Source organism: Equus asinus, chromosome 20 (assembly GCF_041296235.1).
Source record: "Equus asinus isolate D_3611 breed Donkey chromosome 20, EquAss-T2T_v2, whole genome shotgun sequence".
Classification (NCBI taxonomy): domain Eukaryota; kingdom Metazoa; phylum Chordata; class Mammalia; order Perissodactyla; family Equidae; genus Equus; species Equus asinus.
In genome coordinates this window covers 19,700,112-19,772,200 of record NC_091809.1, presented here as the reverse complement: position 1 = coordinate 19,772,200, position 72,089 = coordinate 19,700,112, and the positions used below count along the sequence as shown (strand labels likewise).

General features: G+C 36.9%; 2 protein-coding genes and 3 pseudogenes across 2 annotated transcripts; 1 reads left to right on the top strand and 4 right to left on the bottom strand.

Moving 5' to 3' along the window:
• The first annotated feature begins 6,231 nt into the window (after positions 1 to 6,231).
• Positions 6,232 to 7,152, top strand: LOC106823674 (olfactory receptor 7G3-like). The gene has a single exon (XM_014829492.2). The coding sequence runs from the start codon at positions 6,235 to 6,237 to the stop codon at positions 7,150 to 7,152; it is 918 nt and encodes a 305-aa protein (XP_014684978.1). The 5' UTR covers positions 6,232 to 6,234.
• Positions 7,153 to 20,340: 13,188 nt separating this feature from the next.
• On the bottom strand, positions 20,341 to 21,299 carry LOC106823666 (olfactory receptor 7G2-like; annotated as a pseudogene).
• A 20,206-nt stretch (positions 21,300 to 41,505) lies between these two features.
• Positions 41,506 to 42,742, bottom strand: LOC106823667 (olfactory receptor 7G2-like; annotated as a pseudogene).
• A 10,525-nt stretch (positions 42,743 to 53,267) lies between these two features.
• LOC106823668 (olfactory receptor 7G1-like) lies at positions 53,268 to 58,627 on the bottom strand (annotated as a pseudogene).
• A 5,076-nt stretch (positions 58,628 to 63,703) lies between these two features.
• LOC106823669 (olfactory receptor 7G1-like) lies at positions 63,704 to 64,645 on the bottom strand. The gene has a single exon (XM_014829486.3). It carries the CDS (start codon positions 64,643 to 64,645, stop codon positions 63,704 to 63,706), a length of 942 nt encoding a protein of 313 aa, XP_014684972.3.
• Between the last annotated feature and the right edge of the window lie 7,444 nt (positions 64,646 to 72,089).

The window sequence follows — 72,089 nt, the reverse complement described above, 5'->3', positions numbered from 1 at the left end:
AAACATACTTATACATACTGAGAACAAACTGGTGGTTGCCAAAGGGAAGGAGTGTGGGGGTTTGGGCAAATAAGTGAAAGGGATTAAGAGTTACAAACTTCCAATTAGAAAATAAAAGAGCCATGGGGATGTAATACATAGTATAGGGAATATAGTGACTAATATTCTAACAACTTTATAGGGGGACCGATGGTAACTAGGCTTATCACAATGATTATTTCACAATGTTTATAAATATCAAATCACTGGGTGGTACACCTGAAACTGACATAATGTTGTATGTAAAAATACTTCAATAAAAATAAAGAAAGAAATTACAATCCTTTTATTGTGAGATTGAGAGTCTTCTCACAAATTACGAGACATTTATTTTTCCCCTTTCACAAAATATCTGTTTATGGTATTTCTTCTATTGAGCTGACTTTTTTCCCTTTTACTTCATAACAGTTTTTTAACCTAATTGGAATAATAACCCTTTGTTATATTCCTTAAAATTTATTTAATGTGTATGTGGTTTGCCTTGCATGTCATTTGTAATGTGTTTCGGATGAACATAAATGCTTAGGTTTAATAGAGCTGAATTTGTCAATATTTTCTTTAGTGGTTTATTCTCAATAGGTCTTGTTTCTGTAGCCCATAATTACCTCAAAATAAAACATTTATACTTTTCCCTTGTACATTTCAGGAATGAACCCACAAGGAGTTTAATTTTGGCTTAATAAGAGATAGGAATCCAAATTCATGTTATGTCCCTAAACCATTTTGTTTGTTCATCCATTCTTTGTATCTCCACTACTTCAATAATTAAACTGTCCATTTACATCTTGGTTTTGATTTGGGCTCTCCTTTCTGATCAATGTCTATTGTATCTGTCCTTTTCTTAACAATTGCATTATAATAGTCAGATAAAGTAAAATATGTTGTTATATCAAAAAAACCCCAAATCTTAGGGTTACATCCTCAAAGGTATGATGTATTCCAGGTTGACTGCTACTCTGATAATTTCTAATTTCCTGCAACAATACTGATAACCAAGAACCATAATTTCAACCCATGCTCCATTGAGAAAAAATATAATTTGAAATTGATATTAAAAGGGAGACAGTTGGTAATGAAATTCTATAAAGAGGATACATGCCTCTTATATTTGAGTAAAAAGAATATATTAGAAACATAATATGCACAAGCAGAATCAAGCTTCAATGAGGTATACCTAAAATTAGCCCCTAGTGTTTGCATTTTTAGGGTACATTCATATATTATTGCATGTATTTATATAGGTAATATATATGTACTCACATAAAGAAACTGTATTTATGATCTTACATAAAGACCTTATCAGTCTTCCAGATATTGTTGTTAGGACATGGTTGCCTTTAAGCATACCTTCAAAAGGAAGACTAGAACCCAGTCATAGAGGGAAGGTGTGTTGAGGTGTGCAAGATACTTGGAATGGATGCTGGTCAAGAAAGGTGTAGGGAATAAGATGGAATACATTTGCTCTCTCAAGGTGGGAGAATCACAAAAGCAAAGTTCTTGCTCTCTCAGCCTTGCTCCACAAGGACTTCTGCTGCCCTGTGATCACATGAGAGTAGAAGTTTGACTAATGAGGAGCTTTGGATATTGAACACCCAGGGGAAACAGACTGCAGTTATCTGCCTGTGGCCATCACACTTAACAGCCATGCCCAGGTCATTATGCAACACAACTGGACCTAGTCCCATGGGGCATCATTTCTGCACAGGAGCCCAGTATTTCGCTGTCTTTATGCATTCCCTGAGAACAGAGCTTCTATTTTTCTCCTTCACATCCCGGGAAGACTGGAATTTCATTCCTTAGTGTTGACACTCAGGTAATCTGAAGTCCTCCAGTTTTTGTTTTGCAAATAGGGGCAAGTCTTATTTACAAGTCCAACCAGGGGCAGCTGAGGGGAGTCCATGTGGAAGATGAGCAGAACTAGGTCACCTTTGAGGTGCCTGTTGAATGATCTACCATCATCTTCTGAACTTATTTGCTTGTATCTTTGTACCAATACTTGAGTATCTCTCATTCTAATAATCTCCTACTCTGATTCCAAAGTCTTGGGACCTTTTCCATTCTCCAAAGCAATCTGGTCTTGCTCTATTTTGAAGAATGTTTTAGAATTCCCTAGCATTTTCTTTAATTTCTTTGGTAGTGGGCAGAGGGACATGACCAACTTATCTTTTCCATTCCACTCCTGGCTCATGATTCCAATTTCTAGAAGAGATCTGTGGTTTTGACACTGTCTCCTGGTTATGAGTATTCTGAGAGAGAGAAAATGGAGAATGAGGCACATCCCAAAAGTACACCCTAGTCTACCTGTTTCTCTACAGTAACGTATGAAATATTTTAAAAGGCAGGAAAGCAAGGAATTATAAAACAGATAAGCTTGTGTCATTGCTTCCAGAAGTAGTAAATGTTGATATTTGCTATTAGAGTTGTTTTCTTAAAGTAAGAAAATAACATGAATAAATATAAAACACTTTTTATGTTTCCCTCCATTCCCAGAAGCAACTACAGTCTTGAATTTGGTTGTTTTCTATGTGTTATTTAAAATTGTTTTACCCACTATGTGTGTGTGTGTGTGTAAAAGGCAGTAATGAGAATACCTCTCAGTCGGAGAAGGGACTTGTTCCCTTTCTTGTTAAATAAATTGTGATGTAATAAAACGTTAGAATAAGGTAAGGCAGTTAAAGTTAATGAGCCAGATGGAAAAACGTACTAAGACATTAAATGTATTATTTTCAAAAAACAAATGAAAAATGCCATATTTGATAGGTAGTGATTAAAATTCAAAACAAGAACATAGTTTATGAATAGAATCATACTCAGTTACTACAACCACAGGGGAATAATGCATACCAAGTTCAGTAAAGTGGTTCTTTGAAAGAGGAAAAGTGATTGAGGATTCAGAAAAATAAATATGTATTATGCTATTTCTTTGAAAATATCTGATAAAAATATGGCAATTAACTTTAGTTTAGTGGTGCTTGGTGGTGAATACCCAGGATGTTATTGCTTTCTCTGTACTTTTTTATGCCTGAAAAATCTCATACAAAAATTAAAGTTTTATCGTTATTTTAGACATTTAAATTTTACCATGATTAGATATCTTGTTAGGCAATTTACTTTGCTCTTGGAAGATTTTATCATTTGTGCTCATCCATCTACATCTAATTTATTTATTTTGTTTGCTATACATTTTATATTTCCTTGAGAAATGAACATTAATCAATAATGGCTGTTTGTATTGTTCACTCCTCCTGTTTCTCTGCATAAACGTGATTCCCAGCAGGAGATTCAGCACATCCATTCTTCCCTGAAATCTACAGTTGTCACACTAAAGATGTTCTTTCTTTCTTCACTCTTCCTGCACCTTGCCCTACCCATCACTTCCCTTCTGTAATTAACCATGTCAGGTGGTGCACTTGTGTCCATGGCAGTAATAAATCATGATAGGAAATATAAAGAGTGTCTCATATATCAAACACTGTGCTTAGTAATTTTGTCTACTTATTATTCATCCTTGCAACATTCCCATGAGGTTTTGTCGTGGTTCCCATAATCCAAATGAGGAGACTGAGTCTTCTCACACAGTTGAAAATCCCTTCTTGTTTAACAAAGCAAGTGTAGTTTGAATTAAGTTCAGGTGTGCCTGAGTTAAAATCTTGATTGATATGTTAAGATTACTTGTTTTCATTAACCTAAGGACCCGTATTTTTCTCTCTGGTGAAGCAGAGTTTACCTAGAGACATCTGTTCCAATCATTCATGTCATAATCTAAATTACTGGTTAATAACAATAGTTGGCAGAGACATTGATCAACCAAGGACATAGCAAATTAGCTCTTTCCTATTTTGGATGACCATATGACTATATTCTCAGGAACTTATCATAACACAGAAAGGGGAGTGTCCTGGAGTTGTTCCTGGTATACAAACTAAGGATTTCTTTGGGAGCCAGTAACCAGCTTGCCTAACAGAAACACAGGTGGGATGATCTGAACTTACATGGTTGATTTTCAGTTTTCTATTCCTAACGTTATCGGTTTATTATACAACAGAGACAGAGGTGTCAAAAAGATAAAATCGATAGGCAATCAATCGAACAGCTGAGTAGCAAGGGATTAATTATTTCCTTAACCTAATAAACAAGAGAGAAATGAAGGAAGGGACAGATCTCGACAGGTTGCCTTGAAAGGGAGAAAAGAACAGGAAAAACAGATTTAGAAGTAATTACCTATTAATAAGATAATTACGACTCTTGTTAGTTTAAAATTTAATTAATTTAAATCTGTATGTTGTATTTTTATTGCTTTGCTTGTAAAAACATGATTGGAAATTAAACAGAAAAGAGTGTGCACGTATTTATTTCATACACTGCTGTGGGGGGGTATGTATTTGTGCTGAGAAAAGTAAGTAATTTCCAAAATAAGGTATCATTTTCTCATCCAATAGTTGTGACCATCTTAATTCACAAGTACTTCATACTCATCAGGTGCTGGGCTCTGATTTATATTGATCAAATTTTTTAAGTCCCTCAACTATCAATGCATTTCAAGTATCTAGATATACCATTCTCAATTCTCTTTTTCCCTCTTTGGCTAAGTTGTCAATTTTCTCCGTCTTCCTACTACTGTAGCAACTGCTGTCAAGAAGCCTGGGCATAGGTGTTGGTAGATTCCATCTTTTGCATCTCAGGATTCTGCTCTGGACACACTAACAAATTGTTGCTTTTTAATTTTTTGTCATTAATTTCAAGACCCCATATATTTCAACCTCCCTCCAATTCTTCATTTTGAAAAAAAAGGAGATGTGTTATGTATTGCTTTATGAGACTGCTTTAATATTCTAATATTGGGACAAAATAGAATCACATTGATGTAATAGGTTAAGGTTTCAAGGAGCATATTCTAATCTTGATCTCAGGTTATGATATGGATCCTGTTCTGATGCTGTCACCTGCTAGACACTACCTATGTGGCCAGAGATGAGAAGACCTTAAAAATCAGGGAAATCATGTGTGGCTTTCTTCAGGTGGAAGTTTCAAAAGGCAATTAAGTGAATCTGATCAGCCCTTCAGGAGACTTAAATCTGTACTGCTTAGTATTTGCATCACATGGTGGTATGAGTTCAGCTCCAAAGTCTGGAATCCCTTCACCACCTCTTACTAAAGTGTCAAGTATTTTATATTCAAATCTTCACTTCCCTTGAACTTTATATTTACATGAAGTCACAGGTAAACAAGAGGATGGTAGGAGCACTTGATTCATAGGTCACTAGAGAGCATAAAAATAGTTAGTATGATAAAAAGTGCTGACAACTGTGAATGGCAACAGAATGCCTTAAGTGCAAATGGTAGCGGGAGCAGTTTATGGTAATTATTATAATTATTTTGTGGTATCTGCTAATATCACTATTAATTGCAATGATCATAGCAAGGGTTTTGTGATAAGAACCCAATGTTGAGACAGTGAAATATAAACAGGAAATAAAAAGGACAGATTTTGATGACCTATTGAAAATGAAGAGGTTTAATTGAGTCATGGACTTAAACTCACAGACACATAAATCTGCAGAGCATTGATGAGTCAGGCCATCAGTTTCCTCAATAATTGTGCTCGTTCAGCTCTAACCTGTGGACCAGTTGATTTTCCATTCCCACAATGAACCGTATTCTACAACAGTGGTCCTCAGGTAAAACCCAACCAGAAGCACCATTTGGAAATTTGTTAGAAAGGCAAATTTTCAGCCCCATGTATAATCTCCTGAATTTCATATTCTCAATGTGGGACCTAACAATACAGGTTTTAACAAACCCACCAGCTGATTCTGATGCAAGTACAGTTTGAGAAAGTATGCTTTAAAACTCACTTTTAATATGATTGGTTGTGATTTTCCTGCTTGCTAATTTGAAGCTTTTGAGAATTCTCAAGGAAAAGGGTATATGTTGCTTTGTATTTTGTTTCTATTAGCTGGCACTATGTAGGAATCGAGTAAATAAGATTTGGGTAGTTGGGTAGTGTAGGAGAGAGGACAGAAACAATAGAGTTTGAGGAAGGAAGAGACACAGAGGGGCAGAAGAGAAAGGGAAAGATGAATAATGTTCACTTCAATTCATAATAGAGGTGCCAGGGATTTCTAAAATAAGGGGTTCTTGTACATCTGTTATGGGCTTTCTCACCTATATTTTCCCATCAGATTCATCAACAACATGGAAGCAGAAAACCAAACAAATGTGGCAGAATTCCTCCTCCTGGGTCTCTCCGAGGATCCAGAACTGCAGTCCTTTATCTTTGGACTTTTCCTGACCATATACCTGATCACTCTGCTTGGAAATCTGCTTATCATCCTGGCCATCTGCTATGACTTCCACCTCCACACACCCATGTACTTCTTCCTCTCCCAACTCTCCTTCAATGACATCTGTTTCAGCACCACCACGGTCCTCAAGCTTCTTGTGAACATCCAAAGACAGAGCAAATCCATCAGTTACACTGACTGTCTCACTCAGGTGGGCTTCGTTCTATTTTTTGCAGGCTTGGAAAATTTTCTTCTTGCAGCAATGGCTTATGACCGTTATGTGGCCATCTGCCATCCACTGACGTACAGATTCATCATGAACCCATGCCTCTGTGGCCTGCTTATTCTACTCTCTCTGATCATTAGCATTGCAGATGCACTCCTCCACAGTCTGATGGTGTTACGACTGTCCTTCTGCACAGACCTGGAAATCCCTCATTTCTTCTGTGAACTTGCTCAGGTCATCAAGATTGCCTGTTCTGATACTCTCATCAATAACACCCTAGTATATTTAGTGACTAGCATATTGGGTGGTGTTCCTCTCCTTGGGATTGTTTTTTCTTACACTCAAATTGTCTCTTCCATTCTGAGAATACCATCAACTGGGGGAAAATATAAAGCCTTTTCTACCTGTGGATCTCATCTCTTGGTTGTTTCCTTATTCTATGGCACCGCCTTTGGTGTGTACATTAGTTCTGCAGTTACCCACTCTTCCAAAAAGACTGCAATAGCCTCAGTGATGTACACTGTGGTCCCTCCAATGTTGAACCCCTTTATCTATAGCCTGAGGAACAGGGACATGAATGAAGCCTTGAAGAAACTAATCTGAGGAACATTTCTATTTTTGCTATTGCATTGTCTGTCTTGGACTTGGCCCTTGAGAATGAGTCACATTACAAAAAAACCTGGGTGAATCTGAATGTCTGACTCTTCCTTCACCAAGTTCTTAAGCTGTAATGGTTAAATACCAAATAACAAGGATAATTCAAATGAGGTTTGAAAACTGACTTTGGTCTTCTCTAACATTGAGATTTTTGAAAGTTTATGTGAACTCCCTGCACTTGATTATTTGGTCATGTTCCACTGAAGTAGAACTTGAGTAAGGGATTCTTTCTATGTGATTTTGAGGGGAATGTTCTTAGGACAACTGTGAGTGACAGAAAGAGGATAAGACCAGGGAAGGAATTAAACAAGGGTTTCATCATAGCCAAGAGACTAATCAGTTAGATTTCAGGTGCTTTTACTACAACAAAAAAATGTAATTATGTGCTGATATAGAGATGTTAATTCACGTAACTCTAGGAAAAATTTCCTTATGTACGTATATCAAATCATCATGTTGCTTACCTTACATATACAAAAAAAAATTTAAAGAAGTAGAGAGAAAAGTGTACCATTCTCTTTGTCTCTCAGGGTGAGGCAATCAGCCAATATGAATCTGCAAAGAAGGAATTTGTTAAATTAAGGTCATTTTGTTAATGGTTTCCTTTCCTACGCAAAATATTTTTAGTTTGAGGTAGTCTTACCCATTTATTTTTCTTTGCTGCCTTTGTTTTTGATGTCAATTCCAAAAATATCATTGCCAAAACCAATCTCAGAGAACTTACCCCCTACATTTTCTTCTAAGAGTTTTGGTTTCAGATTTTACATTTAAGTCTTAAATCCATTCTGAGTTGACTTTTGTGACAGGTGTAAGTTGGGGGTCCACTTTCATTCTTTTGTTATTTTTAATGTTTTATTGAGGCAACATTGGTATCTGACATTATATAAATTTCAGGTGTACATAATTATGTTTCAACTTCTTTATACATTCTTGAACTCTCAATATTTGAAAGAGTAAGTACCCATCTATGAAAGAAGTCAGTGGAGCTGCTGGGCTCCAGCCCATCAACCATTTCACACTTCAGGTCTTTTTGTGGTACATGGAAGACTATATCTTTTTTGAGTCTAATTCTTCTGTCACCAGATTATTCTAAAATGGCTAGATAACATAATGGCCAAATACATTTTAACTTGACATTGAAACTTGACTTTTCTTTTGTGTAGTTCTGTGTTGTTTGACAGATGATTTTCATTCTTACTTCAATCCCTTGTCTCAGGTTTCGCATAAAAATAACCTGGGGCAGTGGTTAAAGTTTTAGTAACATTTTTGTTGATGACTCTCAGAAGAAGGAAAAACTTAGAAAATGGATAATGCAGAGAAAGAATGGAATCAGGAAGGATGACTGTCGTATATACAGAACTGGCTTCCACATGTTCCCATGATAACAACATGTCAATTTAATTCCAAAGTTGAGCCTACAGCAGGGCATGGAGCTTACCTTTCATACAGCAATTCAGTAACTGCTGAGACCAGTCACTGGTAAGCCATATCCCTTTGATTCAACACTAGTATCCATTATTCTTAGTTTTATTATCTATAAATTTGGCATAATTATATCATCTCCGTGGTTTCAGATAACTATGAGATGTTTTAACATTATCAGTAAGGAAGCATACAGTTATAACCAGAAAAAATTCCTATCTCTAATACAGTCAAACAATAAAGAGAGCTGTCTGTCATTACAAGCACCTCAGAGATAGAGCATCTACAAGAACAGGAGAGTTTGGCTCATTCATTTCCCCATGTGGTAGCTTAGTCCTAGGCATGGTTCTCAATTTCACAAGTTGGCGGCAGCATATATAGGTGTCAAACTTGATCAGGATGGCTAGAGACAGAAAACCATCCTTCCCTGGTTCAGATGATAATAGATCTTTTGATGGAGTCAACCAGAGGATGTCTATAGTGAGTGCAATTGTGGCCCTCAATACAATATGTCTACGTGTTAATCCCTCTAATTTGTGATTAACTTATATGATAAAAGGATGAATGTTAGTTATTTGGAAAAAGGATCTCTGCACAGAATGCACTTACCCTGGTTATTCTCCAGGGTGCAAGAATAATCACATGTATCCTTATAAAATAGATAGAAGTGAGAAAATATAAAGAAAAAGATGAGGCAATGTGACCATGGAGAGAGATATTGCATTGACGCAGGCAGTTTTTAACGTCCACTATTTCATTATTTTGTCCTACAAAACGAGCATTTTCGTAGAATTCTAATGCATCTTTTTATCACTCCTTTATGTTTCCCAAAACCGTGTATTAAGTGAATTTGCCTTAATATTAACTTTGTAAAAAGTTTAAAATTAGTAAATGAATTCTCACTGACATAAGCAATATGGCAGCAGACGATATTCCTAACCGCCCACCTTCCAGGAATACATTGACTATACAGGTACACAAAATCAATTCCCTGTGAGAGAAATCCAGAAACTGATTGAGTGACTCTTGCTTATCAGGAGACTGAAAAACTACCCACACCCCACAGGTAGGAAAAGCTGAGATACAGTCACACCACAAAACACCACTTCTGGTACAGCACAATAGAACCTGGTGAGAATCCAGTGCTCTCAGCTTATCCTTGGGGTGTGAAGGCTTTGGGCCACACATGTAGGGCCACAACTTTTATGGAAAACCTGAGGGACTGGCTTCAAAATCATGTAGCTGTGAGAGCCAACAGGGCTTGGCATTTGTGAGACCTCTAGTACCACAGAAAGCAAAAAGGCCACTTTTAAATGGATAGGCAAGCAGTTACTATGGCTCTTCCCCTAGGCTCAGACGAGAAGGAGGATGCAAAAACAAGGCTCCCACATTCTTCCTGGAAGGGTCTTGACTGAATGCTTTCCCAACTGTTACCCAAGGGTTGACCTCTAAGCAGCCTGTCTCTGTGATCTGACCTAACTCCTCAGAAAGCCTGAAATGGTTTCTGGACACCACCAAAGGAGGCATCATGACACTTCCTGATTTCAAACAATATTACAAAGCTATAGTAATCAAAACTGTGTGGTACTGGCATAAAATCACACATAGACCAGTGGAACAGAATCAAGAGCCCAGAAATAAACCTTCATGTATACAGTCAGCTTATATTTGGAAAAAATAGCCAAGAGTACTCAAAAAGGATAGTCTCTTAATAAATGGTGTCAGAAATATTGCATAACCACATGCAGAAGAATCAAATTGGACACTATCTGACATCACTCACAAAAATTAACTTGAAATGAATCAACAACTTAAACATAAGACCTGAAGTCATGAAACTCCTAGAAGAAAATAACGGGGGAAAAACTTCTTGACATTGGTCTTAGCAGAAATTACACCAAAAAGACAAGTAAGAGTAACAAAAATTAGTGAGGGAGTATATATCAAACTAAAAACTTACACACAGCAAAATAAGCCATCAACAAACTGAAACTTCTACCTATTGATTGGGATAATTGCAAACCATTTATCTGATAAAAGGTTAATCTCCAAAATATATAAAGAACTCATAAACTCAATAAGAAACACATAAGCAGTGAAGTTAAAAATTGGGCTGAGCAGCAGAATAGACATTTTTATAAAGAAGACATACAAATGGCAACAGGTACATGAAAGCATGGTTAGCATCACTAATCACTATAGCATTACTATAAAGGGATATCACCTCGCATTTGTTAGAATGGCCCTCAACAAAAAGACAAGAGATAACAACTGTTGGCAAAGATGTGGGGAAAATGGAAGCCTGACACACAGTTGATGGGAATGTAAAATGGTATAGTCATTATGGAAAAAAAGTATGAATTTCCTCAAAAATATAAAACTATATTATAGTTTTTATATTTATATTACATATTTATTTAAAAAACATAAAACTAGAACTACCATATGATCCAGCATTCCCACTTCTGGAAATACACCTAAGGAGATGAAATCTTGGAGAGATATTTGTGCTCCAATGTTTATTGCAACATTATATACAATAGCCAAGACATGGGAACCTAAGTATCTTGCAACAAATGATTGGAAAAAGAAAATCTAGTATAGAGAGTGACATCAGAAACATGGTGGAGTGAGCTGTTCCCTTTGTTTCTCCCCCTCTGATTTACAACTCAGTGGACATTCACTGACCAATGGAGGGTAGCCACACAGCACAAGAGTATGCCTGAGAGACCCAAGCAACTATCCATCTGAAAGTGGATGGACTGGGTCCCTGGGTAGCAGTGCTGATAGGGGAGTGCTCCCCTACTCCCCGCTGGTAGCAGTGAGCCAGATTGCAGGTCCTCTTGTAGCAGCTGGCGCTACTCTAAGAGGAGGCAGTGATGGCCCAGAATGCAGGCGAATACTATCCCAGCCCATGGGAGTCCACACCATGCTGCTGCATCCCCACTAGCTGGAATTCACCTTAGCATGATAGTAGGAGGAGGCAGTGGTAGTCCTGCACATGTGTGAATGTTTTCGTGGATCCTGAGAGTACCTGCTGTACCACCGATGTCCAACCAGTGGGAATGCACTATGGCACAACCATAAGAGGACTTTGAGGCAGTCCTACTTGAGTGCATGAATGATGTTCTGGCCTTCAGGAGTGCCTGCCATGCCACCACGGCCCCAACAAATGGCCCCAGCTCAGACTGCAAGAAAGGCCCTGCCCATCAAGCACAGTGGCTGGCTCAACTGTAAGCAGAGGTGGAGGCAGCCTGGTGCATGTGTGAATGCTATCCCAGACTGTGGGAACACCCCCGCTTACCCACACAACTTCCAGAGGATAGAGTGGGATGAGAAACACAGTGGTCGCAGGTGGAATCTGCCACTTGATACTACCACAAATGTGCCAGTAAAGGATTAGTTCATCTAATACCATTAAAAACTGCAGTAAAAATTCAGGGCAGAGGGAAATGGAAAATCTCCAGAAACAAACTCTGAATTCATAGAAATTTACAATCTAAATGACAGAGAATTCAAAGTAGCTGTCATAAAGCAACACAATAAGCTACAAGAAAACTCAGAATACAGTTCAATGAAGTCAGGGATAAAATTAATGAGAAGAAGGAATACTTAACTAAAGAGATTGAAACTATAAAAAAATACCAAATAAACAGAAATTATGGATATGAAGAATGCATATAATGAGACAAAAAATAAATAGAATCCTTAAAAAATTGAGCTCATGTAATGGAGGAAAGAATTAGTGAGTTAGAGTATAGAAATAGAGAAATGATTCAGGTATAGGAAGAGAGAGAACTAAGATTTTTTAAAAATGAAGCAATTCTTCAAGAAATAGCTGGCTCAATTAACAAAAGCAACATAAGATTGTCAGTATTCCAGAAGGAGAAGGCAGGGAGACACAAGCAGAGAGCTTGTTCAAAGAAATTATAGCTGAGAACTTCCCAAACCTTGGGAAAGAACTAGACTTACAAATACATGAAGTCAACAGAACCCATAGTTATGTCAATTCAAAAAACCTTCTCAAAGGTGTATAAAAGTAAAAGTGGCAAACGTCAACAGGGAAAACATGTAAAAGACTTCAAGGTAAAAAAAGAAAATAATCTACAAAGGAACTCCCAACAGGCTTTCAGTGGATTTCCTGGCAGAAACATGACAGGCGAGGAGATAATGGAATGATCTATTCAAAATACTGAAAGAAAAAAACTTACAGCCAAGAAAAGTCTATCCAGTGAAACTACCCTTCAACTATGATGGAGAAATAAAAGCTTTCTCAGATAAAGAAAAGCTGAGGGAGTTCATAGCCACTAGACCTCCCTCACAAGATATGGTAAAGAGAGCCCTCATACTGAAACAAAAAAGGAAAGCTTTGAACGAGGGCATAACTAGACAGACAAAATGAGAAAACTGTAGCTTTCTATCAGAACAGATTAGCAAGACTGAATTATAACATAAAAGGTTAAGTGAAGGAAAGCATCAAAAATAATCAGAAACACTTCAACTTAAGTCACAAACTCACAACACAAAACAGGATAATTTGTGACAGCAGTAATTCAGAAGGGGAAGAGGAAGGAGATGGAACCTGTTTAGGCTAAGGAGCTACGAGGCTATCAGAAAATAGACTCTCTCATCTATGAGATGTCTCATATATAAACATAACAATAATCACTAAAAAAATCAGAGCAGAGTCACAATTCATAAACAAAATAGAACTGAGAAAACCACCACAGAAAACTACCAAACTGAAGTTGCAATCAGAAACACAAGAGCGGAGAAGCCATGGAAATATATAACAACCAGAAAGCAAGAGACAAAATGGCAATATTTACTCCCATAGAACAATAATCACTCTAAATATAAATGGAATGAATCAAAAGACACAGAGTAGCTGGATAGATTAAAAAGGAAGACCCAAAAATATGCTGCCTCCAGGAAACAAATCTCAGCTCTAAAGACAAGCATAGGCTGAGAGTGAAGAGATGGAAGATGATGCTCCAAGCAAACAGCATAAAGAAGAAATCAGGTGTTCCCATAGTTATAACAGATGAAACAGACTTGAAGAAAAAGAAGACAATGAGAGAAAAAGAAGGGCAGTATATAATGATAAAAGAGACTTCTCACCAAGAGGACATAACATTATGAATATATATCCACCTAAAACAGGAGTCCCAAAATATATAAAGCAAATATTAACAGACCTAAAGAGAGAAATTAAAAGTAACACAATAATAGTAGGAGACCTCAACACTCCATTTACATCAATGGATAGGTGGATGATCTGGATAGACAGAATGTCAACAAGGAAAGAATGGATTTAAATGAAACTCTTTATCAGATGAACTTAATAGATAGATGATAGATAGATAGATAGATAGATAGATAGATAGATAGATAGATCATTCCACCCAAAGAAAACCAGAATACACATTCTTCTCAGGTGCTCATGGAACATTCTCAAAGATAGACAATACGTTAGGAAATGAGGCAACCCTCAACAAATTTAAGAAGATTGAACACATATCAAACAACTTTTCCAACCATAATGATATGAAATTAAAATCAACTACAAGAAAGAAGCTGGGAAAGTCACAACTATGTGGAGACTAAACAATATGCTACTGATCAACCATTGGATCAATGGAGAAATCTAAGGAGAAAGTAAAAAATATCTGGAGACAAATGAAAATAAAAATACAACATACCAGCTCTTATGGGATGTAGCAAAAGCAGTACTAAGAGGGAAATTCCTAGCAGTTCAGGCCCACCTCAACAAATAAGAAAAATATCAAATAAAAGACTAAAAAATAGTAGAAGAGATCAATGAAACTAAGACCTAGTTCTTTGAGAAGAAAAACAAAATTGACAATCCCCTACCCAAAATCAACAAGAAGAAAAAGAGAGAAGCATCAAATAAATAAAATTAGAAACGAAAGAAGAGAAATTACAACAGATACCACAGAAATACAAAGGACTATAAGAGAATATTATAAAAAACCATATGCCAACATTGAATAACCTAGAAGAAATTGTTGAATTCTCAGACACAGACAACCTCTCAAAGATGAATCAAGAAGAAATAGAGAATATGAATAGTCTAATCACAAGTAAAGAGATCAAAACAATAATCAAAAACCTGCCAAAAAACAAATATTCAGAACCAGATGGTTTCTCAGGAGAATTCTACTAAACATTCAAAGAAGATATACACCTAACTTTCTCAAACTATTCCAAAAAGTTGAACAAGTCAGAATGCTTCCTTGTGTATTCTCTGAGACCAGCATTACCCTGATACCAAAACCAGGCAAGGACAATGCAAAGAAGGAAAATTACAGGCCAATATGATTGATGAACATAGATGCAAAAAAATTTTGCAAACCAAATACAACAATACATTAAAAGAGTCAAACACCATGATGAAGTGAAATTTATACAAGGGACACAAGGACAGTTCAAAATCTGTAAATCAATCAACGTGATACACCACATTAACAAAATGAGGAATAAAAATCCTATAATCATCTCAGATGCAGAGAAATCATTTGGCAAGATCCAACATCCATTTACGATAAAAACTCTCAATAAAATGGGTATAGAAGGAAAGTACACCAGCATAATAAAGGCCATATGTGACAAATCCACAGTGAACATCAGACTTAATTGTGAAATATTGAAAGCCATCACTCTGAGAACAAGAACAAGACAAGGATGCCCACTCTCACCACTCCTATTCAACATAGTACTGGAAGTTTTGTCCCAAGCAATCAGACAAGAAAAAAAATAAAAGTTATTCAAATAGGAAAGGAATAACAGAAACTCCCACTGGTTGTGGATAACATGATTCTATATATAGAAAACCCTAAAGCATCCATCAGAAAATTACTAGAAATAATAAAAAACTACAGCAAAGTTGCAGGGTACAAAACCAACTTACAAAAATCAGTTGCATTTATACTCTAATAACGAACTAGCAGATAGAGAAGTCAAGAATACAATCTCATTTAAAATTGCAGCAAAAAGAATAAAATATCTAGGATTAAATTTAACCAAAGATGTTAAAGACGAGTACACTGAAAACAAGACATTATTGAAAGAAATTGAAGAAAATATGAAGAAACGGAAAGATATTCCATGCTCACTGACTGGAAGAATAAACATAGTTAAAATGCCCATATCATTAACACAGTCTGCAGATTCAATGCAACCCTAATCAGAATCCCACTGACGTTCTTACAGAAACAGAACAAAGAATCCTAAAATTCATGTGGGACAAAATGGACCCTGAATAGCCAACTAAATCCTGAGAAAAAAGAATAAAGCTGGAGGCACTACAATCTCTGACTTGAAAATATACTACAAAGCTATTGTAATCAAAACAGCATGATACTGGCACAAAAACAGACATATAGCTCAATGTAACAGAACTGAAATCCCAGAAATAAAGCCACACATCTATGAGCAGCTAACCTTTGACAAAAGAGCCAAGAATATACAACAGAGAAAGGAAAGTCTCTTCAATAGACATGTTGGTAAAACTGGACAACCACTTGCAAAAGAATGAAAGCAGACCATTATCTTGCACCATACACAAAAACTAACTCAAAATGGGTTAAGGACTTGAATGTAAGACCTGAAACTATAAAACTCCTAGAATAAAATGTATACAATATGCACTTTAACCTCACTTTTAGCAGTATATTTCTGAATACCATGTCTACTCTGGCAAGGGGAAAAAAGAAAAAAAATTAACAAATGGGATTACATCAGAATAGAAAGCTTCTGAAAGGCAAAGGAAACTATGAACAAAATGAGAAGAAAACCCACCAACTGGTAGAAAATATTTGCAAATAATATATCTGATGAGGGGTTAATTTCTAAAATATATAGAGAACTCATACAACTCAACAACAAACAAATAACCTGATCTCAAAATGGGCAGAGGCTATGAACATACATTTTTCCAAAGAAGATATACAGATACCCAATAGGCACATGAAAAGATGTTCCACATCACTAATTACTAGGGAAATGTGAATCTAAACTACAATGAGATATCACCTATCACCTGACAGACTGTTTATAATTAATAAGACAAAAAATAACAAATGTTGGAGAGGATATGGAGACCAGAGAATCCTCATGTACTGCTGGTGGGAAGGTGAACTAGTGCAATCACTATGGAAAACAGTTTGGAGATTTTGCCAAAAGTTAAAAATAATAACCATATGATCCAGCTATCCTACTACTGGATATTTATCCAAGGAACATGAAAATCAACAATTCAAAGATATTTATGTTCATCGCAGCATTATTCACAATAGCCATGACATAGAAGCAATCCAAGTGCCCTTCAGCTGATGAATGGATAAAAATGATGCATTATATGTATGCAACGGAATACTACTCAGACATAAAAAGGACGAAATTGTCTCCTTTGCAACAGCATGGATGGTCCTTGAGGGTATGATATTAAGCAAAATAAGCCTGACAGAGAAAGAGAAACTCTGCATGATTTGTGGAAAATAAATACACGGATAAAAGGAACAGATTAGTGCTTACCAGAGGGGAAGGGGGTTAGAGAATGGTTGAAAGGAATAAAGGGGCATATATGCATGTTGATGGATAAAAATTAGACTATTGATTGGCCATCCCGGTGGTGTATTGGTTATGTCTGCATGCTCTGCTTTCATGGCCTGGGGTTTGCTGGCTTGGATCCTGGGCTGGGACCTATACACCGTTCACCACGCCATGCTGTTGTGGCATCCCATATACATAAATAGAGGAAGAGTAGCACAGATGTTAGCTCAGGGACAATCTTCCTCACCAAAAATAAATTAGACTATTGGTGATGATCATGAAGTAGTCTATACAGAAACTGATGAATAATAATGTACACCTGAAATTACACAATGTTATAAACCATTATGGCCTCAATAAAATAATTGAAAAAATATGGTATAGATAGATAGACGATAGATAGATAGATATAGATATAGATAGATAGAGATATATATGGAATAATATAGAGAGAATATTATTCAATCATAAAAAGAAGGAAATCCTGCAATTTGAGACAACCAGGATGGACCTTGAGGGCATTAAGTTAAGCAAAATAAGTCAGATCGAGAAAGACAAATACCGTATGATCTCCTTTATATGTGGAGTCTAAAACAAACAGAAAAAAAACTGACCTCATACATACAGAGAACAGATTGGTGGTTGTCATAGGTGGGGAGTGGGGGTGGGCAAAATGGGTGAAGGGAGTCAAAAGTTACATACTTCCAGTTATGAAATACATGTCATGGTGATATAATGTACAGCATGGTGACTATAGTTAATACTGCATTGAATATTTGAAAGTTGCTAAGAGTGTAAATTTTAGAGTTCTCATCACAAGAGAAAGTTTGTAATTATATATACTATGTATGGTGACAGATGTTAACTTGACTTATAGTGATCATTTTCCAATCTATACAAATATTGAATTATTGTGCTGTACACCTGAAACTAATATAGTGCTATGTGTAAAGTATACCTTAATTTAATGAAAAAACATAAAAATAGAATTACTATATGATCCTGCTATCTCACTTTTGAGTATATGTGCAGAGGAAACAATATAAGTATTCTGAAGTGATATCTGCTGTCATACGTTCATTTCAGCATTGTACATAATAGCCAAGATAAAGAAACAACTTAATTGTCCATTGATGGATGCATGGGTAAAAAAAATTTGGTATATATATAGGAAAAAAAAAACTATTATTTAGCCACACATACACAACACACTATTATTTAGCCACAAAAAAAGGAAATTCTACTATTTGTTAAAACATAAATGAACTCAGAGGACATTATTCTATAAAACAAGCCCAACAGAAAAGAACAAATACTATACAGTATCACTTAAATGCAGAATTTAACAAGAAAGAAAAAGTCAAACTCATAGAAACAGTGAGTAGAATGGTGGTCGATACGTGCTGAGGGCTTGGGGTAATGGAGAGATATTGGTCAAATGGCACAAACTTTAAGTTACAAGATGACCAAGTTCTGAGGATCTAATGTACAGCCTGGTGAATGTACTTACTAAAACCCTATTGTATACTTGAAATTTGTGAAGACGGTATATCTTAAGGGTTCTAACTAAAATAAGTAGAAACTATGTGAGGTGATTGATGTGTTAATTAATTTGATTTGCTAATCATTTCACAATGGATACATATATAAAACCATCACATTTTACACTTTAAAAATATACTTTTATGTCTCAATAAAGCTGGGAAAATACAAATAAAATATTTTTAAAACTTCAAATGTTACTATTTTTTAATGTTACCACATATAGTATAAAAATAGAGAGCATTGAAAGTAAATAAATAACTTCTAAACCCAAAAACATGATTGAATCTCAGAAGAACAATGATTGGAATAACAACCAAGACAAAGAATTTATTCATTAACTTCAAACTTTAGCAAGGTGGAAAGGAAGCCAACTTACTTAGTAAATTATACAGAGATATATATCACGGTCATAGAGAGATGCATCAGAGTTTTAAGATAATGACAGTCTTATAAGACAAGAATGATCAAATACTGGCTAAATCAATCCAACTTCTGCCTACATAGCTACAGCGTCTCTTCCTTTTCTCTGTATATTCTTCACTTCTGTCTATCTTAAAGGTGTAGATGTGATTACATTTGGGACTCACCCAGATAATATGGAATAAGCTCCCCTGTAAATATCTTTTTCCAAATCAGCACAATCATCCTCTTCTCATAAGTTAATACTGACAAGTCAGGAAGAAGTGAGTATGGACATATTTTGAGGGCCAACATTCAACTCACTATGGAGATGCCGTTGATTGACTGCATGGAAATATGTATTAACAACTTAGTCAGGTAAAGGCAGTCAGATTTCTATCTCTGGGCATGATGTCTGAGTACAACACCTGCATTTGCTGCCACAACCTGGTGACCCTGACAAGAACCAGTCCTAAAACGAAGACTCTTCATGGAAAACTGAATGAATCCCTACTCTTTCTGTACATTTCTTATGTCTGAAGTCCCCGTAATAAAAGATAACTTTTACTATTTGGTCATCCTAAATGTGGAGTTTCTTCTTATTAGAACTGAAGACTTTCTCATGGATGAAGTCAGTTGTATCATAATCCTCTCATACTAGTGATATAATCTAATTATGCCAATTTTATAGATAATGAAACTGAGTATGGTGGATGCTAATGTTGCCTCAGAAGGATATGGTTTAACAGTGACTGGTCTCACTAATTACTAAATTAGAAAATGAAGGGTCAGCTCCCTGTCCCCACAGTAAGTCTAATTCTGGGATGCAACTGACATGGCTCTATCATGGGATCAGGTGGAAGCTAATCTCTAGATTTTCCCACAGTCTTGTTTCAATTTTTTCCCTGCCCTATACACCTCCTACAACTTTTATTCTACTGAAATCCTTTAAAATCACCACTAAAACTATAACTCCTACATCAGTCTCTGCTTCTAAGGAACCTGACCAAAGAAATTCGATTTAGAGAATTGAAATCACTGGTTAAACATCATAGAACCAGAATAACAACAAAGTCATGATTCAAAGGCAAAGATGAAATACTCTTAGCCATTGTGTCATTTACTCATTTGAGAAGAACTTGCAGATGGAAGAATTAGATATCCTGACCCACCCAGGATTTCTGTCACTTTGACTCATTCTAGAAACCCCAGTTCAAATTTGATGTCATATTCACAAAAAGAAGGTCGGTTTCCAATGAGTTTCCTCAAGATGTCTTTCATGTTCCTGTTTGTCAGGCTGTAGATAACAGGATTCATCATTTGAGGAACCTCAATGTACATCACTGAAGCCACTGCAGTCTTCCTGGAACTGTCAGTAAATGCAGAACTAGCGTACACTCTAAAAACTGTCCCATAGAGCAAAGAAACAACTGAAAGATGAGACCCACAGGTAGAAAACACTTCAAGCTTTCCCCTTGCTGAGCAAATTCTCAAAAGGGAGAAGACAATTTGAGTGTAAGAGAAAATGATCTCAAAGAGAGGCATGCCCTCAAATAGGCTAGCCATAGAACACATCAGGATGTTATTGATGAGTGTATCAGAACAGGCAAGCTTGAGGAACTGAGCAAGTTCACAGAAGAAATGAGCAATTTCCAGGCCCATGAAGAAGGATAGGTGCAACAACACCAGACTGTGGAACAAGGCATCCACAATGCTAAGAAACGGAGAGAGTAGAATCAGCAGCCCACGGAGTTGGGGGTTCATGATGACCGTGTACATCAGTGGGTCACAAATGGCCACAGAGCTGTCATAAGCCATTACTGCAAGGAGAAAATTCTCAAAGAAACCAAGACAAATCCAATCTGGGTGAGGCAACCCACATAAGTGATGCTTTGTTTCTGTGTTTTTATGTTCACAAGCATCTTTTGGATTGTGGTTGTACTTACACAGATGTCAGTAAAAGACAGATTAGAAAGAAAGAAATGCATGGGAGTGTGGAGGTGGGAGTCACAGCTGACAGCCAGAATAACGAGCAGATTTCCTAAGACAGTGACCAGATACATGGACAGGAACAGGCTGAAGATGAAGGGCTGCAGTTCTGGATCATCTATCAACCCCAGGAAAAGGAATTCCAGGGCATCTGTATTTCTAGGTTACACGTTGTTGATGAATCTGTTGGAAAAGATGGAATAAAATAAATAAACAAAATGAATGCTCCCTGGCTAAGCAGCAGAAACATCAATTGGGAACTTGTTGTAAATGAATAATGGTGGTACCACTCCAGACTTACTGTTAATAAAATCTGGTGTAAGGAGTGGGATGAGCAATCTAAGTTTTAATAAGCCTTCCAGGTGCATTTGACATGTACTAAAGTTTGAGAACCAGTTCTTCAAATAAAGAAGAGAAATGCTGTACAGTTTGAATTAAAAAAATATTCAAATCTTTCCTTCTGCTAATTTCTCCTTCCATCATCATCTCTTTCTCTTCCTCTTCCCTCCACTTCCTTTTTCAGCTCTTCTTTTTATTGATTGCCAACTCTATTTCCCATTTGTTTGTCAAGTGCTAAACTGAAACAAAGAACAAGATGCGATATTTCCTTCAGAAATAACCCTTGCTTTCAAAACAAAAAGAAAGACAAGAATGAAGTTATCCAATGTCTCTTCTAGAGTATCATCCCCAAACTTTAGCATGCCTCAGGATCATCTGATGACTTGTGAAATTACGGATGAGTTAGGTGATACCATTGCTCCATCTATCCATGGAGAAACTTAGGTCAATTGAGATTACATCATGGACATGAAGTACATGGTTAGTTCATGGCAAAGGCTGGAGCTGAGATCAGATCATCTGACTGCTGAATTGACTCATTTGACTACTCTCTGTTAATGCCTCTGGGATAGTAGAGAACTAGCATTCACAAATCATCACTGATATTTCATAATCCCCATTTAAAATGGAAATATTTCATCCTGAACAATGCCCCAAGTCTTTTCAATTCCCTAAAAAGTATATCCACCTTTACCCATGAAGTGTTGTGTGGCAGACGCATGGCATTCATCCATTTATATGCTCTGCACCTGAGCAACGATTATAAAATGTTACCTATAAACTTGAAGTTCATAAGTCTCTCCCATGGATGTACTATCCAACTACATTAGCAATGGATTTCAAGATAACTGGAAAACTATGTCAATGAAATCTCTGTTTCCTCCCAAGGGAATTTCATCCCCTAGGGTGACAGGTTGCTTATCATCTAAAAAAATAGCTAAATGAGAGAAAGAATGACATGCATTGGCTTTTAAGAAAACAGGTGAAAATAGCTTCAATTTTTGGTCCTTGGAAGATAGAGACTTCAAAATAAGACAGACTTATATGATACTTTTAAGATAATCAAGTGTCTTAATAGGATTGTCTCTGTAAAGCATTCTCTCAAGGGGGAGAAAGAAGTGAACATGACAGTCTTTATCATCTAGTGTATTAGTTAGACTCAAACATTCTGAATTTAATCCAGACCAGGGCTTCTTTTGTGAAGGAATGAAATTGTTCACCTGTATGAAAATCCCATTTCTATAAGGGAACTGTCATAAAAACTCATGGGATGTTGCAATGATGAGAAATGAATGGAGGAAAAGCATCTGCCACAACACTTCACATCTGGGACTCTCATACTGACATTTCCTATTGTGTTTTTTTTCCCCTGCTGAACAACATCTCCTGGCATGTTTCACTGCTCAGAAGGAAGTAATGTGGTGGAGCAAGTTGAGGAAAGAATACAGAAAGAGAGAACACCCTTAGATAGTACCTGGAAATTTCAGGGAAGAGATTCTGAGATGAAAGTCCAGGCGGGAACATTTATTGTACAAAAATGAAGGAAAGGTCAATGACATAAATAATCATTGGCATAGACACATGAAAAATGTAACAATTAGGATGAATCAAATAATAAAAAGAATCAGGTATATGTAATAACACAAACAATGAAATCCTATATGAGAAAAAAAATTGTATGACAAAAGTCTACAGCATGAGAAAATTCAAGCTATCTCTTGATCCTACATTGATATGTTTATTTTCGTTATGGATTATTCAAGTAAAACAAAAGAATGGAGTGGGTCTGGCCCCATGGCCAAGTGGTTAAAGTTCTGCTCACTCTGCTTCAGTGGCCCAGGTTCAAAGGTTCGGATCCCAGATGTGGACCTACTCCACTCATCAGCCAAGCTGTGGAGGCATCCCACATATAAAGTAGAAGAAGATTAGCACAGATGTTACCTCAGGCCTAATCATCCTCAAGCAAATAAAAGAGGAGGAGGTTAAAAGTGGTTAAAATTGCATGCTCAGCTTTGGTGGCCTAGGGTTTGCTGGTTCAGATCTCGGGCACCACTTATCAAGCCACGCTGTGGGAGGCATCCCACAAATAAAACAGAGGAAGATGGGCACAGATGCTAGCTCAGAGCCAATGTTCCTCATCAAAAAGAGGAGGATTGGTAGTAGAAGTTAGCCCAGTGATAATCATCCTCAAAAAAAAGAAAGAAAAGAAAAAAATAAAGAGGAGGATTGGCCACAGATGTTAGTTCAGGGCCAATCTTCCTCACCAAAAGAAAAAAAAGCAAACTACAGGGTAACAATGAAGAGTTTTGTACACATCAATCAAATTTAACAAATTCATACATTTAACTACATCATTGTTTGTGTTTTTATTGCAATAAATAACACAGGTGTATGTGAAGCCCCCATATCATGTATTTGCACAATCTTGATTCTTTTCCTTCCCCAGGGGAACCACTATATGATCTTCATACATGCCATTCCTCTGCAACTTTTACTATAATTAGTATTATTGTTCTGTAAACAATTATGTTGTTTTGCATTTTCAAAGCTTTACATAAACTGAATAATACTGAACTTGTCATTTACAGTTTCACCTTTATGTAATTCAATTTTGACTAACATTTATATATTTAGTCCCACTTCATAAATTTTAGTTAGCAGAGACTACTCCACATTATTGTTACATCATGTTTTATTATTCCATTCCATAACTGATAAGTGTACGATTACTGCCTTTCATTCTGTATGTGCTTATTAATATATATACAATATAAAGTCTTGCATAGGGGACACCATCACATTCTAGACGATGTTGTCTCTAGGAAGCGGAGGACAAGGACTGAGGCGGACTCAAAACAAGTGTCTTGTGTATGCACATTACTTTGTTACATTACAACAAAGACCTGAAATTAATATAGCAGAATGGCAACGCTTTTTTATTCTGGAATTAAGGAAGGGTGGTGATATGTGTTTTTTTTATTATACTATTTCTGCTGTTCTTATATGAAATACACAGTGATTTTACAAAGAGAAACAGGTGTACTATGAAGGGAGCGGGCTGAGTCTCTCTCTGTCTCCACTTTCTCTCCAGTATCCTCACAGCCAAGTTATAGGGATAACAGAAACACTCTTCTGTACAATTGTGTATCAAGAACCAGGAACAGAAGTGAAAGGAAAAACTGACCAAACCCCTTTACCATAACCACATAAAAATTGAAATAAATGTCACAAGGTTTTATAACAGTGATCAGACTTGAGAAGAGGCAGATTTCTGCTCAGGAGGAAAAAAGGTTCTGACAATTTTTAGAGAAAATAGGAGACTAGCAGATTGAGAGCTGGCTGAGTGTTGGCACATGCATACATGAGAGCTTGTCAACAAGAAGACAGTTAGCCTACAGTCCCATCTGACACTTTGCTCTGATCATTTCATGGGTGTGTTATTTTCAATTCTTGCCACAGATGAATTTGAAGTAAAACATCTATCTTCCTCACTAAAGCATTAACTAAAAGGCTTTAAGTTACCTGACTGGCTTCATTGTGGAATGATGCTTGACATGTCACCTGGATATTGAAAACAGAAGATATGTCTTCAGGCAGAGTAGAAACATCAAGTGAGGCAGTAGCCTGTCCAGGAAAGATCATCCCTGGATGGAGCCTCAGTTGTGCCTGTTCTAACCAGGCAAGGGCTGTTGAATGTTATTGTCACAGGCTGACTCTTTACTGTCTCTATATTCCTGGGGGATCAATATCCAAAGTTCCTCATTAGATAAGTATTTTTAGTGTCATTATGATCCTTGAGCACTGCAAATTCTTATAGAGCAAGACCACAGTCAAAATTTACAGCAGCCAAGTTAGTGCCGAATCAATTAAAAAGCAGTTTCAAAGTGGTAGAAAATTTACAGCAGCCAAGTGAGTATGGAATCAAGTAAAAACAGCTACAAAGTGGTAGAAAAGCTTTGTGGCATTTTTGCTTGCCTCACCCCACTCCCTCCCTGGCATGGCAGTAGTCTTAGTCTTAAAATGGTCACAGCCTGTGTTCTCAGTACAAGATCCTGGTCCATGGATTCAGAGGAAGCAGAGTAGGTTTTTCTCAAATCATTCTAACCTGTTGGGTTGCTACCTGAGGGACTGACACAGGGCATTCATCTGTTTTTCCCAACTCAGAACTCATGCTGGAAAAGCAGTGAACAGTGTTTTAAAACACTGAAAACCAAACAGCCTACATATGCCTATGGTGAAAGGTTAAAGTCAAAACACATAATAAACCAGCTAACAAGAAGAAAAAACAGGGGAAATTTTCTTTAGGAAATTAAGATATTTAAAAGTAACCAATTATATGGGAGAATTTAGAAAACCACATGAATGTCCACAGGAAGACATATACTCAGAAAAGACCAGAGCAAATCCTAAACTTTCATACTGATCTCCAGGCTCAGTGCAAACCTGAATTCAGGTTAAAACAGTACTGTAGCACAGATCTTATCTGTAGCTATTGAGAGATGTGTGTTATTTCTTTCTTTCTTTGTATCACTACTGCTGTTCAAGGAAATCTATCAAAGCGCTGGATGAACACAGCTAAATAAAATATATTTCAATATCACATACAGCAAGAATTTCAGTCTTTGCACATATATTTTGGGAAAGTCACTAAATGAATAGCATATGACCACTTCAATTTTTTTTTAAATAAAACTCTAGGTATGATTCTTATATAGAAAGCTACCACATTATAATATTGAGTCTAAGGAGCAGAAAGAAAAAAGAATGAAGGAAAGTGAGCAGACCACAAGTGACCTATGGGACACCATCAACTGAAAAAAATTTGCATTTTATGAGTCCCAGAAGAAGAGAATGAGAAAGAGATGGAAAAAAATTTGAGAGAATAAAGGTCAAAAACTTCCCAAATATGGTTAAAGATATGAAACTAGAAAACCAAGAGTCTCCATGAATTCCAAGGAGGATTCTTCAAAGATAATAACACTAAGACACATTATCGTCAAACTAGCAAAGCCAAAGTGAAAGAGAGAATCTTGAAAGGAGCTCATAAAGTACAACTGAAGAGAAAATCAACTTCTCACATAGAAGAGATCCACAATAAGATTATCAACCAATTTCTCCCAAGAATATGGAGGCCAAAGGATAGCGGGATGACATATTTAAAATGCTGAAAGAAAGAAATTATCAAGGAAGAATTTTATATCTGAAAAACTTTTCCTTTAAGAAATGAGAGAATAAAACTTTCCCATGCAAATGAACATTAGCATAAGCATAAAATTTACCTTTGTAACCAGTTTTATTAGTTGTATAATTACAACTATATAATTATATAGCTACCTATATAGGTATATATAATATATATTTAATACATATGTCTATATAACATGTAAATTATATATAGTTATATATACTTATATAAATATATAACTACCTATAATTATAAAGTTAATTAATGTTAATTGCTTCTCATTGCTATGCAACCAATCTCCAGAAATCTTTTCATCTGGCAAAAATAAAACTCTGTGTCCTTTAAACAAGACCCAACCTCTGCCTCTCCCAGCCCCCGTAACTACCAGTCCATGATTTGATTTCTAAATTTGACTACTCTAGGTACCTCATGTAGATGGAATCATTCAGTATTTGTCTTTTTCTAACCAGCTTTTTTCACTTAGCATGATGTCCTCAGGGTTCATCTATGTTTTAAAATGGGTCAGATTGTCCTTCCTTTTTAATGCTAAATAATATTCCATTGAATTTATATACCATCTTTTGTTTATCCAGTGTGCACCATTGCAGAACCCAGTTCCCCACTCCACAAAGAAACCTGCTACAGCTGCTACAGACTTCCCTCAGCAGTTGTCACTAAGTGTTCTGCAGGTTTTGGCCTTCAAAGACTCCTAGAGGTTCAGTCCCATCCCATCCCCTCTGCTATGGAGATTTGATGTTAGAACCCACTGTGGATACTGAGCACACATCCACAGCTGGAACCAGCCCCCACAGCTGCACGCATGCATGCAACTAACTCACTTCCTGTCACTGGCCTCCACCTCCATGCATTGCCCCAGCTATCCCTGTAGTGCCACAAATGCAAACCAGTAGCCTCAGAAACCACAACTGTGCACAAGAGGCATACAGCCTCAAGCTCTAGCGCTGACCTCTACCACCATGCTGACCCCAGCCAATGGACATGACCCCCACCAGCAGGCAAATGCCCACAGCTGGCTTGTGCCATAATGCAGGAAACTGCAGCCAGCATGTAGAGCAGACTGCATGCACACTGCTAGCCCTGGCCCATCACAACTGCCTGCCCTAGTCTCTCATCACTGGCGGGTCATCCAATACAAGGGAAATCACACAAGGTACTCAGTAGATCTCTCAGCAAAAATCTTGTAAATCAGGAGAGAATGAGATGATATATATGAAATATTGAAAGAAAAGAAACCTTGACTAACAAAAATACAAGACTTGAATGTAAGACCCGAAACCATGAGACTTCTAGAAGAAATCATAGGCAGTATGCTCTATGACATTGGTCTGAGCAGCATATTTTCAAGTCCCATGTCTGACTGGGCAAGGGAAACAAAAGAAAAAATGAAGAAATGGGACTACATCAAACTAAAAAGTTTCTGCACAGCAAAGGAAACCATCAACAAAACGAAAGACAAGCTAACAATTGGGAGAAGATATTTGCAAACCACATATCAGATAAGGGGTTAATATCTAAAATATACAAAGAACTCATACAGCTCAACAACAAAAAAACCAACAATCCAATGAGAAAATGGGCAAAAGATCTGAACAGAGATTTCTCCAAAGAAGATATACAGATGGCCATCAGGCATATGAAAAGATGCTCAACATCATTAGCTATCAGGGAAATGCAAATCAAAACTACAATGAGGTATCACCTCACTCCGGTCAGAATGGCTATAATTAACAAGACAGGAAACAACAAATGTTGGAGAGGGTGTGGAGAGAAGGGAACACTTGCTCACTGCTGGTGGCAGTGCAAACTGGTACAGCCACTATGGAAAGCAGTTTGGAGTATCCTCAGAAAATCAAATATAGATATACCATATGATCCAGCTATTCCACTGCTGGGTATTTATCCAAAGAACTTGAAAATGCAAAGGCATAAAGATACATGCACCCCAATGTTCATTGTGGCATTATACACAATAGCCAAGACTTGGAAGCAACCTAGGTGCCCATCAAGGAACGAATGGATAAAGAAGATGTGGTATTTATACACGATGGACTACTACTCAACCATAAGAAATGATGAAATCCGGCCATTTGTGACAACATGGATGGACCTTGAGGGTATTATGCTGAGTGAAATAAGTCAGAGGGAGAAAGTCAAATACCATATGATCTCACTCATAAGTAGAAGATAAAAACAACAACAAAAAAAACCCCACAAAACATAGCATTGGAGATTGGACTGGTAGTTACCATTGGGGCAGGGGGGAGGGGGGAGGGCAAAAGGGGTGATTAGGGTCACATGTGAGGGGATGTACTATAATTAGTGTTCTGGTAGTGAACATGATGTAATGTATACAGAATTTGAAGTATGATGCACATCCGAAAAAAAATAAAAATTAAAAAAAATACATTACCCAGCAAGCTGTCCTTTAGAACTGAAGAACGCACACATACAAAGATAAGAACAGAAATAAATGAAACAGAGAACAGAAAACCTAGAAAATATCAACAGGGGCCAGCCCAGTGGTGCAACAGGTTAAATTCGTATGTTCCGCTTTGGCAGCACAGGGTTCGCCTGTTCGGATCCCTGGTGCAGACATGGTGCTGCTTGGCAAGCCATGCTGTGGTAGGCGTCCCACATGTAAAGTAGAGGAAGATGGGCATGGATGTTAGCTCAGGGCCAGTCTTCCTCAGGAAAAAGAAAAAGAAAAAAGAAAATATCAACAAATTAAGAGCTGATTTTTTGAAAAGATAAACAAAATTGCCTAACATTTAGCTAGACTGAAAAAAGAGAAGACAAATAAAATCATAAATGAAAGAGGAGATACTACAACTGATACCACAGAAACACAAAGGTCATAAGAGACTATTATGAACAATTATATCCAACAAATTGGATAACTTAAAATATACAGATAAATTCCTAGAAACATACAACATACCAGGACTGAATCATGAAGAAATAGAAAATCTGAACAGACCAATAATGAATAAGGAGATTGAATCAGTAATCAGAAACATCCCAACACAGAAAACCTCATAATGACACGGTTTCACTCATTGATTCTACTAAACATTTAAAGAAGAATTAACAACAATATTTCTCAAACTCAACCCAAAAATTTCAAGATGTAGCAACACTTCTTAAATCATCTCGTGAAGCCAGCATTACCCTGACAACAAAGCCATGTAAAAACATCACCAGAAAAGGAAATTATGAAGCAATATCCCTGATGAATGCAGATGCAAAAATTCTCAACAAAATATTCACAAAATGAATCCAACTCCACATTAAAAGGATTATTTACCATAACCAAATGGCATTTATCCAGGAACACAGGGGAGTCGATAAGAAAATTAATCAATGTGATATGTCACATTAGCAAAACAAAGGATAAAACACACGCTCATCTCAATTGATAAAGAAAAGGAATCTCATAAAATTCAAAACCTGTTCATGATTTTAAAAACTCTCAGAAAACTAGAGAAAATGGGATAATTTCTCAACGAAGGATATTTTTGAAAAGCCCACAGCTAACATCATACTCAATGACAAAAGACTGAAAACTTTCTCTTTGATATCAGGAACAAGGCAAGGAAGCCTGCTTCACCACTGCTGATCAACACTGTACTGGAAGTTCTAGCCAGAGCTGTTAGTCAAGAAAACATAATAAAAGGCATCCAAATTGGAAAGGAAGAAGTAAAACTACCTCCATCCACAACAACATGATCCCATATACAGAAAGCGACAACGAATGCACAAGAAAGCTACTGAGCAAAGAACTCTACAAAGTTGCTGGATACATGATCAACACACCAAAATCAGTTATGTTTTTATACTTCTGAAAGTAATATAAAAAAGATATTACATTGAAAATAACATCTAAAAGGATGAATCACCTAGGAATAAATTGAACAAAGGACGTGAAAGGCTTGTACATTGAAAACTAAAAGCAGGATTGAAATAAATTGAAAAAGACCCTAACAAATGAAACAATATTCCATGTTAATGGGTAGAAAGACTTCATTGTTGAGATGCCAATGTTATTCAAAGAAATCTAGAGATTCAATGAAATCCCTCTCAATATTATTTTTGTGTGGAAATGGAAAATGCCTTTTGTATAGACACACACACACACAAAAGCTAATCCTCAAATAACATGGAATTTCAGGGAGCTCAGGAAGCCAAAGCTATCTTATAAAGAGCAAGTTCCAAGGACATACGTTTTCTGAATTCAGATTTGAACACAGTTGTACAGTTTGTCAAAAGCTAAACACAGATTTACCTTAAGACCCAGCAATTCCACTCCTAAGTATGTAGCCAAAGAATTTGAAACAGCCATACAAACAGGTACTTGTACATCAATGTTCATAGCAGTATTATTCACAATAGACAAAATGTGGAAACAATCCAAGTGTCCATCAGCAAATAAATGGATAAAAAAATATGGTATGTGTATATACACAATGAAATTTTATTTGGCCATAAAATGGAATGAAGTTCTGAAACATGCTAAAATATGGATGAATTTTGAAAATAATACACTAAGTAAAATAAGCCAGACACAAAAGAAAATATATTTTATGATTCCACTTATACGAAATATTTAGAGTAAGAAAAATCATACGGATGGAAAGTATGCTAGAAGTTGTGAAGGGCTGGTTGTGTGACATCAGAATGAGGAGTTATTGCTAAACTGCTATAGATTTTCTGTTTGATTCATGAAAAAGTTGTGAAACAGATAGCGATAATGGGTGCCTAACATTGTGAATGTAATTTTGCCCCTAAATAGCATGCTTAAAATTTGTGAAAATTTCAAAATGTATGTTTAACGTATTTTACCACAATATAAAATAGACTAAATATGTAGCAAGCGTTTTAATCACTTTATAGAACATCGCTATGAACGTTTCCAGTCTCAAAGAACTGGATTTGATATATTTTTCCATATTATGGAATATTTTTTGAAATTATGCCACTGGTTATCAATATTGTTACAGTAAACTGAGAATTGTCACAGAGAAGCAAATTGTATTACAATATACCATATGACTGTAGTTGACAGACATTGGTACTTCTTCATTACAGCAATAAACTAGTTTTTAGCTGACTGGTGTGCTATGATAATTAAGACCTGTTACACTGACAGAGCTAAATACAAGGCCTATTGATCAGAAGTTAGAGCCCAAAAAGAGATCAACACACAAATGGGCAGTTTATGCAGGGACATAAAAAAACTTAGATTCCTTCCTCACATCAAAGGCAAAACTAAATTTCACGAAGGGTATTGTTTCAAATGTAAAAGCTAAAAGAGTAAATCCTTCAGACTGAAGTAGCTGTGGGTTTCATAAACAAGACATTACGCACAAGCCATTATGGAAAACATTGGCAAATTCAATTACATTAAAATTAAGCACTTGGTTCATCAAAAAAAAAAAAAAACTTAAGTGATATTCAAAAACAAGACACACACCTAAAAATAAATTTTCAGTGCTATCACTAACAAAGAGTAAAATTATGATAATATAAAGAAGTCATATGTATCGATAAGTAAAAGATAAACAGTTCAATAGTGGTACCACTGATATTTAACAGAACAAAAATTAAATATCTGAAAAGATTATCAATCATATAATAAAAAGAGACATATCAAATAATGAAATCATTTTTACACCCATTAGATTATTAATATTCTTAAAAATATCTTTGCAGTATTTGGATCACCAAGATTTTCTAACATATGTAAATTAGTTCAATGCCTTACAAATCTATATGTAGTTACTCAAAGAGAAAATTTACTTATACCCAATATTTCCATCTTGATTATAAAACACCATTTTATTTCTACCAAAGGACATATAAGAGAATATTTAAAGAAGTTTATTCTTAACACCAGAAACCTGGTTATAAAGAAACAAAATTGCCATCAGTATCAGAAACGTCATCTATTTTGAAAAGGTACCATAAATAATATCAAAAGTCCAGAGTATTGGAAATGAATTAGTTACCACTGCCACCAACAACATGATTGAATCTCAAAAGTGCAGTCAGAGGAAAGCCATCAGGACACAAAATTCATACAGTAAGATTTAACAAGTTAGAAAACAGGCAAATTTATAAATTGGACAGGAATACAAACAGAGTGATAAGTAAATAATGTTTAAACCTGTTATCTGTTCTGTGGGACAAATATGATCAAATACAGGAAATTTCTTAGAACTGAATCTAAAAGAAGAATTTAAAAGAAAATAAGTACAGAATTCTGGACAGTGTTTGCCACTTCAGGGGACAGAGTCATGTGAGTGGGTGATCCTTCAGGTGGATTCTACGATGGTGGCAATGCTCTATTTTTAACCCATGGAGAGATAAATGTGTATTTATTATGTTACTATTATTTCAGAACTACAGATAGATTTTGTGCACTATTTAGTATATACTATATTAAAAAGTAAAATTAAGAAAGACCTCTCATATTCCAACTCTAAATACGTTCTCTCATATTCTTTTAATATTGAATTCATGCACTTCTGACTTCAGAGGCAATTAGAATCTCACAGAGTGCTTATTGAAAACACTCATTCTTCACGCATCTATAGAGATTCAAAGTCAATAGATCTTAAGGGAGGTTTGCAAACCTGCTGTATGTGCAAAGGCCCCAGGTGAATCAAATCTGCAGGTGTTCTGTGAACGTCAATGCAGGAAGCTCTGCACTAGGAGGTGCCATGATTCCCAGGCAGGAGCTGTATCCTAGATGTGGTGCTGAAAATAAAACAACTCCCTCACCCTCCAATGACAACCAGAACAGAGGGATCTCGAGCAATTTCTTTGATTCTCATTTGAGACCTCCATTGTTTTCACCCCCACACCCAAAGAGGTCTTTCATTGAACTTTTGTGATTTTGAGAAATGTGATCTATCTAATTTGCTAAATTCCTCTTCTCCTCTCTTGCTTTCCACTCTAAATCTCCTGATTGTAAAGTATTTCTCCATAGAATAACTTTTCTCATGAAGATACCTTAAAATTTTTGCTTTACAGCCCTGAGTGAAGCCAATGCTCTAAGAGATCAATGATAAAATTAATTTTATTCAATTATGATCTACATGTGGACTCCACCAAAAATGAGTAAGAAACACAAGATCAGATGACTAAGGAGAAATGTGAAAACTCAGATACAGTCTCGCAAATAAGCTAATAAGAAGTTTTAAAAGTAAATAAGATGCCAGATGAAGATTGCCAATGATCCTATTCACAGTGGAGAGACTGAAAGGTATATACTTTGGATGACTCCATTAAACGTTAAGTATTAATATACCTAGGGAAGAGGAGTCTAATTTCTTTCTCTGGTCATCATATGTAGTCGTGATGCATGCATCTGTTGCAGCCATCTGGGTCCATGAGGGGAACTGGCCCCAGAAAACAGACACCACATGGAGCAGTAAATGAATTTTCCTTTACATTCTCTATCTCTGATGTCCTTGTAATGAAAGATAACTATCTTTATTTATTTGGCATATTACAGTCAGGGTTATTTTCTCTTAGTAGAAACAATGCCTTTCTTACCGATCAATATAAAAGGTCTAATAATCATCTCCAACTACTTATAATCACATAATAGCAAGTTTCTACATGATAAAACTGAGTAGAGTGGATGCTGATGTTGCCATCCACAGATACAGTTGACCAATGACAGGTCTCAGGAATTACTGAATTGGAGTAGGGAAGAACAGCCGCTCCATGTCTCACAGTAGGCTTGTCCTTGGGTTGCAATACACACGGTGCTAACAATGAGCTCAAACAGAATCAAGTCTCTGCTATGACCACAGACTTATTTGATGCTCCCCCTGACCTATCCAATTATCCCACTTTCTTCTGATGTCCACAAAATATCAGTATAACTCTCACCTCAAGTCAGCTTCTAAGGACCCCACCAAACACACTGAGCTTAGGGAATGGAACTCATTTTTTTTTTTTATTAATGTTATGATAGATTACAACCTTGTGAGATTTCAGTTGTACATTTTTGTTAGTCATGTTGTGGGTACACCACTTCCCACTTTGTGCCCTCCCCCCACCCCCCCTTTTCCCTGGTAACCACCGATCAGATCTCCTTATCAATATACTAACTTCCACCTATGAGTGGAGTCATATAGAGTTCGTCTTTCTCTGACTGGCCTATTTTGCTTAACATAATACCCTCGAGGTCCATCCACGTTGCTGCGAATGGGCCAATTTTGTCTTGTTTTATGGCTGAGTAGTATTCCATTGTGTATATATACCATATCTTCTTTATCCAATCATCAGTTTCTGGGCATGTAGGTTGGTTCCACGCCTTGGCTATTGTAAATAATGCTGCGATGAACATAGGGGTGCAAGGGACTCTTGGGATTTCTGATTTCAGGTTCGTAGGATAGATACCCAGTAATGGGATGGCTGGGTCATAGGGTATTTCTATTTTTAACTTTTTGAGAAATCTCCATACTGTTTTCCATAGTGGCTGTACCAGTTTGCATTCCCACCAACAGTGTATGAGGGTTCCTTTTTCTCCACAACCTCTCCAACATTTGTCGCTCTTGGTTTTGGATGTTTTTGCCAGTCTAACGGGTGTAAGGTGATATCTTAGTGTAGTTTTGATTTGCATTTCCCTGATGGTTAGCGATGATGAACATCTTTTCATGTGTCTATTGGCCATATTCATATCTTCTTTTGAGAAATGTCTGTTCATGTCCTCTGCCCATTTTTTGATCGGGTTGTTTGTTTCTTTGTTGTTAAGCAGTGTGAGTTCTTTGTATATTATGGAAATTAACCCTTTGTCGGATAAGTGGCTTGTAAATATTTTTTCCCAATTAGTGAGCTGTTTTTTTGTTTCAATCCTGTTTTCCCTTGCCTTGAAGAAGCTCTTTAGTCTGATGAAGTCCCATTTGTTTATTCTTTCTATTGTTTCCCTCAACTGAGGAGTTATAGTGTCCGAAAAGATTCTTTTGAAACTGATGTCAAAGAGTGTACTGCCTATATTCTCTTCCAGAAGACTTATTGTTTCAGGCCTAATCTTTAGGTCTTTGATCCATTTTGAATTTATTTTGGTGTGTGGTGAAAAAGAATGGTCAATTTTCAATCTTTTGCATGTGGCTGTCCAGTTTTCCCAGCACCATTTGTTGAAGAGACTTTCTTTTCTCCATTGTAGGCCCTCTGCTCCTTTGTCGAAGATTAGCTGTCTGTAGATGTGTGGTTTTATCTCTGGGCTTTCAATTCTGTTCCATTGATCTGTGCACCTGTTTTTGTACCAGTACCATGCTGTTTTGATCACTGTAGCTTTGTAGTATGTTTTGAAATCGGGGATTGTGATTCCGCCGGCTTTGTTTTTCTTACTCAGGATTGCTTTAGCAATTCGTGGTCTTTTGTTGCCCCATATGAATTTTAGGATTCTTTGTTCAATTTCTGTGAAGAATGTTCTTGGGATTCTGATTGGGATAGCATTGAATGTGTAGATTGCTTTAGGTAGTATGGACATTTTAACTATGTTTATTCTTCCAATCCATGTGCATGGAATGTTTTTCTATCTCTTTATGTCGTCGTCAATTTCTTTCAAGAAAGTCTTGTAGTTTTCATTGCATAAATCTTTCACTTCCTTGGTTAAGGTTATCCCAAGATATTTTATTCTTTTCGTTGCGATTGTGAATGGGATTGAGTTCTTTTTCTGTTAGTTCATTGTTAGTGTATAGAAGTGCTACTGATTTATGCACGTTAATTTTATACCCTGCTACTTTGCTGTAGTTGTTGATTATTTCTAATAGTTTTTCTGTGGATTCTTTGGGGTTTTCTATATATAAGACCATGTCGTCTGCAAACAGCGAGAGTTTTACTTCTTTGTTACCTATTTGGATTCCTTTAATTTCTTTTTCCTGCCGAACTGCTCTGGCCAACACCTCCAGTACTATGTTGAATAGGAGTGGTGAAAGTGGGCACCCTTGTCTTGTTCCTGTCCTCAGAGGGATGGCTTTCAGTTTTTCTCCATTGAGTATGATGTTGGCTGTGGGTCTGTCATATATGGCCTTTATTATGTTGAAGTACTTTCCTTCTATACCCATTTTATTGAGGGTTTTTTATCATAACTGGGTGTTGGATCTTGTTGAATGCTTTCTCTGCATCTATTGAGATGATCATGTGGTTTTTCTTTTTCATTTTGTTGATGTAGTGTATCACGTAGATTGACTTGCGGATGTTGAACCATGCCTGTGTCCCTGGTACAAATCCCACTTGATCATGGTGTATAATCTTTTTGATGTATTGCTGTATTCGGTTTGCCAAAATTTTGTTGAGGATTTTTGCATCTATGTTCATCAGTGATATCGGCCTGTAGTTCTCCTTCTTTGTGTTGTCCTTGTCAGGTTTGGGGATCAGAGTGATGTTGGCTTCATAGAATGTGTTAGGGAGTACTCCATCTTTCTCAATTTTCTGGAACAGTTTGAGAAGAATAGGTATTAAGTCTTCTTTGAATGTTTGGTAGAATTCTCCAGAGAAGCCGTCTGGTCCTGGACTCTTATTTTTGGGGAGGTTTTTGATTATCGTTTCTATTTCCTTACTTGTGATTGGCCTATTCAGATTCTCCATTTCTTCCTGATTCAGTTTGGGGAGATTGTAGGAGTCTAGGAATTTGTCCATTTCTTCCAGGTTGTTCAATTTGTTGGCATATAGTTTTTCATAGTATTCTCTTATGATCTCTTGTATTTCATTGGTATCTATTGTGATTTCTCCTCTCTCATTCCTAATTTTATTTATTTGCGATTTCTCTCTTCTTTTCTTGTTGAGTCTGGCTAAAGGTTTGTCGATTTTGTTAATTTTTTCGAAGAACCAACTCTTTGTTTCATTGATCCTTTCTATTCTCTTTTTTGTTTCAATATCGTTTATTTCTGCTCTTATTTTTATTATTTCCCTGCTTCTACTGACTCTGGGCTTTGTTTGTTCTTCTTTTTCTAGTTCTGTTAGGTGTCATTTGAGGTTGCTTATGTGAGCTTTTTCTTGTTTAGTGAGGTGAGCCTGTATTGCGATGAATTTCCCTCTTAGGACTGCTTTTGCTGCATCCCAAATGATTTGGTATGTCATGTTCTCATTTTCATTTGTCTCCAGATAATATTTGATTTCTTCTTTAATTTCTTCAATGATCCATTGTTTGTTCAGAAGCGTGTTGTTTAGTCTCCACATTTTTGCACCTTTCTCTGCTTTTTTCTTGTAGTTGATTTCTAGTTTCATAGCATTATGATCAGAAAAGATGCTTGAGATTATTTCAACTCTCTTGTATTTCTTGATGTTTGCTTTGTTTCCCAAAATATGGTCAATCCTTGAGAATGTTCCATGTGCACTTGAGAAGAATGTGTAACCTGCTGTTTTTGGATGAAGTGTTCTATATATATTAAGTCCATCTGGTCTAATTTTTCATTTAATTCTATTATTTCCTTGTTGATTTTCTGTCTGGATGTTCTGTCCATTGGTGTTAATGGTGTGTTCAGGTCCCCTACTATTATTGTATTGTCGTTGATGTCTTCTTTTAGTTCTGTTAAGAGTTGCTTTACAAATTTTGGTTCTCCTGTGTTGGGTGCGTATATATTTATAAGTGCTATGTCTTCTTGGTGGAGAGTCCCTTTGATCATTATATACTGTCCCTCTTTGTCTTTCTTTATCTGTTTTGCTTTGAAATCTACCTTCTCTGATATTAGTATAGCGACATCTGCTTTCTTTTGTTCATTATTAGCTTGGAGTATTGTTCTCCATCCCTTCACTCTGAGTCTGTGTTTGTCTTTGGGGCTGAGGTGTGTTTCCTGGAGGCAGCATATTGTTGGGTCTTGTTCTTTGATCCATCCTGCCACTCTGTGTCTTTTGATTGGGGAGTTCAATCCATTTACATTTAGAGTGGTTATTGAGATATGGGGGCCTAGCGCTACCATTTTATGTCTTGTTTTCTGGTTTTCTTCAATTTCCTTTGTTTCTCGTCCCATGGTTTAATCTGTTTTGATGAAGAGCTGCTACTCTCTGTTGTTGTCCTTCTACTTATCTCCCCTGCTCTTGGTTTTGTAGTCCCTTTCCTTTTTTTGATTTTTCAGGAATGAGGGTTTTCCTGAGGATTTCCTGAAGAGGAGGTTTTGTGGCAATGAACTCCCTTAATTTTTGTTTATCTGGGAAAGTTTTTATTTCTCCATCGTATTTGAAGGATATTTCTGCTGGGTAGAGAATTCTTGGCTGTCGGTTTTTGTCCTTCAGATTTTTGAATATATCATTCCACTCTCTTCTAGCCTGTAAAGTTTCTGCTGAGAAATCTGCTGATAGCCTGATGGGGGTTCCTTTGTAGGTTAGTTTCTTTTGCCTGGCTGTCCTTAGTATTTTCTCCTTGTCGTTGACTTTTGCTAGCTTCACTACTATATGCCGTGGGGTTGGTCTTCTTGCATTGATAAAGTTTGGAGATCTATTGGCTTCTGTCACCTGAAGATCCATCTCTCTCACCAGATTTGGGAAGTTCTCTGCCATTATTTCTTTGAATAGGCTTTCTGCCCCTTTCTCCTTCTCTTCTCCCTCTGGTATACCTATAATCCTTACGTTTCATCTCCTAATTGTGTCTGATAATTCTCGGAGAGTTTCTTCATTTTTTTTTAGTCTTACTTCTCTCTCCTCCTCTGCCTGCAGCATTTCTATATTGCCATCTTCCAAATTGCTAATTCTTTCCTCCATATTATCAGCCCTACTGTTCAGTGCATCTAGATTTTTCTTAATCTCCTCTATTGTGTTCTTAATTTCCAATATTTCTGTTTGGTTCTTCTTTATCGTATCAAACTCTTTTGTGACATAGCTCCTGAATTCATTGAGTTGTCGGTCAGAATTCTCTCTTAACTCATTGAGTATTTTAATGATGGCTGTTTTGAAATCATCATCATTTAGGTTATATATTTCATTTTCTTTGGGGTTGTTTCCTGTGTATTTGTTATTTTCCTTCTGTTCTGGAGATTTAATGTATTTTTTCATATTGCTTGATGTTGTTGATTTGTGCCTCCGCATAGAGATAGAGTTTAGTTGCTGCTTTCACTTGCTTCTGCTGCTGTGGTGGGGGAGCAGCTGTTTATACTGCACCAACCAGGAACCCTATCCACAGTTGCTAACTGGGCCTGGGCCCCTCCTTGTAGTCACAGTGGTCCTTTGGATTCCCTCCTCTGCCATGGGGGCCGTCACAGGGGGGCTTCATGCTGCTGGTGCCTACTGTTGCAGCCCACCTAGACGTGCTCCCTCCTTGGGGTCTGCCACGGTGTTATGGGCTTTTCCAGCGGCCAGGGGTAGGATCACTTATATTTGTCGCTCCATCATTGTTGGCACCCATTAAATCTCACTTGTCCACTGTGGGTCGCAGGAGAGCTATTGGCATCTTCTACAGTCTGTGGTTAGTTCACCTAGCTATGCTACTTTTGTCCTGGGGTCTTCCAGCCTTGTGGCTGCCGTATGGGTGCTTTCTACTAGTGCTGTGCAGAGGCTTTCCCTGAGGCTGCTGTGAGCCTGTAGGGTTTCCCCCTAGGCTACGGAGCTGGTCACTGGAACTCCACCCAGCACCAGTCCTGTTCCCCAGGAACTCGGGGAGCCCTTTGCCCTGTCTTGGGGGATAGACGGAGATCCTGATTTCAGTGGTAGCTGGTCAGCTGCTGCCCTGCCTGATATTCTCCTCTCTGGGACCCTCCTGGTGTTGTGGATGCTGGGCTTGGCCCCTCTGCTAATAGGAGACAGAGAGTTTTGTCTGCTGCCCGGGCAGAACTCTGGAGCTTCCCCTATGGGCCACAAGGCCGGCCTCTGGAGCTCCCCCTAGCCCCAGTCCTCTCCAAGATCTCCGGCAATCCCTAGCCCCATGGGGCGGGCAATTGCAGCTGGGGGTTGCCTCGCCCTCTGGGGTTCTCTCTGGGACTTTCCCGGAGTTGTGAATGCTGGGAGTGGCCCCTCCGCTAATGGCAGACAGAAAGTTTTGTCTGCTGCCCGGGCAGAACTCTGGAGCTTCCCCTCTGGGGCGTGGAGCCGGCCTCTGGAGCTTCACCCAGCCCCAGTCTGCTCCAAGATCTCCAGCAATCCCTAGCCCCACCGTGCTGGCAGTGGCAGCCGGGGGACATCCGTACCCTCAGTGATTCTCTCTGGGACCCTCCGGGCGCCGTGAACACTAGGCAGGATCTCCCCACCAAGGGCGGGGAGAGATTCTCCTTGCGGGCTCAGGTGTGTAACTCTAGAGTTTCCCTCTGCATTTAGGAGTAATTGCGGGGGGTTTAGGTAGGGTTCTGGTCACCTGTTTCCACCGTCGCTCCTCTGTTGTGTGCTCGCTTCTGTCCTAGATGTGTGTTGATCTTCTGGGGGCGTCCGTTGGAAGAAAGCTGCTTGCAGGTACTAGGCTGTTCAGTCGGGGTCAGAGAGTTTTCACCTATTTCCACATCCTCCCGGAGGAAAGTCCATCTGCCTTCCGATGTATAGTCGCGTGGGTCTCTCAGACGTCCTGAGATGCTGTCTGGATATCCTTTGTTAAGCGATAAGTGTCCAAATAATTGTAGACTCGAAGGGGGAGAGACAAAGAGGACTACTCATGGCGCCATCTTGGATCCTCCTCCTCTTACTTATCTGGAACTCATTTTTGAAATACTACAGAGCTAAACAAACAGCAAGTGAGGTTTCAACCCCAAGTTAAAATTCACTTACCTGCGATATTATCTGGGCATTTTAGAAGAAGTTGATGATGCAAGAACCAAGCATTCTAGCTCACCCAGTATTTCTGTTCACTTTGACCCATTCTAGAAATCCCAAGTCTGAACTACATGGCACAGTCAAAGAAGAGAAGGTGTCCTACTGATGAGTTTTCTCAAGGCTCCCTTCATGTCCCTATTCCTCAGGCTATAGATGAAAGGGTTCAGCATTTGAGGGATAACAATGTACATCACTGAAGCCACTGCAGTGTTTCTGGAAGAGTTAGTAAGAGCAGAGCTAACGTACACCCCCAAACCTGTCCCATAGAATAAGGACACAACTGAGAGGTGAGATCCACAGGGGGAAAAAGCTTTATACATTCCCCCTGCTGATGGCAGTCTCAAAATGGAAGAGACTATCTCAGTATAAGAGGAAATGATTCCACACATAGGAATACCACCAAATAAGCAAGTTGTAAAATATATCAGGATGCTATTGATGAGGGTATGAGAACATGCAAACTTAAGGACATGAGCAAGTTCACAGAAGAAGTGAGGGATTTCCAGGTCCCTGCAGAAGGACAGCTGTAGCACCCTCAAACTATGGAGCAAGGCAACCACAATGCTAAGAGACAGAGAGAGAAGAATCAGCAGGACACAGAGTCTGGGGTTCATGATGACCATGTACATGAGTGGGTGACAAATGGCCACATAGTGGTCATAGGCCATTGCTGCAAGGAGAAAATTCTCAAATATGCCAAAAACCAGGGCAAAAACAATCTAAGTGAGGCAGCCTGTATAAGTGATTCCCTGATTCTGTGCTTGTATGTTCAGCAGCATCTTTGGGATTGTGGTTGTGCTTATACAGATGTCAGTAAAGGACAGATTTGAGAGAAAGAAATACATGGGAGTGTGGAGGTGGGAGTCAGAGATGACAGCCAGGATGATGAGGAGATTTCCGAGGATGGTGACCAAGTACATGGACAGGAAAAGGCAGAAGATGAGGGGCTGCAATTCTGAATCATCTGTGAATCCCAGGAGAAGGAATTCTGGAGCATCCGTGTGATTTCTGGATGCCACGTTGATGAATCTGATGGGAGAAATGGTGTTAAAAGAACATAAAGTGAATGGTCCTGGATAAGCAGCAAAGCATCAACAGGGAAATTATTAGAAATGAATAATCGTGGTACCACTCCAGACTTATTGCTGACAAACCCTGGGTGAGGACCAGCAATCTAAATTTGAAAAACTCTCTAGGTGAATTTGTTACATGCTAAAGTTTGAGAAACAATGCTCAAAACAGAGAAAAATAGTAATAGTGTGAACCCAAGAGAATATTCACATCTTACCCTCTGCTAATGTCTCCCTCCATCGTCATGTCTCACTCTTACTCTTCTCTCCACTCCCTTTATTGGGCCATCTTTTTATTGATCACCAACTTTCTTTCCCATCTTGTGCCAAGTGCTGAGCACGAAACAAAGAAGAAGACATGATATTTCCTTGAGAAATATTCCCTGCCTTCAAACAATCAGAAAGACAAGAATGAAGTTATTAATCTTTCTTGTAGACTTTAGTCCCCAATTTGGCATGCCTCAGAGTCATGTGACAAGCATGTGAAATCACAGATGAGTTAGACCATACAATCAGTCAATTTATCCATGGGGAAATTTAAGTAAGTTAAGATTACGTCATGGACATGGTGTACAAGGTGAGTTCATGACAAAAAGTAAGTCTAAGATCAAATCATCTAATTGTCGAATTGGCTCACTTGACTAATCTCTGTTACTATCTGTAGATAGTACAGAATTAGCATTCCTAAACCATTACTCAGATTTCATAATTCCCCAGTAAAATTTTAATATTCCATCCTGAGCAATGTCTCAAATCTTTTTACATCTCTACAAGGTATGTCTACCTCTACCCATAAAGTACTATGTAGAACATGCAAGACATCCAACCAAGCATACACTATGTACCTGAGCAAAATTAGAAAATGTTGCCTGTAAACTTGAAGTTCATAAGACTCTCGCATGGTAACATGACTCAACTGCATTAGCAATGGATTATAAGAAGAGCTGGAAAACTACACCAATGAGATTGTCTTTCTCATCCTAAGGGAATTTATTTCCCTAAGGTGATATATGACATATCATTAAGAAAAAAAGCTAAATGAGAGAAAGAATAAAATGCATAGGATCCTAAAAAACAGATGAAAATAGTTTCACTTTTTGGTCTGTGAAAGACAGAGAGTTACAAGATAGGAGAGTCTTATATGTACCTCTAAGATAATCAAGTGTCCCTATAGGACTCTGTAAATTGGCAGTCCTCATTCCCAAGAGGGAAAAAGAAGTGACCATGGCAGCCTTTATTATTTGGTGTGTTACACAGGCTCAAACATTCTGAATTTAATCCAGGCCAGGACATACATTGTGAATGAGAAAAACTGTTCAATTGTTTTCAAAAAATTGTTTTTGTAACCTAAAAAGCCTGATGGGCTCATTTGTATAATGGGAACTGTCATAAAAACTTATGGGGACTTTGCAATGATGAGAAGTGAGTGAAGGAAAAGCATCCAACACAGCACTCCACATCTGGGACGCTCACTGGCGTTTCCTTTTGTGTTTTTTCTGCCATCCACAAGAACTCCTGGCAAGTTGCACTCCTCAGAAGAAAAAAATAAAGTAGGGTAAGTTGGGGAAAGAAAATAGAAAAGGAAATCATCCCCAGATAATAACTGCAATTTTCAGGGAAAGGTTTCTGAGTGAAAACACCAGCTGGGAACCTTTATCTTGTAGAAAAGGAAAGAAGGAAATATCAATGACATCAACATTCATTTGACGTGGACATATGATAAAATATATAGTAGTTATATTAAATAATAAAAAGAATCAAATGTGAATCAACACAAATAAGGAAAACCTACAGAAAAAACTTGTATAACAAAAAGTCTACAGAAGGAGAAAATTTTAAATATTTTTTGATCTTACAAAGATATGTATATTTTCATTATGGATTATTCAAGTGAAGTGAAAGTACAAAGATAAAAATCAAGAGCTTGGTACCTATCAGTCAAATTTATCAAGTTCATATATTTCAACTATTCTCATTGAAGGTGCCTTTATTGCAATGAAAAATTCAGCTATTTGTGAAGCACCCACATCATGTGTTTCCACCACCTTGATTCTTCTCCTTCCCCAGGAACTTCATATACATTATTCTGCTGCAACTTTCACTTTAATCAGTAACACTGTTCCATAAACAAATCCATTTTGAAAGCTTTACGTAAACCAAAATGTACTGTATATGTCACTTACAATTGCCATCCTTATGCAATTTATTTTTTAGGTAATTTTAATGTATTTACTCTCACTTCATTGATTTTAATTATCAGAAATTATTCCACTACATTTTTATATTGTAATTTCTAAGTTACCAAACTGATAGGTGTTATGGTTAATGTCCTTCATTCTATAGATGTTTATGAACACACTTATGGTATAAAGCCATGCATGGGGAATATCATCACATTCTAGATGATGTGTGTAGGGCAAGGAGAACAAGAATGGAGGGGGACTCAAAGGGGTGCTTTCTGCTTCCATATTATTTTATTACTTTATCAAAAAGACCTGAAGGTGATATTGCAGAATGTCAACATTTGTTAATTCTGGAATGAGTTGAAGGATGGTCATATGGTTTTTATTTATTATACTATCTCTACTGTTCTTATATAAAATACATGGTAATATTATAAAGAGAAGCAAGTGTAGTAGGAAGGCCACTGGTTAAGTCTCTCTGCATATCCACTTTCTCCACAGCATCCTCACAGCCCAGCTTCAGGAAAAATAATATTACATCTGTACAACAGTATATCAAGAACCAGTAACAGAAATGGAAGGAAAAGCTGACCAAACGCTTTGCCTATGACCACACAAGAATTCAAGTAAATGTCAGGAACATCTAAAACAGTCATCCTGTTTGAGAAAGGGCATATTTATGTTTAGGAAGAAAACAGGTTCCGTCATTTTTTAAGAGAAATTAGAAGACCAGCAGATTGAGAGCTGGCTGGGTACTAGTACACATATACATAGGGACTTGTTAACAAGAAGACAGTTAGGCTGCAGTCCCATGGACCCTTGTTTCTGATCATTTCATGCATGTGCTCTACTCATTTCTTCTCATAGATGAAGTTTTAGTAAAACAGCTGTCTTTATAATTAAAGCATTAACAAAGGGACTTTAAGTTACCTGACTGGCATCACTGTGGAATGATGCTTGACATGTCACCAGGATATTGAAACAAAATAAATGTTTTCAGGAAGGGCAGAAACACTAAGTGAGGCAATGGGCTCCTGTACAAGAAAGATCATCCCTGAATGGAGCCTCAGGTGTTTTTCTACCTTACCAGACAAAGTCTGTTGAACAAGGCTGCTGCAGGCTGACTCTTTACAGTCTCTATATCCCTGAGGGATTAATATCCAAAGTTCCTCATTAAACAAATACTTTTAGTGTTATTCTAGTCCCTGGGCACTGCACATCCTTAAAGACCAAGGTAATAGAAGAGAGGAATACACGCTGGCTAATCCCTGACCTTTTTGTGCCTGGTGTACACCATCCAGTTCTCTCCACCTCTTCAGGTTCACCTCAATTTCACCTACCTTGGTCATATGTACACACACACATTTGCTAATAAATTCCAAACTTCCCTTTTTAAAGTTACAAATCTCTATCTAATTAATGATATCTTGGAGCATGATTCTAACTTTAAGTGTGAAAACATGATTCATGTATTGGATATAAAAAACTCTATTTATAAATATATCTAAGATATTATAAAATTCAAACAATTAGAGGTATTTTATCTTTAGAGTCACTGAATATTTCCTGTACCATAATTTCTGTTCTCTACATTTTACACAGAAGATTCTGAAATATCTCTGTGATCAATTGTGATTGTGATCCATATACGCAGACCTATTACTCCCCTAAAAGTCCAAAAGACTTTCACAACAATTTTACCCTAGCCACACAGTAGATGAAATGTACATTTTTCTTCACATTGGGAAACTTTGGTTTACATTATTATTCTTCATTTTTAATTGTATTTTGATAAAATACAAAGTCACTAAAGGGAGTCAGTGTGCAATTTTGTTTATTTTCTAGTGGATCTCTTGAGATTTCATCCATACTTTAACAGATGTGGATAATGCTCCATGTTAATATTCACTTAAAAACATTTTTCCTTAAGGACTTCAATATTTTCATGTGTTCATCAGTTTATTTTACTTTTTAACTTTCCCTATTTGAACTTGCTTAATCTATACGTTTCCAGGGCTATTATTTTTTTAAAAACTTATGACAAGATAATGTCATAATGTCTCTCTTCACCATCTTAATTTCATTTACTTGAAACACATGAGAAATAAGTAAAATACAGGAAGATATAGCCGAGCTCAAAAAAAGATGAAATTTTTCATGTACTACAAAAGAACTGAAACGTGAAGTGATAGGTGGGGTGGATCCAAAGGGCTCTGTGAACTTAAATCCATAGTGAGAAGATACTTACCCCTTCAGTTAATAAGGATTGAATGTCTTAGAAGAAGATTAAGTGATTGAAGCCAAGGCCAAAGTGGAACTTCTTTATTTGAGAAAAGTAGCTGAACATATAGTCATGGATGTGACTGGGCCCATGGCTATGGACATAGAATTTTTTTAAACCCTCCAAAAAACAACTGAACTAATCTAAGTGTTGACTTTATGACTGGTTTTGTGATATTCTCAATGTCACTGAGCAGAATGAGTCAGTAAGCTGAATTCAGGATAAGAGAACTGGTGATTGGTGAGCACAGTGTGAACTTGGTCCACAGGGAGGAGTGAACACATTGATAGAGAGAGAAGGAGAAACTTTCTCGTTCAAATGAAATCTGAAAATCAAAATAATAATATGTAGAAATCAAAATAATCCTGAAACAGAAAACCAAGAAAATAAATAATCAGAACACAAGGAGACCAACAGGGCTGAAACAGAACAGAGATGGGAAAAATATTAAGCATGTTATCAAAGAGGTGACATTAGACAGATTATATCAACAGCCTACTAACTGCAAGGACAGACACACTGTAGCCCTGGTAAGATGGCTTTTGAATAATTCTAAAGTTCTAGTGGCTTCGGTCAAGGTGGTAAACATGGGGATAAGATTTGGCTGAGTTATGGATAAATTTTGATGGTGCGGACAACAGTGTTTTCTGGAAGACTGGACACGGGTTATAAGAGAAAGAAAGGAATCAAGGGTGGAACTTAGTGAGACAAAAATGCTCATCACCAGAAAAATTGGACTTGCCATCAATGAAAGGAAAAATTTTGTGCGTATCATGTTTGCAAATTATATCAGGTTTTGATTTTCAAAATATTGAGATTCAGCTGCCTTTTAGGCAACTATGTGGGAATGCCATGTGATCAGTTGAATATACACTTTTGAAATTCAAGAAAATGTATCTCTATGGAGATGTAAATTTGGGAGTACTGACTGTGTTGATGGCCTATCAACTATGAATCTGGATGCTATTGCAATGGAGTGATGGTAGCTGGAGAGGAGGACTGAGTACTGATCCAAGAGGCCCTCTGGCTTTGGACTTTGGAGCGATGAAGAAGCGATCATAGGAGAGAGAGTGTTAGTTGCCATTGAAGTGGAAGTAAATCCAAAATAAATACGATGCTTAAAGATAAAAGAAAGCATTTCAGGAAGTAATGAGTGGGTTAATGTTGCAGATAAATCAATTAAGGGAAAATGGAGAATTAAACAATGACTTAAGATAGAGCACGTTGGTGAGTCTTTAAGAAAAGGTAACCTGAGGGTCTAGGAGCAGGGATTTGACTAGATTGACCTCAAAAAACAATGAGAGGAGAAGAATTGGGTAGAGTGAGTACAAAAAGCTCTTTTGATAACTTTTCCTATCAAAGGAGCAGAAAATTGAAGGTGTAGACTAGAGCAGGGGACCAAAGAGGGTTTTTTTTTTGGAAGAAACTCAAATATATCGGATGTTATTGGACATGAACTGTTCAAAGGGAAATATTGATGATGCAGGAGAGTGAAAGAGGAATTGCCAGAGCTATGTATTTAGGGAAGAGCTTTGTAGTTCTGTGCACAGGTGGAAATGTTGTTCTTGATTAGGTAGAGATAAAAGTAAACTTTAGACTGAGTAGACCTAACAAACATATACAAAATGCTCCAAACACAATGGCAGAAAATGCATTCATCCCATGTTAACAAACCACATATTAAACAACAAAACAAGCCCCAACAAATTCAATAATATTGAAATCATAAAAAGTATCTTTTCCAGTCACAGTGGAATGAAACCAAAAGTCAACAGCAGAAGGAAATGTGGAAAATTCACAAGTAGGTGGACATTAAAAACATACTCTTAAACAAGAGATGAGTCAAAGAAAAAAATCACAGGGGAAATTATAAAGTACTTTGAGAAATGAAAACAAAAACACATCATAACAAAACTTGTGAGATTCAGTGAAAGCAGTGCTAAGATAGAAGTGTATAGCACTCATTGCATACGTTGTAAAGAAGAAAAATCTCAAAATAAGAATCCAACTTTATACCTCAAGGAACATGCTCATATATAGAAATAGAGGGAGGGAACAAGCCTTGCTATTCAATTCTGGTTCATTAACTTCTACTCCTTTGCTACATTCTCATGTCCAACAAGATCACAATTTATTTCTTCTGGAAGGAATGGGTATTTTCATTGTGACACACATATACACATACATACACATGCAACAAAATACACACACGTATGTCTGTGCATAAAAACAGTTTAAAACAATGCCAAGGGACTCAACAAATTCAAGACTATTCCTGCCTCTGGGAATTGAAGGAAGAAACAGAGGAAACTAAAAATGGATGTTGTCTCTATACAAACTATTTTGTTACTTTCAGAAGATTAATATGGCAAATGCCAAAATTTATTAATTGTGGAAATAGGTACATGAGTATTTGTCCTGATATTCTGTGTTATTCTGCCTTTTAAAAGATTTCATTGGTTACTAAAGCGATTTTGGTACTGCGGATGTAGTGTATTGTGTTTGTCTAGTTCTCCATCTCATCTGCCAGAGTCCTCATACACAGGTACTAGAGTCAAGACCAATGGTTATCCCTGCAAAAAAATACAAAGAACCAGAGATGCAAGGATAAATAAAAGATGGACATCCACCTTCATCATTTGCCCCCAAGTTAAAGAATACTTAAGAGAAGTCTGGAAAACTTCATAAAATTGCACAAGCGAAGGTTTCTCCTGAGAATGGAAAAAGACCCTAAAACTTTAGAGTCAGCGTAGAAGATTAGCAGATTGATTAGTATTGCTGGAAAGATACAAGAAAACACATCAGATCATAGACAGTTAGGCAGACATTTGATAGATGAATAATATCAAGTCATCATCAGCATGTTCCCACTCAACCCCAGAAGGACTGATAGACAAATATCTCTCCATATTTGAAGACAGATTACGGAACTTGAGATGTCATGCGTGCCAATCCTAAGGAATAACATTTAGTTCTCCCTTTGATATTGAAGAAGATAAGTGGAAACCCTGTTATCAAGAGACATGGAAACAGAGTGAAGGACTGCGCTGTTGTGCAAAAGTGACGGTCCCTGTAAGAGGCTCGGGTCTGCTGCCTAGTGACCTGAGCAGGGGTATTGAGTAGGGTGGCCACAGCCAGATTATTTGCAGTCTCTTTGGCCCTTGAGGCTTCAGTATCCATAGTTTCTCATTGGTTTTGCTCATTCTGATCCCAGGGAAGTAGAGACCCTTAAAAGTCAGAGAGAGAAATTAAATTCCCTCATGCTGATAGGCCAAAAAAATGCAGTTATCTTCCATCCACCCATTTCTGTTCACACCCATTTCAAATAACTTTCACACAAGGAAAAAATTTGCTTCTGTAATTGGATTCAAGTTTTCTTTCCTAAAGTACCTTCAAAGGTATCATTTATAAGAACAATCTAAGGAAGACTGAAAGGATATTTAGGCTCAACATATAGTTTATAATATGGGTAAATATATATTATTTATAAAATTCAAATAGTACTATAGCAAAGCTGCCTTCAAAAGTGTATTCTAAGGACTAGCGCTATGTATGGCTCATTATATTCTGTTTCTACATATCACATTCAGCAGTCTGTAATATATTCTGTATAATCAAAGCAGGCTGTGCCTGGAAGGAGCCATGGCATTTTCCCAGAAAAATGGCAGATTAGGCAGGCTTAAATCTTGTCCTCTCAAAGAAACATTGAAAAGCAAGAAGAAACTGTCTGAACTAACTTCATCGGAACTCCTGAAAACAGTCAAAATTTACAGCAACCATGTGAGTGATTAATAAAAAAAAGAGCAACTTCAAACTGGTAGAAATGTATTGTGGCATTTTTACTTGTCTTTGTCACCTCCTTCCCTGGCATGGCGGTAGTCTTAGTCTTAAAATGGTCCCAGCCTGCATTCTCAATATGAGATCCTGCTCCATCGATTCAGGGAAAGCAGTCGATCTTTTCTCAAATCTTCTGTATGTTTATTCTAATCTGTCTCAGACCTATCTGAAGGACTGACACAGGCACAGATCTGTTTTGCCTAAAGCAGAATTCAGGCTGGAAAAGCAGGGGGCATTTTTTGAAAATACACACAAACCAAACTAACAGTCAACATACGCATACGGTAAAAGATTAAAGTCAAAACATAAAATAGGCAAGCAAAGATCCAGAGCAAAAACAGGTGAAATTTTCTTCAGGAAGTTAGGACATTTAAAAGCATCCAAATACATGGGAAAGTTCAGAAGGCCACATGAATGCCCACAAGACATATACTCAGAAGAGACCAGAGAAGAGTTAAACTTTCATATTGATTTCTAGGCTCAGTGCAAGCCTAGACAAGTGTTGAAAGAGTACTGCAGAACAGATTGAATCTGTAAAGACAGAGAGTGTGTTGTTTCTTTGTTTATGTCACTCCAGGCATTCTATCAAAGCACTAGGTAAACCAAGCTAAACAACATAGATTTTAATGACCACAAACGAAAAGAAACACAATGTTTGTGAATGTATTTTGGGAAAGTCACTAAACAAATAGACCACTATCACCTTCAACCTTTGAGGACAACCAGAACAGAAAACTCTCCAGCAACTCCTTTGATTCTCATTTGAGACCTCCACTGTTTTCACTCCCTCACCTACAGAGATGATTCTGACTTGTGGCACTGCTTTTTTTTTGTCCTTATGAGAAAAGTAACTCTAATCATGCCAAATTCTCTTTTCTCCTCTCTTGTCTTACACTCAACATCTCCTAGTCAAAGGAAAGCAGTTCTGCATAGAACAACCTTATTCATAAACACATTAAAAAGTTTTGCATCAGAGCCTTAAGACTGCACCCATCCTCTATGACATCAATGATACAATCAATTTTATTCAATTATGTTTCTCTGTGTGGGCTCCACCAGAGGTGTGTAAGAAACATGGCAATAAAAGATGACTAAGGACAAAAGTGAAAACTCAGATGCAATCTTATGAATAAACCAATGAAAATGTTAAAAGTATAAAATATGTCAAAAGAAGATTACCAACCTTTGTCTTGCCTATCTAATACTTACTTATTTTGTTGTATTAGTCAGACCAGAAAAGGCAATAATATATCAATATAAATATAACTATAAAATGAAAAAATCTAATTGCTGGACCAAGTGGTAAAAATATGGGAGACCAATAGGATTACAAGACTTAAGAATATATAGTGAAGATATGGAATACAATGATAGTAGTTAAATTTTGTTGAATACTTAGTGGTGCTAGGCAATGTCTTAAGCGTTTGCAGTGCTTATGCGGGTGTACTGCCCAGCAGGAGTTTCACTCCATATGATCAGCCTAAAGCTCTCATAGTAATCATTTGCTCCACATCAAGAACCAGATTAGGTAGGTGGCATATGATCCTATTCCCAGTGATGAGATTATAGGTGATGTCTTATGGGTGATGCCATGGAAATGTCTACTATAAATAGATCTTCTATTAAGGGTAGGCTCAGGGAAGAGCAGTCAGTTTTCTGTCTCCAGGGATCATGTCTAGATATGATTGATGCCTGCCTCTATTGCAGATATCTATGTTCTTGAGGGGAATCAGACCTAGCTGAAGCCACTTCATGCAAGAATGAATGAATCCCTACTCTCCAACTCCTGTACATTCCCTACCTTTGAGGTCCTTGTAATGAAAGAGAAATATCCTTATTGTTTGAGCCTATTAGAGTCAGTATTCCTTTCTCTCAATGGAAACTAAGGTGACCTCACTGATCAAAGTCAAATACACAATCATTTCAAACCATTGAGATAACCTAATCATGGCGATTTTACAAATGATGAAACTGAGTGTTGTGGATGCTTATGCCCTGCATATGTACAATTTACTTCTTACCAGTCTCAGGAATTACTGAATTAAGGTAGGAGACATCAGCCACCATGTCTCATAGTAGGCTTAAAGCTTAGGTGCAAGTCACTTGGTGCTATTTATGGGATCAGGCAGAATCTAGTCTCTGGTATGACCACAGTCCTGTTTAAATCCTTCCACAAACTTATTTACCTTCTTTCACTTCCCTTGTGCTGAGAACATTCCCCCCAAAATTACTCTACCAAAATCTTCTGCCTCAATTCAGCTTCTATGAACCCTGACCAAAGAAACTTATCTTAGAGAATGGAAATCATTTGTTAAACATCAAAAAGATAGACAAGGAGCAAGCCAAGTTTTACTCCCAGTTAAAGTGCACTTAGCCACCATGATATCTGTTCATTTACGAAGAACTTGGTGATGGAGGAGCCAGGCATTCTGGCTCATTCTAGTGAAATGAACCCAAATCAGATGACACGATCACAGAAAATAAAGTATCCTGCGAATGAGTTTCCTCAAGGCTCCCTTCATGTCTGTGTTCCATGTGCTGTTAATGAAGGGACTCTTCATGGGAGTGACCACAGTGTACATCATTGAAAGCACTGCAGTCTTCCTGGAAGAGTTTGTCAATGCAGTACTAATGCACACTCCAAAAACTGTCTCATAGAACAAAGTAGTAACTGAGAAGTGAGACCCACAGGTGGAAAAAGCTTTATATTTACTGTCTGATGATGACATCCTCAAAATAGAAGAAAGGATTTGAATATATGAGGAAATGATTCCAGAACCGCAAACACCAGCAAATATGCTAGCCACAAAATACATCAAGATGTTATTGATGAGGCTATCAGAACAGTAAGCTTGATGAGCTGAATAACTTCACAGAAGAAGAGGAGAATTTCCAAATCAGTGCAGAAGGGACAGTTCCAATGCCGTCAGACTGTTGAGCAGGGCATCCACAATGCTAACAAACAGTGAGACCAGAATCAGTAGGCAACAGAGTTGGGGGTTCATGATAACTGTGTACCTCAGGGGGTCACAAATGGCCACAGAGCAATCATAGGCCATTACTACAAGGAGAAAATTTTCTTAAAGAACAAAAGTCAGGACAAAGCAGATCTGGCTGATGCAGCCTGCATAAGTAATGCTCTGATTCTGTGCTTGGATGTTCACCAGGTCTTTGGGATCGTGGTTGTGCTTTAACTTATGTCAATAAAGCACAGACTGGACAGAAAGAAATACATGGGTGCATGGAGGAGATAGTCAGACGTGAGATCTAAGACAATGAGCAGATTTTCCAGTATGGTGACCATGTACATGGACTGGAACAGGCTAAAGAGGATGTTGTCAGTTCCGGATCCTCTGTCATCTCATGAGGAGAAATTCTGAAACATTTGTTTTGTTTCTGGATTCCATGTTGTTGATAAATCTGATGGAAAAGATGTGGTCCCTCGACCAGGAGCAAGAGTATCATTAGAGGCAAACACCATCTGGGAAAGGGAAGGAGTCAAATGGAAGGATGTCTTCTATATGCATGTAATTTTGTTATTTTGAAACAAAAACCTCAAGGTAATAAAGCAACGTGTCGACAGTTCTTAATTCTGGAAATGGTTAAGGAATGATAATTTTAAATATTACACTCTCTATGATGCTCCGATTCTTTAAACCATTTTTTAATTTTATTAGGAGAAACAGTTCGTCTAGGGAGGCAGGTGATGACTCTATATGGATGTGTAGCTCCTTGCCCAGAGACCTCACAGCCTGGCAACAGATATAACACAAATGTGTGTTAAAAACCCTGAATTGGAAGGTACAGTGAAACTGACCAAGCCTCCTCCCTAAGACCACTATAAGAATTAAGTACATGCCAGTGAATTTTATAACAATATCCATGTTTACAAGTGAGGATATTCCTGCTGAGAAGGAAAATGTTCTTTGCCATCATACAGAGAGTAGGAGACAATCAGAATAAGGGTTGCTTGAGAATTGGAGGAAAGTTACAAGGGAACATGTCAAGAAGATGGAAGACAGGCAGGAGGCAAACGGATGTCTTGGCTCTAATCATCTGATGCAAGCACTCTCCTCACAGTTTCCCCTGGATAAACTTGTGGTAAAACACCTGTCTTCATTCCCAAACATTGACTAAGGAACATTAGGTTACCCAGATGACACTGTGAAATGATGCTAGAAATCTCTCCTAGATATTAAGTGATAGAGACTGAAGCTCTATCCTTAAGAGGAGGAGAGGGACTGAGTGAAGCACCAGGCTCCTGGGCAAGAGGGAGAAGCTCTTGGAGGAGACTCAGGTGTGTTGTTTCTTTACTGGGAAAAGGCTGTTGAGTGAGGTCGTCACAGACAGACTATTAGTAGTCTCTGTGTTCTTGGAAGATCAATATTCAAAGCTCCTCATTAGTCAATTTTAGTGTCATTCTGATCCCAGTTCTGTGTAAATCCTTAAAGACCAACACCATAGAATGGCAGGATTCAGGATCGTACATTCCCTGATGCTACAAGGCCAAGTGTTCACCATTCAGTTCTTCACCTTCTTCTGTTCACAACTATTTCACAGACCTTGCAAATGTGGACCCACTATGCTTCTCTGAGTGGATTTCAGCATTATTTTTTTAGGTACAACCAATAGCACATCTATGTAATCAATGCTATCAGGAATCCTGGTTATAATTGTAGGTGTGATATATATATATATATATATATATATATATGTATGTATGTGTAATTCAGCTATAAGAAGGAATGAAATTCTAGCACGTGCTACAACATGAAGGAACTTTGAAAACATTATGCTGAGTGAAATAAGGCAGACAAAAAATATATATTGCATGATTTCAGTTATAAGGTACCTAGATTAGATAAGGTCGTAAGGACCGAAAGTAGAATGGTGGTTACGAGAGGAGAGGGAGAGAAGGATTGATTTTGGGAGTGATGGAATATATTGACAGTTTCTTAAGTCTGTACTTAATAATAAATCACATTGATATTGATGGGCTTAGCAAGGCCACATTTGGAAATATTTCACGAGAGGTTTATTTGCCCTGCTTTATCCTTCTTGTTACATTGAACGAACAATTCTGAAATTTCATTCTTGAGTCAATTGTTTTAGTGGCTTATTTTTAAAGTTCTTGAATTTCTGTCTTTACATTTTGGGTTGTGCTTATTCTCCTAAGAAATGTGTAACTCCTCTGAGGTCACAAAAATATTTTTGTATATTGTCTTCTGAATTACTTAATCACTTTGACTTTTGTGTTTAAAGCTTTCATACATTGAAATGATTTCTCTTTGTTGGTTTTGGCTCTAGAAAGTCAAATATTATTTATCAGTTTCAACTCCTTTTTTTTGAGAGATATTTTTATTGTGGTAAAATATAAATAACATAAAATTTACAATTTCATCCATTTTAAGTGTGCAGTTCCCTGGGGTTAAGAGCATTCACAATATTGTGTGACCATCACCACTATCAATTTTCTGATCTTCATCATCCCAAGCAGAAACTCTGCACCCATGAAACAATACCTCCCAATTTCCTTCTTTTCTCAGAGCTTTCAGAAGGAACTCAACGTTTTGACTTCAGCCCAATGGGGCTGATTTCATAATTTTGACCTCAAAGACTGCAAGAGAGTGCATTCACATTGTTTTAAGCTACTAAGCTTGTGGTAATGTGTTACAGCAACAATAGGAAACTAATACAGGACACAAGTTCCAATTCAGGTTGATGATAAAAAAAAATGTCTTCTGGATGTCTCTTTGTAAAGATTATGTCTGCTTTGCAAAGAAATCCAAAGAAAGGCAGACATATTTCTGTCTCTGGTTATTGTGTCTGAAATATCTCTGCACTGCTGCAGACAGTGGTGACTATCAAGGGAGGATATTTGTAGGAAGAAGCCAACACATGACAGAATGAAATGCAGCCCTGTGGTTCTGTGCCTGGGCCTACCCAATCTCTAAGCCATTGTTAAGAAAGATGATAATTGCTTTTTCACTTAATCCTATTGGCATTGAGATTTTTGCATTGTTACAGCTGAAGGCATGTATTCTCACTTGGCTGCTTTGAAATTTCCTAATTTCTTAAAGAAATTTTCCCATGTGTTTCTATGAGCATTAGCGGTTCTATTTTGTTTATAATGTTTTTTGACATTAATCTTTTACCATAGGCATATGTGGGCTGTTAGTTTGGTTATCATGTTTTCAAACAATCCCCAGTGCTTTTCTTGACTGAGTTCTGATTTACAAATAACAGAGATGAATGCCTTGTCTCAGTTCTTCAGGTTGCTCCCAGACAGGTTAGAACAGACATACAGAAGGATTTGAGAAAAGCTATGGTCATTGCAGCATTATACACAATAGCCAAGACATGGAAGCAAATTAGGTGCCCATCAAGGGACCAATGGATAAAGAAGATGTGGTATTTATACACGGTGGACTACTACTCAGCCATAAGAAATAATGGAGATCGGATTGGTGGTTACCATAGGGGAAGGGGGAGGGAGGAGGGAAAAGGGGTGATTAGGCTCACATGTGAGGGGATGGACTATAATTAGTTTTCGGGTGGTGAGCAAGATGTAATGTAAACAGAATTCAAAATATGATGTACATTCAAAATTAATTAATTAATTAAAAAAAGAGAGACACTATAAAATTTTAAAAAAGAATGATTTGAGAAAATATCTATTATGCTTCCTCTGAATCCATGGACCAGTGTCTTACACTGAGAACACCGGCTGTGACCATTTTAAGACCAAGACTACTGCTATGCCAGGGAGGGAGTGGGGCAAGGGCAAGTAAAAATGCCATAAAACTTTTCTACTAGTTTAAAGTTGCTTTTTCCTTGATTCAACACTCACCTTGTTGCTGTAAATTTTTACACTTTTTGGGAGTTTTAAGTTAGTTCTGACAGCTCTTCTTGTTTTTCAACGTTTCTTTGAGAAGACAAGAGTGTCTAGATGCCTAATCTGTCATTTTGCTATTCTGCTGGAAAAATGCCATTGACTCTTTCATGTACAGTCCAATTAGATTATAGAGATTATATTAGAAACTGTTGAATGGAATATGTAGAAAAATAATGCAATGAGCCATACAGAGAGTTAGCCCTTAGAATATGCTTTTTAGGGTGCATTTGCTATATTATAATTTGCCTTTCACAAGTAAGACATATGTATATATTATATACATACACATATGATAAACTCTATTTTTGAACCTAAATGTCCTTTCAGTCTTGATTAGATTGCTATTATAATGGATGTATTTGAATATACGTTAGGAAAGAAGACTAATATCCAATTGCAGAAAGAATTTTTTCCTTGTGTGAAAGGTATTTGAGGAGAATGTGAACAAAAATATGTGGATGGAAAAGAATTGCATATTTTTGGCATGTCAGGATGAAAGATTTAGGCAGTTTAAAGTTCTTCCTTCTCTGAGCTTTTAAGGGTTTTCTTTGCTCTCAGATCAGAATGATAGCAAATGTTTGACTAATGAGAAACTTTGGATATTGAATCCCAATGGCCACAGAGAGTGCAAATAGTCTGCCTGTGGCCACCCTACTGAAAAGCCCTGCTCAGGTCACTAGGCAGCACACCTGGGCCTCTTCACAGGGACCGTCAGTACAAACACCCAGCCTTCACTCTGTGTTTCCATGCTCCCTGAGAACAGGACTTACATTTCTCTCCTTTAATATCAAAGGGAGAAGTGAATGTTATTTCATAGAGTTGGTACCCAGTCATCTGAAGTTCCCTAGTCTGTTTTTCAAATCGGGAAAGATGTTTGTCTATGAGTACATCTGGGGTTGAGTGGGAATATGCTGAAGATGACTTGATTTTATTCATCTGTGAAGTGTCTACCTAATTGTTCATCATCTGACATGTTTTCTCGTACCTTTGCAACAATGCTAATCAATCCGCTAACCTTCTAATCTGATCCTAAAGTTCTAGGGTGTTTTCCATCCTCAGGAGAAAGCTTCTCTTGCACAATTTTGAGCAATTTTCTAGAATTCTCTGAAGTATTCCTTAATTACTGTGAAGGGAATTACGGTGGATAATCCCCTTATATTTATCCTTCCATGTCTGGTTCTTTATGTTCCTTTGGAGGGATGAACATTGGTCTTGACCATGGTATCTGTCAATGTGTGTGTGTTCATGTGTGTTTGCAATGCAAATGCCCATTACTTTAAGAAAATATAAATTTGATGTTGTAAGACAGGGGAACACAGTAAAGGAGGGGGAGTTAATGAACCAGAATGAAATGTATCAAGGCTTTCTCCCTCTGCTTTTATGCATGAGTAAGAATTACAGCGGAAGTTTCAGTACATGAATTATTTCCTGAAACTTGCAGTTACCATACCAGGATTGTTCTTTCTTTTTCTCCTCTTCTTTCATCTTGTCCCACCCTCACTTTCCTCTCTATAATGACTCCTGCCAATTTGTCCAGTTATGTTAATGCCATGAACAAATCACTATACGTGATATTAAGAAGTCTTGTATGTCAAGTACCATGCTAGGTGATATTGCCTATTTATTTCTCATCTTTGAAATATCCCCATAAGTTTTCATGGTGCAAACACACACAAACACACACATATGTACATAATAACATATGCACACCCACTCACATGCATGTGTTTGTGTAAAGACAGTTTAAAACAATGCCAAGGGACCAATGAATTAAAAATTTTGGTTGCCTCTGGGTATGGAAGGACAAGAATGGAGGAAAATTAAAGTTAATACTTTCTATATACAAACTAGTTTGTTACTTTAGAAAGAGAATTATTATGGCAAATGTCAAAATTTCTTCATTCTGGAAACAAGCACATGAATAATTGTCCTGATATTCTGTATTTTAAAATATTTCGTAGATGACTAAAGAGATATTGGTACTGGGAATGTGTCTAAGGGGTTTGCTTAGTCCTCCATCTCTTGAGCAAGAGTCCTCACAGAAAAGTACCAAAGTTAAGATAAATGATTATCCCTACAAAGGAACATAAAGAACAAGACATGGAAGGATAAATATAAGATGGCCATTCACATTAATCCTCTGCCCAGAAGTTAAGGTATATTTGAGGGAATTCTAGAACATTTCACAAAATCATGCAAGAGAAGTTTCTGTTGAGAATGGAAAAAGATCCTAGAACTTTAGGATCAGAGTAGAAGATTAGCAGATTGATTAAGTATTGTTGCAAAGGTACAAGAAAACATGTCAGATGATAGAAAATTAGGCAGACACTTCACAGATCAGTAAAATCAAGTCATTGTCAACATGTTTCCACTTAATCTCAGATGGACTAGTAGACAAACACGTCTCTCTATTTGAAAAACAGACTGGGGAACTTCAGATGACTGGGAGCTAAACTTAAGGAAGGACATTCAGTTCTCTGATATTGAAGGAATTAAATGGAAGATCTGTTCTCAGGGAGTGTGGAAACATAAAGTGAAGGGCTGGGCTGTTGTGCAAATGTGATGGAACATGGGAAGAGGCTCGGGCTGTGCTGCCTGGTGACCTGAGCAGAGTTATTCAGTAAGGTGGCCACAGGCAGATTATTTGCAGTCTCTGTGGTCTTTGCAGTTCAATATCCAAAGTTTCTCATTAGTGAAACTCGTTTCCTATCATTCTGATCCCAGGGCAATAAACACTGTTAAAAGCTCAGAGAAAGCAGAACTTAAAACCAGCTAATATGTTCATCCTTGGATGCCAAAAGTATTCAGGTCTCTTCCATAGACCTAGTTCTGCTCACACTCATTTCAAGTGCCTTTCACACATGGACAAGATTTCCTTCTGGAATTGAAATCTCCTTTTCTTTCCTAAGGTAAATTCAAGGACACTCTTTATATTAACAATCTAAGGAAGACTGAAAGGACATTTAGACTGAAAAATATAGTTTCTTTTATGGAGCTATATATCTTACTTATAAAATGCAAGTGAAATTATAAAAAATATACCGTAAAAAGCATATTCTAAGGGCTAACTCTGTGTATGGTTCATTGCATTCTGTTTCGACATATTATATTCAGCAGTTTCTAATACTTTCTCTTTAATCAAAATGGATGGCACATGAAAAAGTTTACTGCATTTTGCCAGTAAAATGGAAAACCGGCAGATTAGGTAGCTTGAAGCTCTTGTCATCTCAAGGAAATGTTGAAAAACAAGCATAAACTGACAGAAATAACTTTGTCAGAACTCCCAAAAATAGTCAAAATTTACAGGAACCAAGTGAATGCTGAATCAAGAAAAAAGCATCCTCTTAACAGGCAGAAAAGTTTTCTGGCACTTTTACTTGCCCTTGTTTCACTCCTTCCCTGAAATGGCAGTAGTCTTAGCCTTACAAATGTCACAGCTTGTGTTCTCAATATGAGATCCTGGTCTATGGATTCAGAGAAAACAGAGTAGATCTTTTCTCAAATAATTCTGTATGTCTGTTCTAACCTGTCTGGGCTACCTCGTGGACTGATAAAAGTCACTCATCTCTGTGGTTCCTAATTCAGAAGACAGGCTGGAAAAGCAGTGGGCCCTGTTCAAAAATATTGCAAAGGAACCTAGCAGCCCACGTATGCCTATGGCAAAAGATTAAAGTGAAAACATTAAATAAACCAGCTAAGTCTCAGAACAAAAACAGGAAATTTTCTTAAGGAAATAGGACATTCAAAAGCAGCCAAGTATATGGGAAAATTTAGAAAGCTACATGCACGCCCATGGCAAGAAATATTTTCAGAAAAGACCAGAGAGGATCTAAAACTTTCCTGTTGATCAGTGCAAATGTGGATCTGTGTTGAAAGAGTATTGCAGTACAAATCCAATCTGTAAAGACTGAGAGAGGTGTGCCATTTGTTTATGTGTTTGTGTCACTCATGCTATTCAAAGAGACATATCAAAGTACAGGCAGAACAAATCTAAAGAAATAGATTTCAATGACCACATACAATAAGAATTTCAGTCTTTTCAAATATATTTTGGGAAATTTGCTAGAGGAATATACTAATAAAACCTTCAACAATTTTTTAGGGTAAAACTCAGGGGGATATTCTGATATACAGCGCTACCACATTATAATGTTGAGTCTAAGAAGTAGAAAGAAAAAAGGGTGAAGGAAAGTGTGGAGAACCTAAGGGACGTATGGGACGCCATCAACTGAAAAAATGTATGCATTATGGGAGTCCCAGAAGGAGAAGAGAAAGAGGAAGAGATGGAAAGAATATCTGAAGGAGAAATGGTCAAAACTTCCCAATATGGTTAAAGACATGAACTTACAAAACTAATAAGCTCACTGAACTCCAAGGAGGGTAAATAAAAGACACTAACGTTGAGACACATTATCATCAAGTTGACAAAGCCAAAGCAAAGAGAAAATCTTAAAAGGAACTCATCACATACAAGAACGTAAGAGAAAGTCAACTGCACATACAAGAGAACCTCAATAAGATTAGCAAACAATTTCTCATCAGTACTACAAAGGCCAGAGTATAATGAGATGACACATTTAAAGTGCTAAAAGAAAAACGAATTCAACCAAGAATGTTATATCTGCCAAAATTTTCCTTCCAAAGATGAGGAGGAAATAAAATATTCCCAGATAAACAAATGTGACGGAATTCATTACCACTAAGCCTGCTCTATGAAAATATCTAAGGGATTTCTTCAGGTTGAAAAGAAGACACTAAACAGTAATTCAATGCTGTGTGAAAAAATGAAGATTTCTGGAAAAGATAAAGGTGTAGGAAAATAAAATAGCTGGTGTTTTATTTTTGGTTTACAACTTTCCTTTTCATTTACTGCTGGATTTAAAAAACAAATGTAAAAATTTTTAATCTATGCTATTGGCAACAATGTATAAATATATAATTTGTGACAGAATCAACATAAAGGAGACTAGACAGAACCATATAAGATCAGAGGTTCTGCATGCAATTGAAGTAAAAGTGATATGAATTCAAACTAGATTGTTATAAATTTGTCATTTTAAATTTAATATCTATGATAACCACAAAGAAAATTATCTGGATATATTTAAAAAAGGGCAATAAAAATTAAATCCAAAATGTTCATAACAAAAATCAAGTAGACAGAATATAAGGCAGTAATGTAGGAAATGAAGAAAAAAGAACAAGTATTAGACATACAGAAAATATTTTTTTAAACTGAAGGATAAAGTATCTCTTTATCAATAAATAAGGTAAGTAGATTAACTTCTCCAATCAAGAAGCAGAGACTGGAAGAGAGATAGAAAGATATGACATGAATATAAGATATTTACAAGAGACTCACTATAGATTCCTAAACACAAATAGATTATAAATGAAAGGATGGAAAATATGCTCCAGCCAAATAATTACCAAAAGAGATCTAATATCAGAAAAATAGATTTCAAGTAAAAGCTATTAAAATAAACAAAAAGAATAGATACAATATAGGTAGGTAGACAGATAGATAGATAGCTAGTAGATAGAGAGGCAGATAGAGATAAAAGGGTGCATAATCAAGATGATATAACAATTATAAACACATATACACCAAACAACAGAACCTCAAAATACCACAAACATGACAAAAGTGAAGTGAGAAATACATATTGCTACAATAATACTTAGAGACTTCAGTGCAAAACTTTGCAGGTTGGATAGTACCTCTGGAGTGATCAAAAAGAGACAGAGAACTTGCAAAATGGTATGCATGAACAAAACCTAGCAGACATGTATAAACACTCCATTTAACAATGGCAGAAGACGCATTCTTCTCTAGTGCACATGGATCATTCTCCAGGATAGATCATATGTCAGGTCACAAAGCAAGTCTCAATAAATTTAAAAAGATTGAAATCATACAGTGTATTTTCTGAGTATAATATTATGAAGCTGGAAATCAATAAGAGAAGGACAATTGGACAGTATAGAAATGGGTGGGAATTAAACAGCACACTACTGAAAAACAAATGGTATTTTACCAATGAGTTTTCTCAAGGCTTTTTTCATATCTCTGTTCCTCAGGCTATAGATGAAGGGGTTCAGCATTTGAGGGACAGCAGTGTACATCACTGAAGCCACTGCAGTATTTATGGAAAACTTAGTAAGAGCTGAATTAATGTACATTCCCAAACCTGTCCCATAAAACAAGCATACAACTGAGAGATGAGAACCACAAGTGGAAAAAGTTTTACACTTTCCAGCCACTGATGGCATTCTCAAAAAAGAGGAGAATATTTGAGCGTAAGAGAAAATGATTCCACACACAGGAATACCACCAAATATGCTAGTAGCAAAGTATATCACAATGTTATTGATGAGGGTATCAGAACATGCAAGTTTTATGACCTGAACGACTTCACAAAAAAATAGTGGTATTTCCAGGTTTGTGCAGAAGGTCAGCTGCAATACCATCAGACTGTGGAGGAGGGCATCCACAATGCTTATGAATAGTGAGAGTAGAATCATCAGTCCACAGAAGCGGGAGTTCATGATGACCATGTACTTCAGTGGATGACAAATGGCTACGTAGCGATCATAGGCCATGACTGCAAGAAGACAATTTTCCAAACCAACAGAAACCAGAACAAAGCAGGACTGGGTGAGGCAGCCTATATAAGTGATGCTTTGATTACGTGCTTGGATGTTCACTAGCATCTTTGGGATTGTGGTTGTGCTTAAACAGATGTCACTAAAGGACAGATTGGAAAGAAAGAAGTACATGGGTTTGTGGAGGTGAGAGTCAGAGATGACAGCCAGGATGATCAGCAGGTTTCCTAAGATGGTGACCAGGTACATGGACAGGAAAAGGCAGAAAATAAAAGGCTGCAGTTCTGGATCATCTGTCAATCCCAGGAGAATGAATTCTGAAACATTTGCTTCATTTTTGTGTCCCATGTTGTTGATGAATCTGATGGAAAAATGAGGTCAAAATAAAATAAAATGAATCATTTCTGGATAAGCAGCAGAAGCATCAATTGGGAACTTGTTAGAAATGAATGATGGTGGTACCACTACAGACACTGCTGATAAACTTTGGTTTGCGGACTGGGGTGAGCAATTTGAGTTTTAAGGAGCTCTCCAGAAGAATTTGATACACGCTAAAATTCAAGAAACAGTACTTAAAATAAAGAAGAAAACACTGCGTATTGTGAAACAAAGAGAATATTGAAATCGTTTCCTCTGCTAATTTCTTTCCCATCATCATCTCTCACTGTTCCTTTCCATCCACTTTCTTTATTGGCCCTTAACTTTGATCGCTAACTCTATTTTTCACCTTGTGCCAAGTGTTGAGATTGAAAAAAGAGTAAGGCATGATGTTTCCTTCAGAAGTATTTCTTGCCTCAAACAAAAACAAGGATGAGGATGAAGGTATGCAATCTTTCTTGCAGACTATGGTCCAAAAACTTTTGCGTGACTCAGAATCATATGACAGGCTTGTTAAATTACAGATGAGCTAGATCATATAATCACCCCATTTTTCCATAGGGAAATTCAGTTAAGGTGAGGTTACATCATGGACACAAAGTACACAGTTCATGGTAAGACTGGGTCTGAGATCAGATCATCTGACTGCAGAATCGACTAATTATCTGTCCACTTGACTAATTCACTTGACTAATCTCTGTTAATAACTCTGGACATTACAGAATTAGCATTCCTGAACCATCACTCAGATTTCAGAGTTATTCTTTAAAATTTTAGTAATTCATCCTGAACAATGCCCCCATTTTTTTCACTTTCCTACAGGATATGCCCACCTCTATCCATGAAGTATTGTGCACCAGATCCTGCCATCCATCTGAGTATATGCACTATACCTAAGCAAAGATTAGAAAATGTTGCCTATAAACAAGAAGTTCCTAAGAGTCTTCTGTGGAAACTCCACTTACCTGAATTTGAAATGGATTCTAATACAAGCTGGAAAACTATGTCAATGAGATTCTCTGTCTCATCTGAAGGGAATTTCTTCCCTTTAGGTGATAGAAGGCACACCATTTTATTTTTAAAAGAAACAACTAAAGACGGAAAGAATAAAATGTATAGCTCCTAAGAAAACAGAAGAAAATAACTTCAATTTTTGGTCCTTGGAAGACAGAGACTAACAAGATAAGAGAGACTTATATGATACTTAAAAGACATATGATGAAATCTATAACAATTAGCATGATTCAAATAATAAAAATAATCAGATTTATGAATCAACACAAATTATGGAATCCTACAAGAGAAAAATTTTGTATGACAAAAGTTTACAGCATGAGAAAATTTTAAAGATTTTTTAACCCTACGTAGACACATTGATATCTATCATTGATTTTTTAAGTGAAACAAGATAAACGGTTAACAGTGAAGAGCTTGGTACCATCAGTCAAATTTATCAAATTAATACATTTTACTATTCTTATTGTAGCTGTTTTTATTGCAGTAAATCATACAGGTATCTGTGAAAACCTCACATCATGTATTTGCACAACCTTGACTCTTTTCCTTCCCCGGAGAAACCACTGCATAAATTTCACATACATTATTCCTCTGCAACTTTTACAATAATAAGTCTTATTGGCCCACAACAATTGCACTATTTTGCATGTTTAAAGTTTTGTATAAACCGAACCATACTGTAAACACTATAATTTGTATTCTTCTATAATTTATTTTTTGACAAATGTTGATGTATTTAGGTCCACTTCATGAATTTTAATTAACAGAGAGTATTCCACTATATTATTACATCATGCTTTATTTTTCCGTTGTCTAACTGAGAGGTATTATCGTTAATGCTTTTTACTCTATAGATGTTTATGAATATACATACAATATAAAGTCATACATGGGGGATACCATGAAATTATAGCTGATGTTTTCTCGAGGAAGTAAAGAACAAGAACTGAGGTGAATACAAACTAAGTGCCTTCTGCAGGCATATTGATTTTTTTTTTAATTTTATTAGAAAGACCTAAAGCTGATATAGCAGAATATAAATATTTGTTAATTTTGGAAAGAGCTGAAGAGTGGTTGTTATGTTTTTTTTAAATTATAGTATCTCTGCTTTTCTTATATAAAATACATGGTACTATGAAGGCAGCTGGCTGACTCTCTGGCTTCACTTTCTCTCCAGCATTCTCACAGCTCAGCTACAGGGGTAATTCAAACACTCTTCTGTACAATGGTGTATCAAGAACCAGAAATGAAAATGAAAGGAAAAGCTGTCAAACCCTTTCCACATGACCAGACAAAAATTCAAGTCAATGCCAGAAAGTTTTATGACAATCATCCTGTTTGAGAAGGGGCAGATTTCTGCTCAGGATGATAACGCATCCTTCCTTTTTTTAATAGAAATGCACATTGAGAACTGGCTGAGTATTGGTACACACATGTATGGGAATTTCTCAACAAGAAGACAGTTGAACTGCAGTTCCATAGACACTTGATTCTGATCATTTCACACATGTGCTGCCCTCATTGCTTCCCATAGGCAAATTTGTAGTAAAACACCTGTCCTCATTACCAAGATATTAACTAAGGGGATTTAAGTCACCTGGATGGCATCACTGTGGAATAATGCTTGACATGTCACCAGGGTATTGAAGAAAGAAAATAAATCTTCAGGAAGAGCTGAGAGACCAAGTGAAACAATGGGCTCCTGACCAAGAAAGATCACCACTGGATGGATCCTCATGTCTGCTTCTTCCTGACCAGGCAAAGGCTATTGAATGAGGTTGTCACAGGCTGACTCTTTACTGTCACTATATCCCTGGAGGTTCAATATCCAAAGCTCCTCATTAGTCAAATGTTTTAGTTATTCTGATCCCTGGGCACTGAAAATCCTTAAAGACCAAGACTATAGAACAGAGGAAATCATGATGGCCAATCTCTGACTCAGTTAGGTGAGGTAAATATCATCCGGATCACTCTACCCGTTTATGTTCAACTGCATTTCACATACCATTCGCACATGTACACACACTTCTTTTGTAATGAGCTCCAGAATACTTTTTTAAAGTTACAAAAAAAGCATCTTTATCTAATTAATAATATCTTGGATCTTGACTCCAATTTTAAGTGTGAAGACATAGTTCATGAATTGGGTATAAATAATATGTTAATAAATATAGCCAAAATATTGTAAAATTTAAACACTTAGAGGTATTCCATTTTTAGAGTCACTGAATGTTTCCTATACCTTAACTTCTGTTTTCTATATTTAGCACAGAATAATCTAAAATATCTGTGCTCAATTGTGATTGTGATCAATATACACAGACTTTGTACTCCCCTCTAAGACTTTCATAACCAGTTGCCCCTATTCCACAAAATAGATTGAATGTACATTTTTCCTCTCTTTGGGATGACTTGAGTTGCATGTTGACTTTTCATTTTTAACTGCATTGTGGTAGAAAAACAATGTTACTGAAAGACAATACTATGCAATTTCTCCACTGTGTAGTAGATGTCATGAGATTTCATCCATAATTTAATAGATGTAGGTGATGCTCCTTGTTAATATTTACATAAAAACCTTTTCAAGGACTTCAATATTCCCATGTGTTCCTCAATTCATTTTACATTTTAACTCTTTCTATATTAATCTTCATAGTCTCTATTTTTATAGATATATAATTTGAAAATAAACTTATGACAAGATGGCATAGTAATGTCGCCCTTCACCATCTTAACTTCACTCACTTCAAATATATGAGAAGTAAATAAAATGCACAAAGACATCAACTCAAGAAAGGATAAAGTTTTCCATGTACCACAAAAGAACTCAAACATAATGTTGTAGGTGGGCTGGAGCCAAGTTGCTTCATAGATTTGAATCCATAGGTGAGAAGATACTTGCTCTTTCAGTTAATGAGGATCAAATGTCCTAGAATAATATTGAGTGCTTGAAGCCAAGGGAAGAAATGGAACTTTATTTGTGAAAAAAGGTAAACATAGAGTTATGAACATAGAGTTATGACTGGGCCCATGACTGTGGACATAGAATATCAAAAAAAAAAAAAACTTCCAAGGAGGAAGTCAACTAATCTAATAGTTGACCTTATGCCTGGATTTGTGATATTCTTGATGTCACTGAACAGAATCAGCCAGTGACCTGAATTCAGGACTAGAGAACTGGTGATTGGTGAGCATAGTTGTGAACTTGGTCAAGGAAGAGTGAGCACATTGATAGAAAGAGAGAGAAGGTGAAATTTTTTCATTCAAATGAAATCTGCAAATCAAAATACCAATAGGTAGAAATCAAAATAAGCCTGAAACAGAAAACTTACAAAATGAATAATCAGAACATAAAGACCAGCAGGGCTGAAACAGATAAGAGATGGGAAAAATATTAAGGATGCTATCAAAGAGGTAATGTCAGAAGGATTATATCAACATCCTACAAAATACAAAGACAGAAAAAGGGTATCCCAGGCAAGGTGACTTTTAATTAATTCTAAATTTCTAGTTGCTTCAATCAATGTGGTAATGGTGGAGATGATGAGATTTTGATGGATTCTGGATATATTTTGATGGTGCAGACAATAGAGCTTTCTGCAAGATTTGACACAGGTTATAAGAGAAAGATGGGTGTCGAGGTTGGTGCTTAGTGAGAGAAAATTGCTCAGTATCAGAAAAATTGGACTTGTCATCAATGATAATGGAGAAAATTGCATGTATATCCTATTTGTGGATTAATATTAGGATTTGGGTTTTCAAAATGGTAAGTTTCAATCGCATTTTAGGCATCTATTTGGGGATGTCAAGTGGGCAGTTGAATATACACTTCTGGAATGGAAGGTAGTGTATCTCTACAGAGACATGAATTTGGGAGTCTTAGTGTGTCAATGGGCTGTCAACCATGAGTCTTGATGCTATTGCAAAGGAATGATGGCAGAAAAAGAGGACTGAGTACAGATTCAAGAGGACCTCCAGTGTTGGGGCTTGTGGAGATGAGGAAGATGATCATAGGAGACAGAGAAATAGGAACCAGTGAGGTAGGAGTAAATGCAAAATAAACGTGATGCTGAAAGGTGACAAAAGAAAGCATTTCAGTAAGTAATAAATGGGTCAATGTTACTGATAAGTCAGTTAAAGGAAGGATAAAGTTTTAAACAGCTGGCTTAAGGTAGGGAACCTTGATGACTCTTTAACAGTAGAAAATGTGAGGATCTGAGCAAGGACCTGACTGAATTGACATCAAAAATCAATGAGAGGAGAGGAATTGAGTAGAGTGAGTAAAGGCAGCCCCTTTGAGAAATTATGCTAGAAGGAAGCAGAAAAAGATTTAGCTAGAGGAGGAGTCTAAAGAGATTTTGGTCATTGTTTTAAAGAAATTCAAATATATTGAATGCTATCAGAAATAAACTAACCTGAGGGGAAAAGTGACAATGAAGGAGAGTGAGAGAGGAATTATCAGGGCTATGTCCTAAAATAGGCAAGAGTTTTTTACTTCTATGCACAAATCAAAGTGTTAGTCTTGATTTGGCGCAGATAAAACTAAACTTTAGAGCAGTTAGACCTAGGAAAATATTTTTTTTCATAAGGTAATAAGTAACACATTTTTTTCTCCAAAACACAACTGTTGGAGAAGGGGTGACATGCATGGAGATTTGAAAAAAAAAAAAAAAGAAAGAAAAAAAGCAACAATTTGTTGGTGCACCCTAAGCAGAACCCTAAAATGAGAAAACTCACTGCCAACACAAACATCCAGGCTACTTGACAGGAGAGCTGTTTCAGTAGTAGGAGAAGAGAGAAGATTATCAAGTCAACTTTAGGAAGAAAAAGGAAATTGAGAAAAGTGTGCCTGGATACATCAAACGCTTTTGTAGTTCTGGAATTTAAAAAATTTAATCTGTACCAATTGCTTAGCAGGAATCGTAGTACCACATAACTAAGTAGTTGTTATTTAAGATTATTATGACAATGGTTGAGAAAATGAGATTATTTTTATAATTTTCTTGTCTTCCCTACCACACACATGGTAGTGTATGAAATAAACACTTGAACATTCTCTTCTGTTTAGCTGCCAATTACATTTTTACTTGAAAGCTAATAGGAAAATACATTACAGTATTTTAAAATTTTAACTGAAAGAAGTCATAATTAATCTTCATTAACAGGCTATTAATTCTAGATTGATTTTTCCTTTCCTTTAATTCCTTCCTAGGTAGACCAATGGGATCCATCCCACTCTTTATTTCTGAGTCTTTATAGAATATTAAAGAGGTAATAAATCCCTCAATACTCAGTAGCTTTATCCATTCTCTATTCCTTCCATATTTTGACACATCTGTCTCAGTTGTATAGTTACCAAATAATGTCAGGATAATAAATATTGAACATTAAACATTACGTTCAGATCTTCTTCCATCTTTTTCTGTTGGGTCGTGTCAAAGGCTGGGTGCCTAGGGTACTGGCTCCAAAAGGAATCCCTAGTTTACGAGCCAGGATCAACTTAATGACACACCTACTTCCTGTGTTAAGATAAGATACCTGAGAATATGGTCATTTATTGCCCCCAAACAAGCAAGAGTTGATTGGCTAAGTTCTGGAGGCATACTTTCGTCAATTACTCTTACAAATCAGTGGTTTAGAAAAAGTCTCCAAAGGTGTGAACAATTCAGTAATATCTTAATATTCAGAGCTGAATGACCACAGGTAAACTTAGCTTCACCAATGAGAAATTCTGTTCCCTGAGCATGGAATTAACACACCGTCAATCATTTGGGTAAGATTTTGACTCAAACAAAATCACCAAGCACAATTCCTGTCATCTGAGACCCTCTCAGTGCTTCCTGCTGTTACTTTTTGTTCCGTGCACAGGACAGGACCACAGGCAAGGTGAAGTAAGAGAAAAGAAAGGAAGAATATCTTTTCCATGAGAACTGCAAATTTCAAGGAAGAATGGATCTGCTGACACTCTCCCTGGAAATCTTGCTTGTGTAGGGAAGCTGAGTGAGGGCACCATCTAAATGAACATCAATGATATCAATGGTTGTTTGGTATGGATGTATGGTGAAATATATAAAGATTAAAATAAACAACCTCAGTGTATCAATACACACAACAACTCAAAAGAAAAAAGTAATTTGGATAATAAGGTATGTATAGTGTGAGAAATTTAATTAGGTTTTTTATTATGTAGATAATATAAATTATCATTTTTGATAATGAAACCTTTAAATATATTAGAAATTGACTGAAAATAAAGTCCTGAGTATTCATCACTCAGCACCATTGAATAAAAATATATTATTTTGCATTTTTTGTAGAGAAATAAAATAATACATGCACATTTCAAGTCCCTCCTCCCTCCTTCTTTATTTCTCACACTTTTTTTTTAAATTTTTTA

Excerpts from the sequence above, each read along its gene's own strand:
- LOC106823674 (XM_014829492.2), top strand. The coding sequence starts at position 6,235 with ATGGAAGCAGAAAACCAAACAAATGTGGCAGAATTCCTCCTCCTGGGT.
- LOC106823669 (XM_014829486.3), bottom strand. The coding sequence starts at position 64,645 with ATGGGACACAAAAATGAAGCAAATGTTTCAGAATTCATTCTCCTGGGA.